At 36.0% G+C, this 66,163-nt stretch overlaps 2 protein-coding genes and 1 pseudogene across 2 annotated transcripts in view; all 3 read right to left on the bottom strand.

The window, feature by feature from the left end:
• ADGB (androglobin) overlaps window positions 1-10,224 on the bottom strand; it is a 139,949-nt gene extending 129,725 nt beyond the window's left edge. The window contains 1 exon segment of the mRNA XM_039846958.1: window positions 10,074-10,224. Coding sequence (XP_039702892.1) covers window positions 10,074-10,147 — 74 coding nt within the window. The 5' untranslated portion in view covers window positions 10,148-10,224.
• A 34,180-nt stretch (window positions 10,225-44,404) lies between these two features.
• Window positions 44,405-60,696, bottom strand: RAB32 (RAB32, member RAS oncogene family). Its single transcript, XM_039846959.1, has 3 exons — window positions 60,336-60,696; window positions 49,817-50,094; window positions 44,405-45,563 (listed from the first exon to the last, which is right to left on the bottom strand). Exons 1-3 carry the CDS (start codon window positions 60,589-60,591, stop codon window positions 45,414-45,416), a joined length of 684 nt encoding a protein of 227 aa, XP_039702893.1. The 5' UTR covers window positions 60,592-60,696; the 3' UTR covers window positions 44,405-45,413.
• On the bottom strand, window positions 47,948-48,066 carry LOC120589431 (uncharacterized; annotated as a pseudogene).
• Window positions 60,697-66,163: the final 5,467 nt, after the last annotated feature.

Consider the following 66,163-nt stretch of genomic DNA (forward strand, 5'->3'; position numbering starts at 1 on the left):
AGAGAACACTCCATCACAATAAAAAGCACATTCTTTTCAAGAACACATGTTATATTTATCAAGATAGACCATAATTTGAGACATAAATAAGTCCCAAGAAATTTTTTCAAAATCCAAGTCATACAAAGCATATTCTCTGACCAATGGAATTACACTAAACATCATAAACAAACAAAAAAAAACCTGGAAAATTCCAAGATATTTGGAATCTAAGTAAAATACATATGATTAACCAATGTGTTAAAGAAGAAATAAAAAAGGAAGTTAGAAAGCATTTGAATTGAATAAAAATGGAAACACAGCATATTAAAATTTATAAGATGTCACTAAAGCAATACATAAGAGAAATTTTATAGCACAGAATACCTATATGAGAAAAGAGTCTGAAAACAATGTACTATATTTCCAGCTTAAGAAACTAAAGGGAAAAAAGCAAATTAAATCTAAAGTGAGTTAAGTAAGGAAATAAAGATTAGAGCAGATTAATAGAAATAAAAAAAGGAAAATGATGAGAAAAAATCAATATAAAGACACAAAATCCAGTTTTTTGATCAAACTCTCTTCAGATTGATCAGAAACATGAGAGAAGACACAAACTACCAATATCAGAAATGAAAGTGAGGACTTCATTACTGATGCAATAGACATTAAAAGACTAATAATAAAATATTGCAAACAACAATATGTCCATATATTCAATAGTGTAGATGAAATAGATCAATTTCTTAAAGGATACAAACTAAGACTATTTATTAGGGAAGAGATAGATTGGATTGGAAATATTGAATGTTCCTCTATCTATTTAAGGCAAGTGAATTTAACATTAAAAACCTTTCCACAGAGAAAGCTCCAGACCCAAATGTCTTTAATGGTGAAGTCAACTAAATATTTATGGAAAAAGTAATACTAATTCTGTTCATTATCTTGATTGTCCTGATGCTTTCATGTGTGCAGATATACATCAATACTTACCAAAACACATCATTTAAATATGTGCAATTTACTGAATGCCAAATACATCAATAAGCCTGTTTTTTTAAACAAACAAACAAACAAACAAACAGCCGACGGATTTTTAAAAGGCAATTTAAGGAAATTCCAAACATCATTTTGTGATAGCAATATTATCTGTTCCTAGAGTCATATCTACGTTCTATGATATATTTGATTACAAAGTCACATGCAATAAAACATATCTCGTCTACATATTCTGCCTTTCATGTACATCTATTCCTGGTAAGTTAAATACCCTGCAATAATTTAAATTGGGAAAAAGTAAAAATTATCTTTATATTAATGGACGTAGCCCATAATTATATTAAAATATATTTTATAATCCAATTATTAATAAAACACTAATAAAGTAACTTTTTAAATTTAAAAACACTTATTAATTATATTCCTTGCAAAGATGACAAAATTATTTTTAAAAAATTCTTAGGTCAGTGAACAAGTTTATATAATATAATAAAAAATATACAAGAATTGGAAACCAAAGGACACTTTAGCTAGTATAAAGTCATTAGAAATTTAAAAAAAAAAGCAGCAGAATCTTATTTACAGACATGCACACATACACACACATACATACACTCCTATATATGCTTTAACTAGATTATTTTCACTATAAAGATGTTTAAATTTCAATAAAACGAGGGTCTGAAATTTTGCCATTGTTTTCTTCAAGCATGCTGTTCAGGGTAAGAACATAATTGTATTCATAGTGGGAGGCAGTTTATTTATTCAATGTGCAATCAACATGCCTTCTTTAGTAGTGTCAGCTAATACCCTGAAGTAATCAAAATATCAATAGAACAAAATGCTTTATTAGCACAGAAGAGGGAAGGAAATTACTTCCAACTTAGAATATCAGATGATGGCTTCATGGAAAAGCAGGTCTTAAATATGGATAGAATTTGGGGTTGGGTGAGAACAACTACAAACAGAAAAGAGGATGGGAAGAGGCACAGAGGCAGAAAAGTGAAAGAATGTAAAGAGTAGGTTAGAATTTGGTTGATGCAGAGAACAGAAAGGAGCTGAAGCTGGTTGGGGCCCTAATAACTAGCTTGTATTCTCTCTCCTCTCTCTCTCTCTCTCTCCTTCTCCTTCTCCTTCTCTTCCTCTCTCTTCCTCCATCCCTCCCTCCCTCTGTGCCTTCTTTTCGTTTTTTCAAAGCAGGAGCATCCTATCAGTGGAATGATGTGTTAAGATTACTAACAGTATTATATATAAAGAAGTAAACTGGATAAGAAAAACCTTTCGCTGAAGGCAAGGAAACTGGAATGTTTTCACAGTGGTTCTCCCTGGAATTAATAAAGGCCCAAACAAGAGGATGTCAGGGAAGAATATGAATGCTGAGGCAGGGTACAGAAGCATCTCAGAGGGAATATTACAAGAACACAGAAACCAGTTGGATAGGTTGGGCAGAGGAGAGGGGAAGCTCAAAGATGACTGCTCTTTATACGTAAGATGTCAGGGAAGTGCTAATAAGATTCTCTAAAATGAACGCGGAAAATGTATACATTTGGGAGAGAAAATGATGACTTCCATTTTGGACATATTTAATTTGGAGTAGATGAAAACATCCAAGTGCAACTGTCCATTTGAACTTGAGCTCAGTTGCATGATAAGGCTAATTTAGTCATCTTAATCAGGAATGACGGTTTTATATGATCAAAGGAGAGGAAGAAAGCCAAGCAAAGTAAGACCAGTGGAGAACGACTTAATGTGGGAGGTAGAAGAGAGAAAACAAAACAGGGGCAGATCCAGAGAAAGAACTCCAGGAAAGGACAGAAGAGAGTAGACTTAGCTGGAGTGACACATGTTTCCCTGGAGGCAGCTGAACACTTTTGAGAGACAGGAAGGAACAAACAGGGAGAGCAGAAAAAAAAGCACTGTACACAGGCCACTAGGATCTCAAGCTTCTGCCATCTCTCAGGATACAATATCAATCCAGCAGTAAAGCTGATACTTATAAAGAACAAGCCCAAACATGGTATGCAAAACATCAGTGTCCATGCTGACTCCGAAAATCCATAAAAGAAACAACAGGTCTGCAGGACCTGGAGGTTAGTACATGCACAGGTTCTAACTAACCTTCATTTTTATTTTTTTACACAATTCTAACGATTCGCTCATAACCTCATTCTTTGTGGTGCAAACCAGTCTTAAATTGCTCCTAGGCTTTGACCCAAAGTGGAGCAAACGTGGTTTTGCCTCTTATTTCTAAGTAATTCATTAAAATAGTATGTGAAAAGGGCCCTATTGGCAGTGTGTTCAGTACAGCCTTCACCTTTGACCTTGATATTATCTGGTTAAAGTCTCACTGTTTCTGGCTCACAGTTCTTCCTGCTTTCTCTACTTTTGTCATGGTATCCACAAGATTTGACGAACCTAGATGTATCTTCTCCACTTAAATTCAACAGATAGCTCCTCTGAATAATCCTCCTAAGCAGTACTACTCAGAAATAAATGCTGTAGAAAGTCTGAAGATGAAGAGAACTGAGAAGCTCTGAGTTTACCCTGACCTCTGAGGCAGTGTAGAAGCTGTGGATAGAAGTCACATACCCAGCACTGAGGACCGAGAGTGACAAAAGGGGGCAGAATGGGCACATTGATTTTTTTGAGAACTTTGGTTGCAGTAATATATGCAAGTCTGATATTTGTCAGGTCGGAAAGATGGAATAAAAATAATTAGAAAATATTTGGACTATTGAATTTATTTTGCTACAAGCAAAAAAAAAACACCATACAAAATATAAATATTTGTTTACTTTAAAAATATATCATATGTTAATTAGCTACACAATTTAGCATGGTTATAGCCCCAGAATCTGAAATTAATTAGTCTGGACCTAAACTGGGAAAAAATGCTAATAAAATTTCAAAGTACCTAGTTGGATATTTCTTATGACGATATATACACATTTTCTTGTCAAAGATGAAAGTGAAAAAGATTAGTAATATTTCTATCTAAACTTTCATATTACACAAATTATACAAATCATATAAAAGATATTTTTAATCTGTTTTGGATACAGTTTTTAGTCCTTTTATCTCACATTAAATGGTATAATCAGTTTATAGATTATTTAATCCCTTGATTTAAATAATCTGGCCTGAAAATATCAGAAAATATTAAAGTCCATTAAAATATTTTTAAATAATCATTTTTGATTGAGGTAATATTAATTTGCTCACCCAGAAGCATTAACAACAATGCTATTAGTTTCAAAGTATAAATTTGATTATATTTTTAGATAACAATAAAGTACAAATATCACTAGTTTGTAAATTTAAATATTTTCAGTCTAACTTCTACTTCTGTAATAATGCTACAGAGTAAACTTGGAACCACTTTTTCTCTAAAACTAAACAAACTAAAACTGCATGATTAAAAAATTTTTTTACTGCCAGAGATGATTCTTAAACCATGCCAAATTTTAATGAATTATTAAACAAATGTTCAGATTAAGATAATTTCCATGGAAGAACTGATGGCAGACCCCATTAAGACTAATGGGATACTTCTCTCCCCATTAAGCAGGGTCTGGGCAAGATTTTTATACTTAAAAATATTGACATTTTTATAATGCTCTAATCCATGCCAAGTGCTACCCTGCATTCTGGGGATGATTGACAGGGCCTCATCTGTCTGACTCTCAATCTCTATCTGGTTCTGAGTCACAGAGTTTTATGGCCGAGCTGCCACAGTGAGTTTCTAGTTCAACTCACTTAAAATACACATTCATTATTAAACACACATTGTGCCAAGCCCTGAGAGAATGGAGAATATAAAGAAGGCAAGGCATTTAGGAAATTGTCATTGAATTTTATTTACACTTTTTCTCTTGTCTTTTCAGATGTGGTGACATCATCACCTTAACATCATAGCACATATTGCCACTTCGACTGAAGATCATAAATTTGTCGTTTGTAGTCTTTGACCACAATCACCTTACAGATCCGCTCTGCACCCATCCACCTCCCCACCTCTAAAAGTGTTCCTGTCTTCGAGAGTTTCCAGAATCAGGCATTCCCCCATTATCTCAGACCACCATCCATTTCTTAGAACCCTGATTCTTAATCCAGCATGAATTCCATGCAGGCAATTGTCAAACCGTACCTTATAAAACATCATATTGATATTTAAAACCATGTTCCCCCTTGACATGTAATTCATTTCCTTAATCTGTCCCTCTCATTCTGCTGTATACTCATCTTAATGTGTCAGTACATTCCTACACAGACTCTCTACCCCAGCCAACCTGGATGACTTCCTGTGCCCCAAACATTCCCATTGCCTGCACTGATCATCTTACTAGCCAGTGCCTTTGGAAATTAGGAATTGGCTCTTAGGGAGGAGGTTAGAAAAACCAGCTCCAGTTCAAAATCATCTTCCTCTCCTCTAACTTCTACAAACCTCATTTTAGGAATCTCATGATGTTTCTAATCTAACCTCATGCCAACACATGGTTTTCTCTATTATTTCCAACAAGTTCCCCTTAACAAATGTGGAATTACCATATATGTCCTAGATATTTCTTAGCTCCCCCACCCCCAACCAGATTATATATCCCTGGAAAAAAGTAGCATGTTTCACAATTCCTTATCCTCCAGACCTACCACCGACTTGGGCATGAAAAGTACTCATTAAGTAGTTGAGAAATGACCATAAAAAATAGGTTTTCCTCTAGGGAAGTTTCTGTCACCGAAGCTGACCTTTTAAATTTAACTGGCCTTAGTTGTTGAGGTACAGACAGGTCACTGGAGAAATCACGGAACCCAGTGTGAACCCTGGGTGGTGTTCTCCTCTGCTCTTCCTCTTCCTTCTGCCTTTCTCTGCAAAGCTATGAGGACTGGACCTGGAACTATAAAAATTACCTTCCTACGCTGTGTTGTTCTATTTGAAGGGACTTCTGTTCTGATTTTCTAAAGGTAGAGGAACAAATTAACTACCAAGCACTGTTGCATGAGTTCATTTAACTAGCTCTCTCTTGGATCTTGTATAACCAAGAACCCAATTAATTTAATCCTCAATAAGTTATTTATTCTTCTATTATGCTTTGCTTTTATTGTATTGCTCATAATTCGGCTTTTGTAATAGTTCTGTTTTCAAATCTTTGTGTAAACAAATATTTTGATCTTTTTCTAGAATTCCATGAAATTTTGATATGCAATTGATCAGTAAAGCTAGATTAACTTGATTATTATGAAATATATTTCATTCTGTTTTGGAAAGAGGTCTAATGATATTTTATCATCATTAAGAATCTAGAAGTCTGCATAATTCTTGTTAGTTTAACAAATTACCTGTTTGTTTCATCTTCATTTGAATGTGATATTGGAAGTGCAACGAACTTTTGTGATTATAAACATCAAAATGTCCCTATTTCAAACTGCCTATTTAAGTTCCAAATATTTTAGCATTTAAAGTGTAAGCATTAACATTCTAACTATTAATACTTAAATTGCATCATTTCTTTTCTCTCTTTTGAATTATCCATGATCTACATAAGACATATATTTCATACTTCCAAGAAGATTAATTTTTTGTCTTGTTATCATTACAAATATTTCCAGAGGCCTCTAACAAGTGAAAGCATCTTTGCAATGCCTATTAGTTTACAAATTGATTAATTTAGATTGGTTTATAATTTGTAATTATAATTAGACATTTATAATGAGAGTTATAATTTGATAGTAGTTATGAAAATGAAAGTATTATTCCCCAATGAAATTTTAGAAAGATAACTTCAATTAGAAAAAGTAAGTCTAAGTTTTAAATATTTAACTATAACAAAATTCCCTCATTTACTATGGAACCAGTAGTGTTAAAAGAAAATCTGATAAAGTCATGGAAGTTTGGAGCTGGAGGAAAAAACTAAAGCAAAAAAAAAGAGGACAGTGCATGTCAGATTGGAAACAAGTTTAATGAGCCCTTCAGTTAAAAAAGAAAAAATTGAATGTCAGAATAGAAAAATTACATGTTCGGTGTCACAAAAAATTGGTACCAGAGTGAATCTTTTAATAGAGATTTCATTCTTCCCGATACAGAGAAATGGAGAATAGATAAAATAGAAATGCAATAATCTTATGTAAAAACCGACAGCTCAGTTAGCTGGCCTGATTTTTCTTGGGAATTCAAAGTCATATTTATTTATGAATTTGATCACAACTCGGCATAGATGATTCTGTTTTCTCCATTGTACCATCTCAGTTTTTGAACTTTGTCAATGGAATTAGGCCTCAACCAAATTCAGAAGGAATGAAAACCACGCTAGGTAACCTAAACTCTAAATTAATTTAATAAACAAGTGGTGAATGTTTATTATGTGTTAGCCATCATGTTAGGTAAAAGCCAGACATGGGCCTTATCTCCAATCTGACATATAATCTTAGGAAATAAAAGAGATATGCTACTGATGGCAGTTCTAGGAGAATAAGATTCTATGGGAGAGCCATTTTCAAGGCTCTGAAGACTTTTTCCTTCATTTCTGTATCCAAGACCATGTTAGAGTGGGTTGCATTTATTGGAGCTTAACCACAAGGTGTGGTAAAATGGCATATAAAAACTTACTGAAAATGACCCCAATGACACTGGAGCCTTGCTAGACTTTGATCCCTAGGCCCTGTGCTGGATGGTACCATGTGTTTATCTATGATTTAGCCTGGTATCTAAGATAGTCCTTCAGTAAAATTTAGAGGATAGACTTGCTTTAAAATGAACTTCACATCCTATCATATAATGCTACAGCAGAATTTAATGATTTGATGTTTAATGCTCAATAGATCATTTCTAGCAAAGCCTAGATTTTGTATAACTATTTGCCTTTACACTTCTATTTTCAAAAATATACACAAAAAGAACCAACTAATCAAAAATAGACTCACGAATATAGTGGACAATTTGGTGACAGACAGAGTGGAGGGGGCTTAGGGGGCTGGGAGAATAGGGTGAAGGGTTAAAGAAATTAGTAGTTGATAGTTGGGCATGGGAAACATGGCAGAGGGAATGCAGTTAGCATAAATATGATGGCTATTAATATGATGGGGAGGGAGGGAGCAATCGGGGGGACCAGTTTATAAACAATATAGATGTCTAACCAATGTACTACATACTTGAAACTAATTTAAATAAATAAATTTATATAATCTATATACACACATATTTTTATTGATATAATTCAATTAATATATTTTCTGGAAAAAAATATACATGTTAAAAATAATATTATCATCTCAAAAAGAAATAGAAGTACCAGCAAGGAAAGAGTTAGTATCTTACCAGCAGGGACCTTATCTCTATTGTATAATACAAGCATCACATGACCAGGCCACATACTGTGCTTTATGCTAGCTGGTTTGATCAGTTTCTTTATGGGAGTTAATAATCTCATCTCTTTCAGGATATAAACTCTTTAAGGTCAAAGATTTTCCCCAAGCTCCTCAAGAGTTGTGAGCCTTCAACGTGAATTAATTATAACCACCATTGACTAAGGTTTTTTGTTTTTTTGGTGTTTCAAAAAATTCTTTTGCAACCTTGTTATAATCTCTTATTGAATCACTGTCATTCATTTATTAGATAAACATTTTTGAGTGTCTACTACGTATTACTAAGAAATCACTCAGGATACTAAATATTCAATAGCATATAAAGTAGAAAAAGAAAAATCCCATGGAACTTACATTCTATTAGGAAGACCTATAAATATACATAATTTTTTAAAGTGAATTATATAGCATATTAAATGGGAAAAATTTAATGAAGGAAAAAAAGCAGCAAAGGAAAAAAGAGTGTGTTTTTGGTTTGAACAGAAAAATGGAGGTTGAAATTTTAAACCAGTTAGCCAGAGAAATCGGCTTCAGAAAATGGCATTTAGGTAAATACCTAAAAAAAGTGAGGGAGAAAATCACATGGAAATCTAAAGGGAAGAACTTTCCAGTAGAGGAAACAGCAAGTGGAAAGGCCCTGAGGTAGGAACAGCCCTAGGGGATTCCAGGGAGTGAAGAGAAGGCTAGTATGTGAACAAGGGGGAGTAAAGTCATAATAGTAAAAGGCGCCTTATCTCGTATGGCCTTGTAAGACTTGGACCTAGAAGAATAGAAGCCCTTAGAAAATATTGAAATGACCTGACTTACAGTGATATGCAGTAGGAGAGCAATCCTGTTAAAAATCATGTATGTAATATAGTATCTGAAATTTTAGTTAATAAAAGGAATGGATTATCTGCCAGGTGGCTGGAAGCCTGCTTGTGAGATAGGACAGAAAACTAGGAACTAGAGAATCAGAAATCACAGACATGGAAACGATTCTGGGAGAGGAATTCATGGAGGGAAAGAGTTTAAATACTAGGGATGGGTGAACAGAAGTCCAATGTAGGATTCACTACCTTTAGGCAAGGAAGGTGGTGAAGAAGTAGGCATCCAAAATTAAGAATCTAGTTGAAAAGAATTGACTGCCCACTCCCTACAGGCATAGCTGGACGAACATAAATGACCCCACTGAGGTATGTTTGGTAGCTGGCATTCTCTCACAGCTGGAATAAATGTTATAAATTCAAATAATAATCCCAAGTCTGTGCTATAAATAATGGAGAGACAGAGAGTGAGAGAAAGAGAGAGAGAGAGAGAGAGAGAGAGAGAGACCAAAGGGAAAAATAATAATAACGAGGTACATAAGCAGACACAACAATCACCACTCCAGGACAGAGAGGCATCAAATAGATTCCAAGAGCTAGGCTCTGTAAAATTTCTTGGGGTAAACATTAATAACATAAACTACATATTTATATAGGTTTAACTTTTTAAAAACCATTTGATGTCTGATATCATCTGATACCAGCTTTTCCGAGTGCGTGGGTGAAGGAGAGGAGGGGCTCTGGAAAGGAGGATGGTCCAGGCGGGACTAGGGAAGGAATGGGAGCAAGAATCTCCTGCGTGTGGGTTCCCGCAGAAGATACAGAATTTGCGAGGAGGCCAGCCAGCTAAACTCCTTCCTGCCCTGGCAGAGACTGCTACAGAAAAAAGCCAAGGGGTTAGGCCCTTGAGACGGGCTGGCAGAGGTCCCTTACTCTTTAGATTTGTCCGAGCCGTGCGCTGAGTTGATACGGTGCACCTCTTTCCTTTTGGTTTGTTTGGAGGTCATAGCAAAGGCTGACCCAGGCCAGGCTCAGCAAGGAATGGCAGCCGCCTGCGCGGCTCCCGCTCCGCGTCTGCCGTTGCCAGGAGACGGCGGACGCGCGTCCTGCTGACGCTGTGCCCCGGCTGCGCCGCTGCGGCGCGGCGGCTTCGAGGCGGCGAATTGGGGCACGAACGCGGAGAACTCAGGTCTTCGCATCCAGGTGGAATCCTAGGGGTTGGGTGTCTGCGGAGGAATCCGCGTGCAGCGACCACAGACTTGACAGTAGGATTGATGGGCAGCTCTGAAAAATCGCAATTCAATCCGGCCTACGCTGCCTGGCTTTGCCTTTAGGAAGTATAGACATATTGACTCCCTCTTAGATTTTCAGGTATGTGGAGATTCATATTATGCGAGGTTCCCTCTCCTCAAGTCTTTTCTCCTTTGAACAAGATTCTTGAATGATGACTAAAGAGACATTATGCCCACACGAAATTCGCCAATGGATTGAATGGTTTGATAATGATGGTATCTGTGATTAAAGTCAGGTGTCTTGATTGTTTATATGAAAGAATAAATGCAAGTCACGGAATCGAGTCGCCCGTGGTACACTCAACTTAAAAAGGCACTAGGGCCAGGTGATGTGATCCAAGCAAACCAAGACCTAATTGGCTCCAGCTTAATGCTTAGCCAACCTGTGGTGTACTTATTAGGTATGTTGCTCTGGGCAAGTTCTTCCTTCTGAACCTCAGTTTACTTATTACTCTGGAGATGCTAGTACTTATTCACCATTCTGTTTTGAGGGTAAATAAGATGTAAAATGTTTAGCACATGATGGAAGCCTGGCAAATGGGGACCCCTGTTTCAGAGATGTCAACTCTCATGTCTTCAAGAAGCAGGCAGATGAATGAATGAAACTGAGAAATGCTGGAACTGGAAAAACTTTAAAATTTATTAAAACAAAAAAAAATATTGTGTTGGTCCCATGCAATCTCAGTTCAGAAAGATTCACCCATACACAGGCCTGAGGTTTAGAAGCCCTGTCACTAGTTGGCCTCTCCCATGAGCCTAGACATAATTAACCACCTTTAACTAAAGAGATCCCCTGCTCTTGGGTCTGGGCACTGCTCAGAGGCCCAACTCTACAGGGAAGAAGCAGCTTCCTGCAAAGCAAATATTTTAGCTACTCCCACGAATTAATGCCTAGCTCTCTCTACTCGGGATAGCCTTTGCTTGGTCAGACTATTCTATCTAATCTTGTTGTTATTGGGGGTTACACAGATGACAATCAGACATCAATTTCTTTGTATCTGCATGCAAGATAAATAACTTCAAAGTCAGTAGGATTAATATTATGATGGAAGAAGTGCTCCACAAACATCTCCTATATACATGAAGACAATGAAGACATCTTAAGGGCTCTGCCCCTTTTATCCCAGGATTGCAATTTCCAGAGAACCCTCCTGAGTGTGAGTAGGGGACCAAACTTTGAAAAAAATATCATTTAATACAAAATCTTAGAGTAATCAAATGCATAGCCACAAGGACATATAAAGACTATTGGGTAAAAGAGCATCATTATATGCAACCAACCGATGGACAAGGTGAATTTCATCTTGAGCTGGGACATGTGTGAAACCAAGGTTAATGGTTGCAAGATGCCAAGACCATTAGAGAAGAAAAATCTTACAAATCAGATGATTTACAACCCACCCATATTTTGTAGGTGAGCAACCCCAGGCCAGGAGAAGTGCCTTGCCAAAGTTGCGTAACTACTTAGTAGTGGAGTTTGGACTAGAGACATCAAAGGCAGGAACACCAGTTTAAGCTACTATTACACGCAGAGACTACTTTCTCATCTATTAAATGAGGAAAAATTAAGGGAGTTGACATAAGGATAGAAGGAGAAAGTAAAAATATTTTTTGAAAAGTATAAAGGGCTTATTAATTTCTTTTTCTTCTAGTCTCTTCTTTTCACCCACTCACACAATCCCCCACCTTGGGCAACCATCAACTTGTTCTCTGTTCAATGGGTCTGTTTGTGTTTTATTTTGTTTATTCATTTGTTATTTTTAGATTCCATATATAAGTTAAATCATGGTATTTGTCTTTGACATTTCACTTAGCATAATACCCTTTAGGTCCATACATGAGGTCACAAATGGCAAGATTTTATTTTCTTTTTATGGCTGGGTAATATTCCATTACATAAATAGATGATAGAGAGATGATTAGATAATAAGTAGATAGATGATAGATAGATACCACATCTTCTTTATTTATTCATCTATCGATGGACACTACATTGCTTCTATATCTTGACTATTGTAAATAATGCTGCAATGAACACAGAAGTGCATATAGCATTTAGAATTAGTGTTTTTGTTTTCTTCAGATAAATACCCAGAATAGAATTGCTGGGTCATATGGTAGCTCTATTTTTATTTTTTTGAGGAACCTCCATACTGTTTTCCATAGTGGCTGCACCAGTTTACAATCCCACCAACAGTGTATGATGGGTATGGACTATTAATTTCTAATGAATTATTAATTTTCTTATGTACTATGACTTTCTAGTCCCATGTTCTTTTGCCTTTATTATGTTATATATGTAACATGAAAAATGAAATTTCTCTTCTTTATGGAGCTAAACTTGGTCAACCGATAGTTATAAGAGGCAAATACTTTCCTCAATAAACCTTAAAATGGTATTTGTATGTGCTGGTGTGAAAAAGACAATTCGTCCTACATTTACTTTTTTAACCCATATTCTTATGTGCAAATGGTAATCATGGTCAATATCATTTTGAAATGTTAATAATAGCTGTGATTTATTGTGTTCCTGCCTATTTTTTTTTTTATTTGTATAAAGGGAAGAATAGTACCTCAAATGTTGTGCTTGGAACATCATAAGCACTCAAATAAGGATAGCTAATATTATCATTATTTCATAGGTTAAAAAAAAAAAACTGAAGAGCAGACAGGTAAAAGGACTTGCCCGACATGGGACAGGTGGCAGAGCAAGCTCAGCCTGACTCCCCACAGTCTGTTCTCTGCAGTTCTCCAGGCTAACGCTCCTCCTGAAACTGCCAGAGTTGCTCCTGACCACAGCAAATCCAGATGATCGCCCTGTGACTCAGCTTAGGGGTTTCCAAGTTCTCTGGCCGTGAAATAACTTTCAGACGCTGAGAAACAGGGCTTATACTTTATTGGAGCTACCCAGAGTGGAGACTCTCTCCAGTCTGTACTTAGTTTTTTGAGGAATAATTCTTTGGCTTCAGGCAGCAGTAACACCTGCTCCGTGGGGAAGTGGGTAGAAACGTTCACTTCCGCATGCCAGCAGAAACAGAACAGGCAGGGACTCTCTGGAACGCTAGGAGATCTGCTGAAATGGGGAAGCAAGCTTTGCTAACCGCTTCTCCACCCACTGTTGGGAGTCCTAGATAACTGGAACTGGGAACGGGGAGGGTACATAGGGCTGGGAGAAGGACAGCCTTTCTCTTTCTTAAAGCCATTAGCTCCAGAGTAGCTTCAGACACTTGGATCCTCAGCCAGAGGAAATTATATAGATGGTGCTGCTCAGCCACCTCTTTGCAATTAGGTCAATTATAGAATTGCCTAGAATTTAACCAACCAAATGAGAAAGCAATAAATTCTACATGTTCTGCTTGCGGTTCAGGTCAACTGTCACTTCAAGTTCTGTCCTTCGCTTTTCACTTTTCCTTAGAAATGAATATCTTTCTTCTTTATTTTCCACAGAGCTTTATTTGTCTGTCTTTTTAAATTCCTATCATATTTTGCCTGGTTTTTATCATTACTTCTGCCCTGGCCCTTCTCATTTACTAGACTATGAGGCTTTTTAGAGCGAGGCCTGCTTCTACTCTTCACCAAATTCAGTTCAAACTTTGCAAGCTTCTTCAACATCTAATAATCAGAGCTCACGTTATTGAGCACTTGTGATGTGCTTAACACTCCACTAAACTCTTTTTCTTTGCTAATTCACTTAGCTTATAAACACACAAGAAATTTGTCATTATTACAATCTCTTTTTTGCAAATATGCAAACAAGCAGATAGGTTCAATAAAATTAGTGAGTGGTCAGGCAGCATTCAAGCCCATGAAGTTGGGTGCCAAACCCATTCTCTCTGTAACCGTGTTAGTCTGCTTCCCTCAATGATAATAACCTTATGGGGTGCTATATTCAGCCCACTTTTATAGAGAAGTGAGTTTTAGAAAGGCATAGCAACTTGTCCAAAGTCCAAAGCACAGAGGGAGTGGAATCAAGATGTAAAGGTGAATGGTCTGGCTTCAGAGTACACTGTTGTATTGTACTATATTGTATTGCATTGCATTGCATTGCATTGCATTGCATTGCATTGCATTGCATTGCATTGCATTGCATTGCATTGCATTGTATTGTATTGTATTGTACTGTACTGTATTGTATTGTAATGTATTGTATGGTATTGTATTGTATTTTTTATATGGCAATAGCACTTAACACAAGATCTAGCCTCTTCACAATATACTATTCAAGCATACAATATAGTATTGTTAATTATAGGCAAATGTGCAGCAAATCTCTAGAACATTTTCATCTTGCATAACTAAAACTTTGTATCTGTGAATACTCTTAAGCTCTCTGCTACACTGCCTCCTTCAAACGATGGGAGTACGAAAAAATGTTTACTAGATGTCACTGAAAATATTTGTCCTGCCAAAGAAAGCTTAATTATTCTAGGCAAGGCTTAACTTATAGTTTAATTATCTCTCAAAGGAAATTCTGAGTAGAGCATTTTTAAAAAATGAGATAATAAAGAAATAAGATATGTCATGATACTAGCTGAAAAATTTCCATTTTGATTAGCTGTTTAAATAAGGAGCAATAGTTTTCCTGACTATACTAAAACACTTCATTGGCATGCAAACTAACCTGCATTTGTATAATGCTACAGTCCCCAGTTCAGTGGATGCTAGGGTACAAATCCGGATCCTCCTTCTAGACAAAGGCACTCACTCCTCTCCCAGAGGAAGCCACCTCATTCCATCCAGTGTTATGCCTTCTCCCTGAGAGCCTCCTGTGCCTCACAGGGATATAACTGGGACAATTCTGAAAGGTCATTCTCTCTCCAGAGCTCTCTGAATATTGGTGGAGACATCCATTACCATGCATTGCAGTTTAACTTCTCCTTCTGCCCAATCACGCTGGCCTTTCACTCTTAGAGATGTTACCAAGAATATTCAATAATAAACACGGTGCATGTGCAGTTATCAGTGTTAGAATCTCTTCTCTGGGAACTGGCCCAGAATAATAGATATCAAGTATGACTCTAAAATGAGATTTAAGAAAACTTATACTTCCAAATAAGGTGAAGTGACAGGGAGTGAACTTAGCCTCTCACATGCAATAATTAATTAAATAAAATATAGAAAGACATTGGTTAACTGGCAATGAAAGGCAGTGATCTCTGAGACATGGAAAACAAAAAAAGGTGGAGTTTATAATTGTCCCAGTTTATTGCAAGGCCCTGGCAGAAGGATGGGAACCCAGGCAGAAGCTGGTGGTATATCTGATTTGGGGAGATGGAGCTGAGGTCTAGTGAGGTTAGGCAGCTAAAGTTCCAAGAGCAGAGTATATGGAGGGGAGAGTAACACAGAGAGGAGACCCTCAGAGGGTGGGTCCATCTGAGTGCTGATTTACACATGGATGTGAGGAAGTGCTCTGAGGCCACAGAAAGAACCACATGAAAGGATTAAAAGGAGCAACGTCTCTGAGCTCACACAGGCCTGTCCTCACCAGCATAAGTGGAAAAAACTCATAATTCACAGGAGTTGGGTAGGGAGTTTTGTAAACGCTTCACTGGCTCCATCTGACAAACCTTAAAAATGGGACCTGAAATGATCAAACTATTTCTAATTAAGTTAACAGCTTCCTTGAACAAATCTTAAGAATATTTATAGGAATACAAAAAATAACCAGCACCCAACAGGTAAAACTCAAAATGACAATAGTTGATAAAAATTATCTGGCATGAAAAGAAGCAGGAAAATATATACCATTAAAAGGAGGAAAAAAACCAACCACTTGAAAATGGCTCAAAAAAACATAGATGATAGAATTAGCAAATAGGACATTAAAATAGTTATTATAACTGCATGTCATGTGTTCAAGAATCTAGGAGAAAGATTGACTACGTTAAGTTCATCCTAAGAACATCTAAAACTACAAATACAATGTTAATGTTGAAAAAATAAACGATGGTATTTATGACAGATTAGACATTACAGAATAGATGAGTGAATTTAAAGACAGCAATAGAAAATTTAAAATGAAACACATAGAAAAATAAGGCTTAAAAGAATAACAGAGCATCAGGGAGCCATGAAACAATTTCAAGTATACTAATACAGGTGCAGTTGGAGTTCCTGAACAAGCAGGGAGAGTGGGCCAGAGGAAGAAGAGGATACAGAGAAAATTATTTAAAAAAAAAATTTTTTTTGAAAAATTTCCAAATTTTGTACAAGCTATAAATCCCAGAAATTTAACAAACCCTGAGCCCAATAAACAAGAAAAAAATCTACACACAGGGACATCATAATCAAATTGATTGAAATTATAGTTAAAGAGAAAATCTTAAAATAGAATTCAAGGCTTACCCACAGGTAATGAGGAAGTCCATCATCGGTGACAGATGGAGCGTTGACAGCCCCGACATGGAGTTGCAATGCAACTGTTCAACTCTAACCTGTGGTAAACTAGGACAAAGCATTCGTGAAAGAGAATGCACTGACAGGTATATCTCAGGCCTATGACAGTTTGGGGAAGTAGTAATTATATAGAAACTGGAAGGCTGTTGCCATTTTAAAAATATGAACTATAGTTATAAAACTTTTAATGACCTATTAAATTTATTGCCCATGTCATTTCTGGGTCAGTTTCGGTTGACTTATATTTTCCCCTCCTAATGGAATGTATTTTCCTGCTTATTTGCTACACTTCTTATTAGCTACAAGACATTGTGAATTTTACCTTGTATGGTGCTGGCATCATTCACCATGAATAATATTTGTTTCTTTTGTAATTAATTGTGTTTATCTAGAAGTTTTGTTTATCTGGAGATTTACCCAAATAGATGAACAAGATTTGCTGAAATCAAAGCAAAATGTTGAAAACAAGCATAACAAAACTTAGCACAATCATTCTCTTATGAAGCACCATTATTTATCTATATGAAAATTCTAAAATAACTCAGCAAAAACTGCCATTGCAAAGGAGGTACTAATAGAATTTTGTGTTATGATGATCTATGAGAGCTTCAAAGAATTTTAAAATGTTGGGGAGGGTAAAAAATATTATTAGTTTAAACTGTAACTTTAAAAAATGAGAATTACAAGGAAAAAAACAAGTCTTTGTGTTTATAATAAGGTTTATATTTCCACCAAAAAAACCTTTCACCTTATATACCTGTTTAAGATAGTTAAAAGTTATCGCTTTCAATTTAATTTCTTGTAATTCTTTACATCCTGTTCAATTTTCCACATATTTATATCTCACGTATATCTTATGCATGTTATATAGGAAAAGGTAACGTTTACAAATATATCTTAGTGTTTAACAATGCAAACCTTAAAATTAATCAGAAATATGGTATGGGAGAAACGTTTAAAATATTATTTTATTACAAAGTATTAATTTTGGAATTATAAAAGTATAAAGACAAGTAAAAAAACTCTACTCCCATCTTCCAGAAATAACCTCCAATAGCTTTTTGAAGTATAGAGTCTTTTCATCATATACACAACTACTTTATAAAATTGACATTGTATTATTTGATTTTTTTCAGTTAGTTATGTTGTCAATATTTACCCATGTAATTTAGTGATTTTCTACATCACGATTTTTAATAGCTGTATAATAGGCCATCATTTAAATATACTTAACCATTATCCTATTGTTGGACTTTTAGGTTATTTCTTATATTTAATGTGAATAACAGGCAGATGAAATACAGCACAATAGAGATTGGAATAGGAAAAAAGAATAGGAAACTGGATGCCTGGACTCTCTGGCCCGCTCTGAGTGGTTTTGGATAAGTTATTTCACCTCTCTGAGTTCTAGTTTCCTCACTTAGAAAATTGTCAGGCTGAACTAGATGACGTTCTGAGTCCTCTTTAGTGCTAACACTGACAGACACCAGGACTTCCGGGATTAAAAATCACTTAGGTGGGAAAGGTTTTGAGTAGGGTGCTGCAGTGGAGAACTCTGAACAATTGGAAGGTAGCAAAAGCGCCTACGCTTTGCGGATTATTTACAGAACTAAAACAGGAATAAGTGAGCATTGGCACTGGTCAAAGTGGGAAAGTATCAAAGTACCTCTGATCATGCCAGCCCTTTCCTCTCCTCTGAGAGCTAAGAAGGATTGACATCCAACCTTGCCATCCCTCCAGACTCCAAGATTGTGTCAGTCAGTTGGAGCATGATGCTTACAAGTGTGATTGGGCATTTTACACTGTTTGCATTTTCAGCTTTATTAACAAGTTTTTTAAAAATACAGTTTAAAAATGTATATTAATTTAAAGGTAACTAATTCAAAAATTTACTCTTTTAATGGAGCTAAAGTTAAAGACTGAAAAACGAAGAACATTGGATAATAAAAGTTCCGTATAATAAATAGATTCACTCATTCTTACATTTAATAAATACTTATTGAACATCTACTCTGTCTAGTCCCAGTTCCAGGGGCGGAGAAATATAGGGAGGATGTACGACAAACAAAGCCTTAGATCTCATGAACTTAAATTCTAGGAGAGGGAGACAGATAATAAACATATTATGTTGTTATAGTATGTCAGATGGAGCTACTTACTAAGCAGGAAAAAGGAATTAGGGTAAAGGAATTAAAAATATGAGAACTAGGGAAGAAGTAGATATTTTACATCAAAGGCACAGGAATGGGCACTCCAATAATGTGACATTTGAAGAGAGACCTGATGTCTAAGAGATCGAGCCATGCAGACCTCCCAGGGTAAGAGTGTTTTAGGCAATGTCGATGGCAAGTGCTGTTTTGAGGCAGGAGGGCATGGGGTGTGTTCTATGCCACCATTAGTAGAACAAACAGCGAGGAGAAAAGTAAAACATGAAGAGAAGCAGACGAGTGGCAGATCCTATAGGCCTCTATCAAGAACGTGGCATTTATTCTGAGTCAGATGGAAACAATTATAAGATTTGGGACAGGGGAGTGACATGATCTGACTTAGGCTTTAAAGTGATCTTTTTGGATGCTTTGTTGAAAATAGTCATGGGTAGGAATGGAGGAGTAAGAAGGGCAAAAGCTAGGGAAAACAAGTTAAAATGCTATTGTGATGATTCAGAGAGATGCAATATTGTCTATACTGGGGTAACAGTGTGGGAGGGTGAGAATGGTCTTTGCTTTGGTGAATTTGAAGGTATAGATAAAAAGATATGCTGATAGATTGGATATTGTGTATGAGATTAAAGGAGAATCAAGGATGACAGTAAGGATTTAGACCTGAATAACTAAAAGATGGAACTGCCACCTACTGAATTGAGAAAGATTTTGCAGCAGGAGGTTTTAGGAAATAATGAGTTCATGTTGAAGCATGTTCCATATGGGATGCCTGTTAGAAACCCCAGCAGAGAGTTCACAGAGGCAGCTGGATATCCAAGTCTGGACTTTGCGGGACTGGTCTGCTCTAGAGATAGACATTTTGGGGTCATCATCATAAGATGAATTCCCTAAATAACTTTACCCATCCCATAAAAATATTTTTTACCATTATAAGAGTGTATGAAAAACAAACTCAATTAGATCAGAAAATACTTGACAAGGATTTATGCTGGAGTCTTCCTGCAAGTAAAGTCACCCTGATTATTATTTTTAAATCAATCCATGAAGCTTAGATGAAATTCAGCTTTAGAACAATATCTTTTATTGCTTTAGACAATTACTCTAGCTTATGAAAAACATTGCTCTAATCTTCTCCCTTTACACGGGGCAACTATTGACTTAAATGAAATCCGTAACAGAGAGAAGTGAGGTTTCACATGCAATCATTTTATTTTAGAGCTGGAATGATCTTAATCATTTAATCCAGGAGTTTGTTTTACAGAGAGGGAAAAAAATAGAAGTTTAAAAGGTTAAGTGACTTCCCAAGGTCATTCAGCTAGTATACTTATTATTTACTTAATATAACAAGTATTTACTGAGTACTTGGTGCTGGCTGATGTTCTAAGAGTTGGAGATAAAACAGTCAACAATAAAAATAAAGACTCTGTTACATGATCTTTATAGTCCTTTTAGGGGAGCTAGAAAACAAACAAATGTACAACGTGACACATAATTGATAAGTGCCATGAAGAAAAATGAATCAGGATAAGGATTGTATGATAAGTAATTAACTGTCCAAATGGAGACACTTTTTTAAAATAAAGAGAATTGAAAACTGAATAGGATGCCAAGTCAGCAGGCATAAGAGGTATCCAGCATGGACAGATGAAAACATAAATTCACTCAGTTACACTGTATCGAGACTGCTGAAGTGTTGAATTAGGTTTATTTCCTATAAAAGGGTCAGGAATAAGGTGATATGGTGACATCTGAGAAGAGATCTGAAGACAGAGAAAGCAAGAGGCATGCATATATTTGGAATAAGCTGTCACAGGCAAAGGGAACAATGAAAATTCCGAGGAAGGAAGGTTTTGAAGGAACAGCAAGGAGGTCAGTGTGGTTGCTAGGGAGGAAACAAGGGGGAGAATGCAATGAGGTAGGATGATATAGGAATTTTTAGGCTATTAAAGTTATTTTGATTTATTATGCTTGATTTGATAGAAGAACCCATTTGTTGGCTATGAAACAAAGAGTGACATTATCTAATTTTCACTTTCATAATAATCCGGCTGCCCTATTGACAATAGATTGAGGTGGGGATGAGGGTGTTAAAAAAATACCATTTACAATGCTTAGTAACAAACTTAACAAAAGCTGTACATGCTTCTATTTGAAAATTTTATTGCTAAAATTAAAGAAGACCTAAACAAATCATACATTATATTCATAGGTTAGAAGACTTGATATTGTAAAAATGTCAATTTCTCCAAAATTCTGTAGTTTCGAATCACTTCCAGTCAGAACCCAACTAGATTATTTTTTAGTATAAATTGAAAATCTGGTATTGATATTTATGTAGAAATGCTAATTACCTAGAATAAGTTTTAAATGTTTAAATTTGGAAGATTTGTGTTACTTGAAGAATTACTATAAAGCTGTAATAATTATTGATTCTGAATTTAAAAAGGTTAATTAATCAAAATACGAAGTTCAGGAATAGATATCTGTACAATGACGTGTGGCAAATTTATTTTTTTTTAAGGCAGCAATGAAATTAATATAGACAGAGAAGATTATATGTGTTTTTCAGCATATAGTATCAGAAGAACTGGATGTCTACATGGAAAAAAATGTAATTTGACGAATCCTTCACTTCATACTTAAAAATTAAGATGAAATGTAGATTTAAACATAAAAATTTCATCTAAAATCTTCTTAAAGAAAAAATTTTGGAGGATATCTTTACAAACTTGTGGTATTCAAAGACTTCTTAGAACACAGAATTATTAACCATAATAAAAAGTTTGCTAAACTGAACTTCATTGAAATTAAAAACATCTGTTAAAAAAGTCATTATAAAAAAAATTAAAAGGCGAGCCTCAATGGGATAAATGCATTGCCATATATACAACAAAGGATTTGTATTTAGAATATATAAAGAATTTCTAAAATTCAATAATAAAAAGCCAACAAACAATAAAAATTGGCACAAAATTTTGACATTAACACAATATGGTATATGGATGGCCAATAAGCAAAGGCATTAGGGTCGTATAATAAAGGGGAAAAAACCTAATGAGATAAAAATCTACTAAATTGCTGAAATTTAAAAAATAAAACCAATAATGACATGTTATTATTGAATTATTCTATGTTAACCTCGTTAAACTGAGGACTATATTTCCCAGAATTTCCTTTTCTGTTTTAGATTTGGCCAAAAGAGCTATTGTGTATGACTTAAAACATAAATGAAGCAGCGGCCATTACTCTCAAAAGTTTGTTAGTGTCAGATTTAGTGCCAGACAGATGGATCTGTGTCCATTGGGTCTCATTTTCCCAAGTTGTCCAACTCATCTTCCAGGCTGATCAACAGCAGCCCCAGGTCTGCTAACAGAAATTTGGCTGTGGATCCACAAAGATAGTATCTATGCAAGGGAGACAACTTCCCATAGAGCTCACCGTAAACTTCCTCTTCTTGGTTCTACTGTAGTAGCTGAATGTGCTTGTTTGCTCAGATTTCCCTGCAAGCCCTAGCTTGTCTCCTTGTATCAGCACTTAAAGTAGACCCATCAGAGACTTTTTCTGATTCTCCAACAACCCTTGCATTTACTCCAGCTGCTCTCGCTTTCGTGTGAGGTCTAATTTCTACAATAACACTCACATTAGCTCTGCTTCCCTGCCTAACCCTTTATCATTATAGTTCTTGACATAGTTCTCATTTGCATTTGGATCTAATTTAGATAACTAGATCCTCAACTCTGAGTCTGAAGCTGTCATTAAAATGAAACTTTTGAGAGTTCTGGAATGAAAATGATTATATTTTCCACATGAAGAGAATATAAATGATTAGTGGCCATAAGGAAGATTGCAGTAGATTGTAAAAAGATCTCAAAGATTTTCTATCCTTGTAGTAATACTTTTCCCCAATGTGACTTTTAGTTCTTCCCATTAAAGGTGGAGTCTATTTCTTCACCCATTAAATATATTCTTGGCCAAGAGATTTTCTTTGACTTCTGGGACATTAGCAAACATGAACCAAGCAGAGGATAGGAAAGTGAAAGTCATTAAAGCTTACTTTCTCTTGCTGATTTTGTAACCTGGCTAGCATGTGAACGAATCTTCTCTAGCCTCTGAAATATACAAGGCCAAGTCATGTCTGTCATCTCAGTTGACAATGAAGTAACCACCAAATATACAAGTGAGACTATCCTAGTTCCAATGCGCTGGCTCAAATCAGTGTTATTTTATGGCTCTAAGTTGTGTAGACGTTTATTATGAACAAAAATGAGCCAATGCAAATATCAAACGCTGAGAGGATGCCAAGTGACAGCAATTCTAAGTCAGCGATTATTGGAAATGACTCTGGAAAACTACTTGGCAGTTTCTTATAAAGTTAAACAAACACCTACCTTAAGATACAGAAATTCCAGTCTTAGGTATTTACCTAAGAGATATGTAAATACCTGTTCACACAAATAGCAAAATTGGAAATAACCTAAATGTCCATTAACAGGAGAATAAACAAAATGAAATATATTCGGTAACTCAATTCAGAAATTAAAAGGAACGAACCAGAGATACATACCTGGATAAATTATAAAAACATTAGGTTTAGTGAATGAAGCAAAATATAAGAGTATTTACTATATAATTTCATGTATATGAAGTTCTAGGAGGAATATATAAAGAAAGAGAAGCAAGGGAAAATGATAGTACAGTTAGTATGCCCTTATCCATGAGGGAGACTTTGCAAGACCCCCAGTGGATACTCGAACCATGAATAGTACCGAACCCTAAACTTACTGTGTTTTTTCTATACATACATACCTACAATAAAGTTTAATTTATAAATTAGGTACAGTAGGAGATTAACAACTAATAATAAAATAGAATATAGTAATTATAATGATATACTATAATAAAAGTTATGTGAACATGATCTCTCTCTCTCAAAATATCTCATTGTACTGTACTCAGGGATGATGTGAGATGATAAAATGCCTACATGATGAGATGAAGTGAGGTGAGTGATGTAGGCATTGTGATAGTCTTAATCTACTATCGACTTTCTGAGGACCTGCTTTGGGTGATCCTGGAGCATTGAGCAATGACAGTGTCCATGGTTGGACGTCAGGAGCAGACGATGTTGATGGTTGAGGAAATTTAATATTTTCGGACTGCAGCGGAAACTACAAAAAGTGAAACCACGGGAAAGGAAGACTGCTGTCTATGCAAAGGTGTGATTATAATGACAAACCATGGAATATAAGCTGGTCGCGGAAAGAAACTGAGGACACAAGAGCTGATGAATAGTAAATCGACGATAGGATCTACAAAGTGTAGGTCCTGAATGAGCTGAAATGAGATAGAAGGAAAGGAAGTTTTGTAAGAGGTTTAAAGGCTTGAATTGTCACCTTAGTTTTTATTTTCTGCCTCTATGATTATCTTTATTCTCTTCTATCCCCAATATTTCTGTCATGGTTTATGTTCCAGTTAAAAATCAGTTAACTTCAGAGGACTTTATGAACAAAGCAAAGACACTACGATCTAAAATAAATGATCAGCTTTGGACCTCAGAAAAGGGTAATAAAATAGTTTCCAGAACTGACAGAAAAAAAAATACACAATTACTAAAAGCAGAATTATCAAGAATAACAATAAAACAAAAAAGCTTTCCTCTCCTTAAATATATATATATATATATTTTGAAGAGCAGTCTTTCCAGGTAAACAGGGCAAGGATAGTTGTCATTCTTTTTTTACTGATTGAGATATTGAGGGGAGAGCGAGTTGGCAACTTGTTCAAAGTTGCATAGCTAGTAGTTGTTTCTCGAAGCCATTCCCAGAAGACAGGTCTAACTCCAAGTGCACTCTCTCTTAGCAGACTGTGTTAGAAAATGTGTTTTGTCAATCCACAGAAGCACGTGTTGGCGTTAAACTCAACTCTGGGATCTGAGGTAAAAGCCAACAACCTAAGAGACAAACCAACACAATTTTATACCACTAATTCATTCTGACTAAATATTAACTGAAGACTCAAACTGTGGAGGACAGATTGGTCCAAGATGTGACCGCTGCCTGACCCACGAGCTGAACCTGAGCCAAAAGAGGGAGATTGTTTTCTGCAACCAGTGAGAGACTGTCAGATGTAACGATGTTCATTCTGACATAAATCAGCGCCCCTCCCTGCCTCTTGCTCTGTGCTGCTTCCTGAAACCCACCATTGTCCTGACCTTGCAAACATGTAAAGGAATTTTTGTTCCTGGTAATATTTACGTACTAGTATCTGTGACTATTTCCCCTTTTATATAATTCTTTGGTGCCTGTCAATTGGCACAGGCATCCATTTTGTCTTGCAGCTCTTCAAGACATGCCTTGTATGTAAGTTTACCTTAATAAACTCTATTAATTACCAGACTGGAGCGGTCAGCTTTTTTCAATATTTCTCTGCCTTCTGCCTACGAAGTAGATTTTTAGTCTCAGGACCTTTCCCTGGGTCTGCCCATACCAACAAGAACCAAATACAAATATTAACACATAGAGATTTCTATTCATAGTTTACTGACTCTAAAGTGTTTGTTTCTTTATTTGCTTGTTTGTTTTTTAGGGTAATTAGGTTTATTGTCTTTGGGGATGGTTTGTTTTGAGTTTTTTTGTTTGTTTGTTTTAATTTATTTTAAAAACATACCAATGACAACATAGAAGTTCAATGTTAAAACTATTTAACTTTTTATTCTTTTGTTCTCATTTTATTAAAAACATTAGTAGTTGACAGATGGTCACAGGGATGGGGAGCACAGCATAGGGAAGGCAGTTAGCATTAATGTATTGGCTAGGTGGAGAGCCAGAGGAGAGAAAGAGCAATTAGAGGGATCGTTTTATAAACTATATAAATGTCTAAGCAATGTACTGTATACTCGAAACTAATAAAGTAAAATAATAAAATAAAATAAAAAACAAAAACACAATTTTCACTGAGGTAAGTTTCTAAGTAAAAGGCTGTCTCTGCTTAAAATTTAGAAAAGAAATAGCACTTTTGATCTGCTAAATTGGAAGTACTGATAGATCTTTCAGATACTTTTTGTCTAGGACCCAGTGGAATATAACTTTGTTTTTTAAAAAGAGAACATATCTGTATGCAGTCTTCGAATTGCTAAAATTCCCAGGAGGAAGTTCTGAGAAAGCCATTAGATTGCAGGCACGATTGTTGTTGATATAATAATATAGGTCAAATTTACTAATTTTCTATTCACTCTGCCATCTGTAACACCTAATTTTTAAAACAACTAAACCTACATCTTTATGCAAGATGATTGTTTTGATTATTGTTGCATAACAAATGAGCCAAAATGCCAATAGCTTAAAACGACCATCTTACTACTCCTCACAGTTCTGCATGTTGATTGGATCACCTGGGTAGTTCTAGTCTGGAGATGTCTCCTAAGGCCATAGTTATCTCGTGGCTCTACTGGGCTGAAACATCCAAAATGACTCACTCACATGGCTGTCAGTTGATGCTGGTAAGGGGTGGGAGCTCAGCTGGGCATATGGCATCTCACCTGGCGCCTCATATGGCTTAAGCTTTTCATACTGCCCCCTCATATGGCAGCTAGATTCTGAGAGGCAGAGTTTTAGGAGCCAGTCCTCTAAAAGGCTAAAACTGAAAGTGCCATGCTGTCACTTCTGCTATACCTTATTGCTCATGCAGTCACAGCACCAGACTAGATTCATGCCGAGAGAAAATGAACTTCACTTTTCCAAGGAGAGAGTAACAAAGAAATCGCAGCCATCTCTAATCCTCCGGTCAATAAATAAAGCAATGGATTGCATAAAAGGGTTTTTTAAAAAACATTTTATATGTCTACCATTTCTTTAATGTTTATCTCAATGGTAAGTTAATTAAAAAACGTTTTATATGTCTACCATTTCTTTAATGTTTATCTCAATGGTATGTTAATTACATAGCAAATAACACCACATTCGTAATCAGATTTTAGTCCACATTCTATGCTCTTCTTTATTGGGAATTGTTTTACTTCTTTCTGTAGGATACAACTTTCAAGTACAACTTTAGCAACTGTATTCGTTCCCTCATGATAGGCTTTTTTTTTTTTTTCATTTATTTTTATGAAATTAAGGTCACCACTGCCAGAATGTCTTTCAGATCATAAAGCAAGATCTCTCTACCACTAGGTCACGTTTCCCTTTTCTGATCATCAGCTACATCCCACACTGAACATTAAATGTGAACCTGGATAACCCTGTTCATTATTTATTCTGAATTTCTAGACTCTGCATGGTAAAATTATAATTGTGTGGGAAGCAATTTCTGTTCAGTTCAAGAATCTGTTAAAGTCATTCAAGTACCTTGCCCATAGCAACAAAAAGAAGCCATAATGTCATACTTGCAGTTTAACACTGAGCTCTGCAAATTGCACAGGTATAGCTCCTTTTTCTTTTTCATAAAAAAGAGTAGTTCAAATGTCAGAACAAGTATGATGCTATATGAGCACTCAATATTCAAAGTTATAAATCTAAGGGATTTAGTGTTTTCCCTTCTTATTGGAAAATTTATTTTTTAAATGCCCATCATACATATTATTGTGTTTAGTGTGGAGGAATTTACTTATTATATTACATAGCACCTACCCTATGACTCTGTGCTATGATTCTATGACTACCTTGATCGTTGTAGCTGTGAAGTAAGTTTGAAATCATGAGGTGTAACCCCTTCTTTGTTCTTCAAGATTGTTTTGGCTATTTGGTGTCTCTTATATTTCCATGTAAATTTTAGGATCAGTTTACCATTTTCTGCAAAAAAAAAAAAAAAAAGTCAATAGGGTTTGCATTTAATCTGTAGATCATTTGGGGGACTATAGTCTTTTTGGTAGTATTAGATCTTCTGACCCATGAACACAAGATGTCTTTCTATTTGTTTAGATCTTCCTTAATTCCTTTTAATAATGTTTTGTGGTTTTCATTGTGCAAAGCTTACACTTTCTTGATTAAATTTATTTTATTCCTAAGTATTTTATTTTTTTGTTGGTGTTATAAATGTAATTGATTTGTTAATTTCATTTTCAAATTGCTCATCATTTAAATCTTGCTCAAAATATGAGATTTAGAGCTAGCTCAGCAAAGTGGCAGTACACATGATTAATGTACACAGGTCTTGTATATTGTACATTGACCTTGCGTACTGCCATTCTGCTGAGCTAGCTTATTACAAACTAAAGCTGCTAGTTTTTTTTAGTGGATTTATTAAGATTTTCTATATATAAGATCATGTTTTCCACAAAAAGCTAATTTATTTATTTATTTTTTCATTTGGATGCCATTTAATTATTTTTCTTGACCAATTGCCCCAGCTGGAATCTCCAGATAAGGGGATGTGGCAAGAGTAGATATCCTTGTCTTATTCCCAGAAACTTTAAGTTTTTCACCATTTAGCATGATGTTTGCTCCAACCACTATGGAAAACAATATGAAAGTTACTCAAAAACTAAAAACAGATTCAGCAATTCCACTGCTGAGCATATGCCCAAAGGAAACAGGAATTCGACAAGATATATGCATTTCCTTGTTTAACACAGCATTATTCACAATTACCAAAATACGGAAACAACCCAAATGCCTATTAATAGAAAAATGGATAAAAAATATGTGGTGTATATATAAACACAACAGATATTATTCAGCCATGAGAAAGGAGGCTATCCTGATACTTGCGATAACATGGATGAACTTTGAGCACATATGCTAAATGAGGTAAGTCAAGCAGAGAAAGACAAGTACTGCATGATATCTCTTATATGTGGGATCTCAAAAAATAAAACCTATTAAAAGTAAAAAAAAGTAATAATAACCCCAGAAACTAAAATGGTGATTACCAGGTGTTGGGTGCTGATGGGATAAGATTGATGGTGTTTAAGAGTATAAACTTGGTGTTTAAGAGTTTTGCATCTATATTTATAAGGGACATTGATCTGTAGCTTTCATTTCTTGTGCGTGATGCCTTTTTCTGTCTGGCATTAGAATAATTCTAGGTGCATAGAATGAGTTAGGAAGTGTTCCCTCTTCCTCTGTTTTTGGAAGAGTTAATGAGAGATTGGCATTAATTCTTTGAATGTTTAGTAGAATTCACCAGTGAAAACTATACTTTTCTTTTTTGGAAATTATTTCATTACTAACTCAAACCAATCTCTTGTTATATGTCTATTTAGATTTTGTATTTCTCTTTTAGTTTAGATTAATGCCAACTTAATTTTAATAATTTATAAAAATTCTGCTTTAGTATATCTATGCCCCCCACCTTCATGCTATTATTATAAAAAATTACATATTTACATGCTTTGTGTTCATTAATACAGATTTGTAATTATTGATTTATGCAGTTGTCTTTAAAATCAGATAGAAAAAATAAATTACAAAAATACATTTATACTCTCTTTTATATTTATCTAGGTAGTTTGTTATTTTTATTGATGTGTTTTATTTCTTCCTAGGGATTTGCATAATCATGTAATGGTTTTTTTATTTCAGTCTAAATGACTCTAACAAACAAATAACTCTAGAATTTGTTATAAAATCGTTTTGCTAGAAACAAACTCATAGCTTTTGTTTATGTGAGAATGTAATTTCCTCTTCATTTTTAAAGGATAATTTTGTCAAATATAAAATTTGGGGTCAAAAGATTTTTTTTTTTTTAAGTACTTTGATATGTCTTCCCATTGCCTCTGGTCTCCCTGGTTTCTAATAAGAAATCATGGTTAATCTTATCCAGGATCCTCGTATGTGATGCCACTTCTCCCCTGCTGCTTTCAAGATTCTCTGTCTTTGGTTTTGGACCCCTATTATGCCTCTATAAGTGTAATATATAGTGTCCCACAGGTCTCTGAGGTTCTGCTCATTTTTCTTCATTCTTGTTTCTTCGACTTGGTAATTTTGATTGTCAAGTTCACTGATTCTTCTGCCTGCTCAAATTAGCTGTCGAGTTCTTCTAATAATTTTTTCATATAAGTTATTATAATTTCCAATTCCAGAATTTCTATTTGGTTTCTTTTTATAACTTCTATTCTTTATTTATGTTCTATATTTCTCATCTTCTCCTTTAGTTTGCTATACATGCTTTTCTTTGGCTCTCTGAACATTCTTAAAATAGCTAGCATAAAGTCTTCGTTTAGACAGTCCAACAGTCCAATGTCTGAGTTTTCTCAGAGATACTTATTTGTTTGTTTGCATGCATTGTCATTTTTTGTTGTTGTTGAAAACTGAACACTTTGAGTATCACAATGGGGAAACTCTGGAAGTCAATTTTTTTTCTTTTCAGTTTTCCGCCTAGGTTTGTTGATGTTATTGTAGTTGTTTTTTTCTGTTTAATGGCTTCTCTGAACTAATTCTGGAAAGTATATATTCTTTGTCACAAATGACCACTGAAACATGTTCTTTTAGGTCAGTGGTCAGCTAATAAATGAATAGAGATTACTTTAAATGCCTGCAACCACCCAAATCTCCCAGTGATTGTCAAGAGATATGCTTTCAATACTGAGCCACAGCAGTTTACAACTCTACCTTAGCCTTTCATTCTGCGTTAAGAGCCACAATGGAGAGATTAGGGCCTTTATGTCTCTCTTGAAGATGCACACACTCCTGGGTGTATGTGTGGACTTCTAGATTTCCAGAGCTTTGCAAAGTTTTACAGACACCTTATTCCTCAGACTTCCCTCCTATCACTTATTCCACTGTTATCTATAGCCTCAAGCAACAGGGTCTAAAATGTTTGCCTGTTAATGTTTTATATAAAAGTCCCCTGAGTAGCAGCTTTAATACTAAGACAGTTAGGAGTCAGGTAAAATAATGACTAGCCTTTTGAGCTGGTCTTCCAGAGAACCATCGGACAGGTAAAAACAAATAGTAGGCTCTGCATTCTGTAGCACTGAGAATATGGGCTGTTATTTTCAAGTCTCCATCTAGCTCAGAATAGGAGGCAAGACTAGGAAGAATTACAATGCCACAAAGCTTGCTGTTCATACTGAGGATCAGCCCTTGTTTTTGAGTAAGCACTCCCTTGGCTGCTATAAGACTTCAGTTAATTTCCAGGGTTCCAAAAAAGTAAATTCTCGCAGTTTTATTAGTATTTCGCTCCTTTAATGGAGAGGTGGAACTCTGGAGTTTCTTAGTCTGCCATTTTTGCTGACCTCACTTCTTTAATATTAGTATTTAACATTTCACAAACTGGCGCTGACTTATTCTAGGTCCTTATTACTTTTACTTTGATTTTTTTTTTTTTAATTTTTTGGCTGACTTTTCTGATCCCGGTCATAACTCCCTCTGATCCAGCTGCAGTACTCTTCAATCTATAGGATAAAGTCTAAACTCCTTACTACAAAAAACCTGGCTCCTGACCCTTTTCCTGTTGCCTCATGAACGACAGTACTTACACTCCTCCACCATGGATGTTTCCCAGGGATCTCCTTCTCTCTGCTTCTGACTATGCTTATGGAGAGCTATTGCCTGGAATTTGATTTCTTTCTTTCTCCTCCATTATCCACATCTATGTAGCATCTCCTACGAAAGGCTAGTTTAGATTCCCTTCCCAGGTGTCCAGACAAGTTAGTGTCTCTATCATGTACCTGCCTCTTGGGATTATTATAAAGATTAAATAAGTTAGTATAAAGCATGAATACAAAGAATTCTAAATTGCATATTATTATTTTACCAGACACGAATATTAATTGCTGGTTACTGCTCTGTCCATACTAGACAGTGAGCAGCATGAAGAATGAGACTAATACTTCTTGATATTCTCAATTCCCATCACTGTGTTTGACACACACTTTTTTTCATATAACACATAATTTTTTTCACATAATTTTTCATATATCTTAAGTTATAATTTTTAAATTCTTAAAATTAGGGTGTATCTTATAATTCATGAAGTCTTACAATTACTAGCTGCTAGACAGGGAAACATGATGTAATTGTCATTGCCTGAATGTAAGAGAACTTGGTCATAGCCACAGATGATTTCCTTATTCACTTCCAAGGTTTATGGATTGTTGATACTAAGTGTGCTGGATTTAACTGCCATTAGTATGTTGTTTAAAAACTTATAGCATAATTTGCTTTGAAATAAAAAATTATTGTGTTTGCAAATAATCCATTGCAATAGCAACAGGCTTTAAGATTGATATTGATGATGCAAATATTTGTCACTTGAGGAATAACCACAATTTCATTTTTGGTTTTGGTTTTGTTTTTTGCTATATAACCAACTATCAAGCATTTTCCCGTACCTAAGAAAAGACACTCAAGGAGTTGAAACTGTGTTATATCTTATTGCTGAAATACACGAAAAAAGATTATTATATAGCTAAAGCCATCAGAATAGAAGTGTGACCAAGTTTTGAAGGATTATAATTGAGACATCAAGCATCAATTTTTCAGAAACATTGCACTATCCTAAATGTTTATTCACATGCAATTTGATAGATAATAATACGGTATAATGTGTATGTTATGATGTGACTTGCGAGATTATATTTTCTCAGAGGAATGTCAAATAGTGATATATTTTACAATATCTTAGATTTGATGAAATACTATAAAATAGCTGCAATTGTTTTTACAACAAGTACAATACCTGTAAGGGCTGAGTGTATTTCCTTCCTTTCTTCTGACTATGTAGTGAGCCTTCGATATGTAATCATGCCTGAGTGGCCTTCACCAGTGTATTCATCAGTGGTAAATTATTGACTTATGGGCCTATCTATCCAGTTTTAAAACCAAATTAAAACTTAGCTGACAACAGAGAGGATTTCTAAATCATTAAGAGCTATATTACACAAATTAAAAAGGAGGATGCTTAATCCATTTTTAGTCACTTGAAATTGTCTGCCTTATAAGTTCTCCAGAAGCAGTTTTACATTTTTGTTTGTTCGTTTTTTTCATCTTTCTGGTGTGGTTTGGGTAGAATCATGACTGGAAGACGGTACTACTTGACTATTTTACATGTTCGTTGCTTTCCCAAAGTTAGGATTGAGCTCAGAGCTGTTTTTCTCACCTGAATGAGGACTGACAGAGAAAAGGCTAACCATTATTTTTGGAGGAGAGGAACCTTTTTATTTGATAAAATAGAAGGTAATTAAGATTTCAGTAACAGTAGGGATCATAATCTAGAAAGCAATTATTAGAATATCTGTGTGTCTTGAAAAATGTCTCGAAAAAATATGTAGTTATTGGTATTTGAATATCATCTTAGGAGCACATATTATTAAAGTAGGTTAAATAATCTTTTAAAGTGATCAGCACAGTTCTTGGCACATAATAACAACAACCATGATAATAACTAATCTTTCATTGCTAAATCAAGGAGGTACATTACATAAGAAAGGTTTTATTTTTACTGTTCCAAACAGACTATAGTTACTTTAACACTTAATTTTCAAAGTACATTTGAATAGCTTATGAAATGGTTATGTTCCTATATAAAAGATTTATATCTTTTCTATATCAGTGTTTTTATATGATTATGAAAGTACCACAACTGTATTATTGTGCTTCTGATTCATGATTTCCAATATTTTTGCTTTTATAAACATTGCTACAATGAATATCCTTGCAATATGAATTAAATTTATGAATGTTCAAGCATATCTGTAGGATAAAAGTCTATGTGGAAATGGAATGGAAAACGGCATTTATAATTTTCATAGGTATTGTCCATTTGTCTTTCATGTAAATTTAATCAGTTTTTACTCTTTTCAGAAATATGAGACTTTGTTTTGTCACATCCTAGTAATTTTAGTAAATATATTTTTGGTCAACCTAATAGATGAAAAGTGATATTTTAGTGTAGTTTTAAATTTTCATTTCTGTTAGTGTATTGAGCATTGTTTAATCTGTTTAACAGTCATTCGTATTTCTCTTTTGGTTAATTGTTTTTGCTTATTCTTTTCTCATTTTTCTATTAAGTTGCTGGTCTTTTCGACTTGTAAGAGTTCTTTAAATATCAAGGACAATAGCAGTTTAACTATAATATGAAAAACTTTTCCAGGGTTATCTTGTTTACAGCGACTTTTGGCAACATATTTTTTATTTTTGTGTGGTTGAACATATCAGATTTTATGGTCTTTGTGCCATACTTAGAAAGGCTTTCTTAATTTCAAGATTTTTTAAAAATTCTGTTTTACCTTAGTACTTTTTTCATTTAAATTACTAATCTATCTGAAATTATTTTTGATAAATACCAAGAGGTAGGAAGCCAACATTTTCCCCTAAATGACTATATTCAGTTACCCCAACACATTTTATTCAATAATCAAATTTTCTTTGCTGATTTGAAATAACATCCTTTCATATATTACATTTCTAAATACTTTTGGTTCAGTTCTGGACTCTCTAACTCTTTGATCTGTCTGGCTATTCTTATGCTAACATCAATTTTTTTTTTTTTTACACATTTAGAAGGACACATAATACTCATTTCAGTACAATATTGAATGACCTAAGTCTTTATCATCATCACAGAAAAAACTTTCATATACAAAAGTAAATATAAAACTGCACCAAAAATTTAATATAAAATTTTATTATTAAAAAATATTTTAGTAGTCAAATTCTAGAAGTTTAATATTATAGTGCAGAGAAGCAATTTATCAATATCACCAGTAGCTAGATTTTTCCTGTCTACTCTACCATAACCTGTGTTATTAAATTGTTCACTTTAACTGAGCTTAGTAAAATAATTCTTTTCTTTTTTTTTTTAATATAGCTCTTCCAGTATAGTTTACTCATTGATGTTGCTCTTTTTTCTTTTAAATGATAACTAAAATATGCATCTATTTCCACTACAATTTCTGGATTCGAAGACCTGGCAGTGACGTTATTTCTTTGATGCTATGTCATGAACTAAGATGCTTTCAGAATACTTTTAGAAGTAGATATAGATTGTTACTCTTAATTTTAATGTTCATTCTTAATATTTTCTTGCATTCCTATTTCACAGTATTACTGAAGAAAAATTTGTTCTTAACCTATGGATCTCGAAATGAAACAATGAGCAGTATTTTTCAAGATAAAATTGTCTTTTAATTTTTATCTGCATCTCAGGTATATTGGTTCCTCAAGGCTGGTATTTTCCTTGTCATTAAATGATAAAATAATGTTATAGCAAATATTATGTTAGAAATATGTGCACTCTCAAGCATATTAGCTCATTTGCTTCATCAGCAGGTCCCAGCAAACCAACTGCATTCTCTGCAAGCAACCATTTATTATTAACAGAACTTATGTTACTTTTTAAGTAAGGATTTGTTGTAGTTTTTAATCAGATTCTCTTTTACATATAATAGCTTCTATTTGATCTTTACAACATCCCACATATATTCGGATCCGGCAGTTTCGATATCTTGTTTGTTATATTTTTTGTCTTTGACCTAAACAAATTACAATGGCACACGATTTTTCTGCTTCTGGCCAGTATTACCTTACTCAATACTGTAATTACTTTCTGATCATAAAAATGAAAGGTGTTAACAAAATGCTAAATTTCTTATCATCTCCAACATACTTGTTTAATTGTCAATGACAATTTCTTGTCACTTTTCTTTGCAGTTTCCTTTCTCTAAATATAACTTTAGTCTCTTGTTTTATGTTGATTCTGTGTTAAACCTAGAAACCTCTCTGCAAGTAAGTAAAACAGATGCATTATTGAATTTATTAACATGCCATGATGTCAAACTATTCTTGCATCTCCAAATGCCTGAAATACAAGACTCAGAGAAATAACACTTAATATCACTAACATTAAAAATTTTTTTTTTTTTTACACAGCAGAATGTAATTCAGGGAAAAAAATCTTTTTTTAATAAGATCTTCTCAAAGGAATCTTTACTACATTTCATAACTTGGAAAAATCTTAAAAATTCTCTTTTTCAACTATTGAAAATGTTTGGAATCCCATATGAATCTTTTCAATGACATTGGCTTTTAAATTCTTAATTTCTGTAGACACAAAATTAGAAAATTATTTTATTAGAACATAGTCCAGTATTTTGTTTTGAAGTTTGATTAATGGGAAAAATATGTGTTGAATATTTTATTTTTCTCTAAGATATTTTTATTATTATTTAGATTCCTCATTACATCTGACTTCAAGATTATCTATCACAGATAACATTATACATGATTTTGGAGCTTTTGTCACCTCAATTCCACAAGGAGCAAGATTAATGTTCTCTTTTTAATTTATCTTAGCAGACTGAAAGGGTTTTCCCAAGAGGAACTTTTTCTGGAAAGATCTTGGTCCTAAATAAAATTAAGCGACTAAGACTTAAATTCATCTCTTAAAGGATAATTGGTTAATGTTACACACACCAACTAGTTGACTAAATGTGCAATTATCATGAGTCTGTGACTAACAAACCCTTCTGCTCCTAACAGCAATGTTCTTGAGTTCAAACAGATAAATCATTAGATAAAATAGTCTTTATTCAGCATCAAGTTATGCAGCTTTAAGAAAGGATATAAGATAAGCAAGAACCTAGAATGCTTACAAAGGCATGACCTTGGTCTTGTAACTCCCAGGAAGCTTTTGATACCCCAGTCACTCAGCACTTACAGGATCATAAAAGACAAGGCTGAGTGAGGTGCTCCATATTGTCTCAGAAAGCCCTTCAGCCGTGGTCCCTGCCTAGTCATGGGGCCCATCTGGAGTTACTTTACCAGAGTCTATGTCTCCTTGTGGCTGCATCATCAATACTGGTTACTATTTACTCTGTGAAGAAATTGATAATGAAGTCTATTTGCTCTGTCTCCTACATGGTCCTCAATCAGATTCTGATCTTAGATCCAGGGTAGGCGCACTCTTAACAATTCCTTGAGTTAGTGTTTCAAAGAAGATTTAACCAACGATAGAATCATCAGGTGTCATCAAGCCTGGAGAAAGGCCACCAAAACAGCAATTAACTCCTTTCTTCCAATAATCTATTAAGTCTTATATAAATTTTTATAAACATCTAAAAAATTTTTCTGCCTCATTTTACATTTTTATAAATAATTATTACTTTAAAACAACACAGCCCTTTTTATCTAAATATACTCTCTTAATATTGGTATTAACTGTCAAACTATTTTTGTATTTAACAAATGTTTATAATTGGTTTTGTATATAAATAACTGGTTTTGTATATAAAATTGTTTTTACAATCATTAGTTATACGATGTTTAAATAAGATAGGAGTTAGTATTTGCTAAAATGGGAAGCTGAAGGAAACCACAAAAAAAATCCTTAATTATTAAGTAAACTTAGTTTGTTAATAATCAATGTTTGCTTGCAGAGAATTAGTTGGCTAGAACCTGCTGAAGAAGTAATCAAACTACTATGCTTGAGAGTGCATACATTTCTTATATTATGTTTGCTATAATGATCATTTAATCTTTCAACTCCAAGGAAAATACTGTTTTTCAAAATGATAAAATTGTGCCAATTTTTATGTGCATCTCAGAAATATTAGATCTTCACCAATGTCAGTATTTTCCCTGGATGTTAACTTTTGGGCACAATATTTAAAGTAAAAAAACACACACATTAAGGAATTGCCTCCTTATTCCTATGTTCTGAAAGTTACAATTAACATTTTTAACATTCTTTTCACCATTTATGAAAAAGTCATGTTGTCCTCTTTTGATTTGCTTTAGTGGTAAATGTCATTAATAGCTTTCCTAACTATCTTAAGAGCAAACAATTACATAAACCCGTGCTGTTGGTTTCTTTTGCTAATTCTTTATATGTTTTGCATTGCTATAGGGTTGCAGCTAATTTGCTATTTTTGTGCACTCTTGTCAAGTTTCAGTATAAATATCATGCTAACTTCATATATATATATATACACATATACATATACATATATATATGTATATACATATATATGTATATGTATGTATGTACATATACATATATATATGTATATACATATATATATATGTATATGTATATGTATGTATGTATATACCCTGGAAAGACTTCATGTTTTGGTCATTTTTATTATAAAATATTTCTTTCCAGCAAATAACATTTCTTTGATAGTTGAGAGTTTCAATATTAATGTAAACAACAACTCACAACACTGCATTGTTTCATTCTTGATAATGCACCTGGAATGATAATAAAACACCAGCAAGACAGCCCATGGAGGTCACAAAGTTTGCTTTCCTGTCCTTTCCACTCTTCTAGCTCGTCTAATAATCAAAAAGACATGAGATAGGTTAGCAAGAGAAAATAACCAAATTTAATCCATACATGTGTATGGGACCCCTGCAAACATGAGAGAGTCAGAGATCCCACATGCACCAGAGAGTCAAAGATAGAAAGGAAACATGGGTATGTAAGAGATCCTGAGCTACTGGTTGAGGTAAGGTGCCTTGAGGGCTTCAAAAAGTCATTGCAGGACAAGAAGGGTAGACTTTTAGTTAATAGAAGTTTGCCCTGCCCTAGAGTAGGTCAAAAGAAGTTATTTCTGATAACTTTTCATGGGCAAAGTCTCTAATTCAAATTCTGCTAGGTGGTTAAGGGGAGGGGAAGAAGGGTCCTTTGAGCCTATGGCTAAAGTTGCCTTTAGCTCAAAACACTCTACAAACCACAGAGGTACGTATTGGGGTGACTCATTCTGGACTGCCACACTAGTGAATAAACTGCTGTTAACGTTGATTTCTTCCTTCACTGGTCTTCTAAACTCTTGTATTGAAGGTTTATTCCATTCACTTTTATTCTTTAATCATTTAGAAGTGACCTTTGGATTCTGACATTACATGCAGCTCAGAAGTTTCTATATATGGTATCTTTGTTGTTATTTTCCGGATATCTGTAATTTTAGGTTCAATTTTCTCCTTGGCTTGAGATGTATATCCAAGTTTGTTTTTGTTTTTGTTTTTGTTTTTAGTTTGATTGTGTGCCTTCTGCTATTTTCTGATCTTATTGCTTTGTGATAAATGTTGTCAACTCTATTTCTTTAGAAATTCGAAGTTTCTTTACGGTAAGTCCATGGTGACTTTTTTGATTGATTTTTCCATAGTTATTGAAAAACATGATCGAGCGTTGAGTGGGGGGTGGGAGTTGTGTTATGTATTTGCCGAGGATCTATCTTATGTTATTTCACATTCGATTGAGGAAAGTTCAACTAAAGTTTGTTCCTTCCCCACACATGAAAATGTAATAATTACTATAAATTTTGGTTTCCTGATACTTTCTAGAATTTGTTTTATGAGTGTTGATAATTTATGTAACAACATTTGTAGCTGTTTAATTCTCACTGCAGTTCCCTCTCTTTGTAATATCCTGTTCTATGTCACATTTGGTACTTTTTGCCCTTCATTCACCTTGTTTCATATTTGTCTTTTTTTTTTTTAGTTTGTTTGCATTGTCCTTATATGTCTCTGCCCATCTTATTATTTTCAAACTATTAATCACTTTACTTTAGCATATTCTGAGCATACCAGTTGTCAGAGCTCCATTGTCAATTTTTTTTTCATATTTAAAAACAAAATTTCCATTTCTTTTAACAATCTTGCATTCTATATCCCTTTCCATTTTTTCAGTAGTTTGTGACCTATTGCTGTTTCATCTTCTCTCAGAAATGTAATCTTAATCAATCAGTCTAGAATTTTTTGGTCATCGGCCACTTAGGTCCTCTCCATCTCCTTACCCCACCCCCAATAGAAAGAAGAGGCAATCTGCATATAAAAAACCTTGCCATTCCCTTCTCCTCCAAAAGAAAATGACTTGGTCTAAAAAAAAAATCCTTTGTTTTCTTCTGTTAATAGTTCTCTTGTCCCACCTTTTTTCCTATAAAAAGTTTCCATTTGGTACACCTGGAAGTGCCTTTCCAGTTGCTAAATGAGATGCTCCCCAATTCATGAATCGTTTAATAAAGCCAATTAGATCTTCAGATTCATTCGTAACCACATGTAGATTTCACTTCTTTCATACAACTTTTTTGTTTTTTTGTTTTTTGTTTTGTTTTATTCAAGCAGGCTTAGCCTGCTACAGGCATTGTAACTCACTTGCATTTCCCACCCTATTCTTCCACCTTTGTATGCCTACTCCCTTAATCATTAAACCTGAGGACCTGAGGTTCCTGCCAGTGTCAAATCTTTTAAGCCTCAGATCTATGGATTATGAGAACAATAAGTTTCACTTAAACTAAGGATAACATCTTGGCTTTAGATGTGATTCAGCCCCAGACCCACTGAGGCGGAACAGCCCCACAGACCAAGGGACCAGATGGGATGATGCCAGGGCTGATTCCAGAATCGGACACTATGATTAATTACCCCAGCCTGTCCAATCGGTAGCTCCTGTGACCTCAACTCTCTTAGTTTCCGTATAATCTATTCCTTCAAGACACCCAGGAAGCCAGGTTTTTAAGAGTGAGAGCTCACTTGTGCTTCCAGAACTTTCGGCTCTCTAATAAACCCTTACTTCTTTGCTGAAAAACCGATGCCATATCTCATTGACTTACATGTGTTCAGGCAAACGAACTCCTTTGCTCTTGTAACATTTAGTTGAATTTTGTTTTCTAATAGTATACAATTGTGCATTTTATTTTTCCCCTACAGATGAGCATTTAGTTATTGCTATTATTATTACTATTACTATTATTATTGTTATTTTGCATGTATATCCATACAATGCTGCAGTGAATAGGCTTCTTCAGATTCTCCCTTATACATATAAGCAAATGTTTACCAAGGGTTGACAGTAAGGGCAAATACAAATTAAAAATATGAGGCTTAATTTTCTGTGTTGAAAATAAGGGAAGGGTCTCTCTACCCTGCCTCATCATCACTTCTTCTTTTCTGAATATTTAGGTTTGAAACTTGTGAATTCTTCCTTTGATATGTATGCAAATCCTTTTAAGACTAAATAAGGTCCTCACAAGGTTTCTCAAGGAACTGAGAGACATCTCTTTGAATTGTAATTATCAAGGGAGATGATGCCACTATCTCCTGAGTGTCTGTGGAAGGGGCAGAGCCTAACTTTGAGGGGACCCTCACATCAACTCGCCAGACTACTTCCTGCCATGAAGATAGAAGTTTCTTTTCCCTTTGGAAAAAGCTAATTAGTTAAAATAGTCAATTATCAAGAGTGCATTTAGGATGAACTGTGTGTGACGTGATGATTGGTGCTGCCAAGTCCTCTTACCTGAGAACTTGCATGGATGGGTTTGTATCTGTTCAGCTGTATAAAAGGGTTTTTACAATCTCTTAGTGGATTGTCTGTAATGCAAATATTTTGGTTTTATGGTTATTCAGTAGTTACTGGAGCAAAGGGGTTCCTCTGTTTGCACACATCTAAGTCCAGTGAGATATGTATAGGTTTTGCAGCAAAGAAAGTAAGGGTTAATTAGAGAGTTGCAAGTACTGGAGACACAGGTGAGGTACTGCTCAAAGACCTGGCTTCCCTGGTGTCTCTAGGGGATAGATTACGTAGGGAAAAAAATCCTTAGTCATGGAAACTAAGAGTGTTGAGGTCATGGGCACTATGATTGGACAGGCTGGGGTAATTAATCATTGTGTCTAGTTCTAGAATCAGCCTTGGTGTCATTCCATGTGGTCCCTTGGGCTGTGGGGCTGTTCTGCCTCAATGGGTCTGGGGCTGAAACACATCTAAAGCCAAGATGTTATCCTTAGTTTAAGTGAAACTTATTGTTCTCATGATGGATAGACTTGAGATTTTATTCCTAAAAGATGAACTTTATTTCCTAAGGCTTAATGATTAAGGGAATGACAGACAAAGGTAGAAGGATGAGGGCAGAAAAAGCTAGTTACAATGCCATTATAGCAGATCAATAAGCCTGCTAGAATCATAGAAGAAGCAATCTTAAAGAAATGAATTCTGTGGGCGGTTACAGTAATAACACTGCTTTCTTTCTCTTCTACCTTTGTGGAGAGGTTTTCTGAATTAGAAGACTTTGTTTTTAATTATATTTCTCCAACAATAGCAGTTCTACTTCTTGGCAAGAGGTGGACCAGGAGTGTAAAGTAAAGAGCAACACTGGAGGGAAACTTGGAGGTGGTTATCAAAACAAATCTGGTCCAGCAACAGCAGGTTATGAATACCTATTTTCCTACATGTTCACCAACATCAAGGATATATTCAAAGTCATAAATGTCTTTGTGAGTCTGATAACACCTGGCTTTATTTTTTTATGCTTGCTGGTTACTAAGATCTGACACATGAATTTACTCTTCTGCAAAATGTTAGTTTTATATTAGTAGCCCATTTTTACTCATTGTCGCATAGTTTTTATTATCCTGCTTATTAACCATCATCTAATTAAATAGGTTGCAAATATTGTCTATTGCTTGTTATAATTTTGCTTATATTGTCTTGCTATACAAAATATATTCATTTAACCAAATGTACCTATTTTTTCCCCTTTGTCTTTAAGCATTTGAGGATTTAAAAAGAATTTTCTTAGTTCGATGTCAAAATTTTTTCCATACATGCTATGAAAAACAAAGGTCAACTAAGTAAAATTTAAAGATCCGATTGGTTTTATTCAATGACACATGAACTGGGCAGAAGCCCATCTAACAGGAGCTTTGCAATACTGTAGAAAATGAGACTTTCATAGGCAGAAGGGAGCCTAACGAAGTTAAACTAGTGAAAAATGTATTGGTTGTTGTGAGCTCACTTTCCTTTAGGGCGTGGCAAGGATCTGTCAGAAAGATTATTTAGTAGCTGATAAGGTGATTCCTGATTGACTGGTTTAAGATTCCATTTCCAGCAGAGGCAAAGTGGAATTCATTATTGGTTTTGGAAATGTGAGACTTAGCATAACTGATTCCATTCTGGGCCTGTTGCCTTGTTTTTAACAGTGTTAAAGATTTTGTAGTTTTATTTCTTGCTTTTACACTTGTTATTAATGTCTCTACTGTATCATTTTGGGGAACAGTGAGAGAGATTTGACTTTTCTCCAAATGGCTAGCCAGTTGTAGCAACACTATATGAAGATTAGCCCCACCCATCCGTTTTTTTCAGTGGGCGAAAACAAATGTATCCTGCTTGTCCACTGTTTGAGATATTCAGACTTTTTAATAAAGCTGATTTATAAATGGAAATAAAAGTGCTATATTTTTTAAATTGTTCATGTTTTGAGTAATACCATAGATTTCAAACTGAATAACACTTTAACTGCTGCTACTTTACTGTAGGGGGATTTCAAAGCAAACATCATCAGATTTTTTTTTTTTTTTTTAAAGCAGATTTCTGAGCCCAATTCCCAGGAAATTGAGTCTGAAATGGGGCATGAGAATTTTCATTAAGCAACTAAGTGAACAAGGCAGTCAGAGAATTTTCTTCTTCCCTTTAGCTCTTTATGTAGCTTATCTTAAATTCAAATTTTATGTTCAAGTTACAAAACAAATTCTAGTGAGAATTTAGGTAGCTTCTTCTAGTTTAACTCCCAACGTGTAGGAAATAATAAATAGAATAAACAGTGACATATAGAACGCTGAGTATTTACAGAAAAACAAATATTTAAGGTACTGTCAGTCCTTAAACTTATCCTTAAAGAGAAGATAACTGACGTGGTAGAGATAGGTGAAGAAAGTGCAATACTCCTGAATTTGAATTTACTGCTAAATCAACATAAACATGAATTTCTTATAAAAATAAAAATCAATATACATTTTTTAAAAATCCAAGCAGACTTTAGTCTCTTTCGGTGATGACCCTGGATAAGCTTTATATTTCTAACATTTTGGGTTTGGCACCAACATTTCATACTGCTTATACTAATAGACTTCAGAAATAAGGTTAAAATTTAGACTAGAAATTTTTAGAATATGACACTTTTCTTCGAAAGCAATATTAAATGCAATCTTAAAAAATAAAAGGTGTCATGTTAAATTATAAGCGATACTTGAATCAGTGTCTTTTTTCTATTTCTTAGCCTCGAAAAAATCTGATTCGAACAGAATACATGTCCGAAATGATCAAAGAGTTTTATTTAAATATATAACATATAAACACACTTGTGATTCTTAGGCAAAGCTTAGGCTTAATGAGAAGAGTGAGCTACATTTTTGAACCATGACTATTTATTCCCAGAACAAATGCAATACTACACTAGTTTTTTTTTGTTGTTGTTGTTGTTTTTAATCTTTCTGCTCTCAATAAATGCACAGATCTTTCCTATCCAAGTTTGTAATAACGTATAAGACAATTTGGTCAATTGCCTCATTTCACATTAGCTTTGGATTATGTCAAAAAAACCTTTAAAATTCCTTTGAAAGAGATAACTTGGACCTTTCACATGATATCGAGTCCCTTAAAAATAAAAGACAAAAGTGAACAGACACAAAGTTTTCTAAGGCAGCAAAGTATAAACCCCCCATGACCTTTCTAGAACTAAATTAATTCAAAACAAAGATCTCAGTCAAAATATTTATTCTGTTCTTAATTGGGTTCAATAATACAAATATTGCAAGCCAGACTTAAGTTTCTCATGTATTATATACTTTAAATGTCCAAAACTTTACATAAAACCACACATGACCTAGTGTCTCTCACAATTCATACTATAGAATTTCTGACTTAACTGTAGGTGCTTTGAAATAAATTTTCTCCTTGACCACGACTATTATAGATTTGAAAAGACGTGCTCCCCTTAGAACTACAAGAGTAATCTCAATCAGGCCCTCAGGTAGAAACGTAAACACACGGGAAAAAGAGAGAAGGAACGAGGGAGAGAGAAGCGCTCACTGACATTGCTTCCCACACGTGGCGTCTAGATCCGAATACCAATGCGACAGGTGCTTCTTGAGTCATTAGAAAGGGTTTAAGAGAAATAACCGCATGCCGCACCAGCTGGACCCCGTCAAACTATGATATTTAAGGACAACAGTTTTATGTAAAGTATTAAAGTTTTGAAGGAAAAAAATTTGCTAAACAGTAACTTCGAGCCTTCTGTGGCTAACAGTCTGAAAGCCCCCCTTTAAAGTGAAGATGGAATACAAAAATACAGACTCATACACTTACTGGAAGGCTGCAGGGAAAGTTTTATTACCGCCCCAGCGCTTACTCGAAAAGCTATGACTCGGAAATCTTAGCACATCCTGAGCACTGTCACTTTAAAAGATGTTAAAAAGGATGTAAACATTATCCTGAATGTGAAGGCAGCAACAATAACAAGAGAAGCCGAAGCGTTCATTCCAAGGTGTAGAGCCACCGGGAGGACCGCTTACAACCAAAGCCCCATCTTGGCATAGGGTCCCAGGAGTGCCGTCACTGTCATTTTAAAAGCACAGCCCTGGGAAGTGTCACAGAGCAGTACATCTGCCACCTTAATCCATTCTCAGGAATTTGCTCCAAATGGAGAAATCAAGTCAGGCTGCATGCCACAAGCACAAGGATGAGGACGAGAGAGGCGCCACGCCACGTCAGCAACACTGGGATTTGCTCTCTGCCGTCAAGGTCTCCTGTTCCAGTTTAATACTGTCCGCGTCGATTTCTTCGTTAGGAAAGCTTTGGTGGTTGGCGAGAATATTCTCCACTAGGAACCGGGCTGCTTCATCTATGTTTATGTTATCCTGTAATGCAGAAATGAGGAATAGGATCAATTCTGAGGATTAATTCTTAGAAGAAAGCGTTACGGATATTACTGAGACCTAGGAAAATTCCTCAGAGAGGGCATTATGAATACACTTCTCCTCCAATACTAAAGTGTTTGCCCAGAGTTCAATGCTATCGAGTAATGTGGCTATGGAACCTTCTGCTTTCTCCAAAGAATCATCCTTTTTTATGTTCTTGTTTTAAACTTCTTGCTGCTGAGGTTCAAAGAACTATTCTGATGATTGAAAATGAATCTTTACCCTGCTCTGCATTGCCACTCACATAAATAAAAGCACTAAGGTGAAAAAAATCCCTGCCCTTGAACATCTAATTCAGGTATTCAGGATATATTATAAAGAAAGATGCTCTCCCATCTCTGAGTACAAATTATTACTTTTAGTTGTCACATATAAATTAACTTGAAACAATGTTGTAAGTGTGATGTCTATTTAGACAATCCTAAGGAATCATTAGCTATCACATTTGAGTGACAGATTTAGAAGTAGACATTAAATACACAATAAGTACACATAGCAAAATTTGTGATTTTTAAAATATTTATCATTTTAAAATAATTTCAGATTTACAAAAACATTGTAAAAATTCCTATACACCTTTACCCATATTCCTCAGACATTAACATCTTAACCAGAGAACAACTATCAAAATCAGATAATTAGATAATACTATTGTTTCAGAATTAATCTATCAACCTTATTCGAATTACACCAACTGTCTCAATGTCTTATTTCTGATACAGGTGAGCAGCTGTATTTTGTGTTCATATCCCCTGGTCTCCTTTAATCTGAAACAATTCCTCAGTCTCCTTGCCTTTCATGAACTTGACACTCTTAGAGAGTACTGGCCAGACCTCTATTTGGGTCTGCTTGATGCTTCCTTATCATTAAATTCAAGTTGTGCATTTCTGACAGGAGTAAGACATAAGTGGCGTGTCCTCCACAGTGTGTGAGAAGGCACGCTCACTTGAAGTCCTGTCTACCAGGCTTCTCCTTTGAAAAGCTACTATTTTAACTTACATCATAACTAAAAATATATAAATATCCTGTTTTTCACCATACTTTTTCCCATTAATTTTAGCATCAATTTTTTCTTCCCTAAAACAATTATTACCGTGGCATTTAATGGTGATTTTTTTTATTTCCAACATCCCTTCTACATTTATTAGTTGGAATTCCACGGTTAGGTAGAGCTTTCTCTTCTCTCCCACTTATTTATTCATTTGTTCATTCATATCATGAATTATTATTTTATTCTATGGATTAAGTCCATTACAATATTATTTACTTTGTTGCTCCAATTATCTTAGATTTTGGAGCTCCTGTAAGTAGGCTCCTGTCTTTTCAACATGTCTCCATCCCACTTTGTAAATGTTCTTTACTTTCTGGCACCACAAAAAAAATATCTCAGTCACCTCTTTACTTTCCTTGTCCCACCAATCCTGCAATCAGTCATTTCTCTAAATGCAGTTAGAGAACATCATAATTATTTGATATACTGGGGAATCCTGGTCCTTTTTACTGGAGAACAATAGTATTTAAAATTACTGAGGACTCAGTAAATTCATTAGTTCTCAGCAGACAGATGTAGTTAAATTAAATACATGTGTGTATCCATACACACATCAATATCTATATTTGTTTATACATATATAGTGTGTATGTGTGCATGTGCACATGCATAAACACGGAAATCTACACACAGCATATAAATATTTTGTATTATATATAACGTAACATTCATATTGATCTCTCCAATTCTAATCTAGCACCGTGAGGTTCATGTTAGCCTCCTCCTTCATTTGTTATACCTTTCTCAGACAGTGAGAAACCTGCAAGACCTGTATCTCTTCCAGCATCGACAAGAGCTTTTCTACCTCCACTCCCAATGTATGAACTTTAATTAAAGTATTGATCTCTGAATGTCCAAATGTCATTTAGTTCTCACCGTCCCCAGTATATCAAATAATTATGATGTTCTCTAACTGCATTTAGTAGCAATTGATGAGGAACAGAAATTCTCATGTTGTAGTGTAACTGGTCACGTATTTTCATATTAGGAAGCCATTTTTTGCCATGAAGGTGAACAGATGAAATTCATGACTTCAAAACTGCCTTTTGACTACATTCCTATTAGAATTTAGATCACTGGAATTCAAGCAGAAATTAGATTTGAAGTTAGCTGCCGGCCAGGTCAGAAGTATAGGTATTAGTGACCCTTGGACAGTACTTTGAGTCTTTTTTTTTTAATTTTTTTTTAGGCAAGGCAACCCTTGGTTGACCTCACAGATTGCAAGGACCTTGTCAGCTTATAATCTCTTATTTTTATTTTATTTTATTTTTTATACCTACAGCACTTGGTCTTCCTAGGTGGTCTCCCATCCAAGTACTAACCAGGCTCGACCCTGCTTAGTTTCCGAGATCAGAAGGGATCAGGCTTGTTCAGGGTGGCATGGCTGTAGATGTTAATCTTGACTAAAATTTTTAACCTAAATTTTACATTACAGTTATTCTCTTGGAACACTCCTGGCTTACTAAGGAAATTTTGCGGAAGGTGTTTCTAATATATTTGTAGGAAAGCACAGAACATGCCTACGACCTTTTCATTCAACCAATGTTTTCCTCCTCATCCCTCTATGTAACGCTATCTATAAATATAACAAAGCTGATGACTTATGCAGTCTCAAACCACAGGCCACATGACACAGTTGCTTATGAATCTTCCATCTATATTCTGGGGATAAATTTGGATTTAGTAGATGAATGATTAATTCAAATAAAACCTAAAGAGGATATTTTATCTATAAAATACACATCTCCTCCACCAAATCTCATGCTCTAATAAACAGTTTCATACACCATTAATGTTTTTCCAACCAAGTTAAGAGGCAAAGCGAATTGCGTGACAGACACAGAGAGCAGACAGAGGGCTCAGCTTCCAGAAAATGTCTCTCCTATAAGAAGCCTTCCTTTCTGTGATTTCTTACTTCCTGTGTGGCCAAGTTCTCATGCAGCTTCTTCTCTGGGCTTCGTTTCTCTTCCACCACTATTTTCTCTTTGATTATAAAACTAAATTTTCAGACACTAGAATATATTCATTTAAATAAACGGTCTTTAGCTTAGGAGTAAACACTTCTGCCTCCTCCAGAAGATTTTTCCCACTGACTCCATTATCACTCAGTATTTTCAGAGTAGGCTTTTGCTTCTGTTTTTCATTATTTTCATCATCAGTGGCACCAAATAACCTTAAGATTTTAGAGTGGGTTTCTTGTAAAACTAAAAGCAACCTGGATGGGTGAGTAGGAGGGACAATGCTTTTTTTTTTTTTTAATATATATAAGAAATTCACAGAAGGCATTCTAAAAGCTGGAACTGTGGTAAGATTACACTAGGCTTATGGTTTTGAGTTTGTCTGTCATCACAGAATTTCTCAAACATTTCATCATTCTTCTATAAGTCTCATTGTTATGTGACATCTAAAGGAAAAATGCCAATACACATAACAAGCACCCTCCACCCTCCAATTTTTGTGCTTGTGATTTTTACTTTCGCTTTCTTGTATATCTAGGCTGTTAAGATTTTCAACATCCAACTTAAGTGCCTTTGTTTTTCAAAAACATTTTATCCAGGTTCCCATAATGGGTGAAAAAAAGTTCTCATTCTACTATTCATGATGAAGCATGTCACAAATGTTGATACTAACCTCTTGTTCAAATTCTCTCATACACAGTTAATATAAAACTCTTTGAATGTCATCTGAGTACATTGTCTCTCTGATCCACTCGATGCCTTTGTTAGTCCTGAAAGTGAATTCTATCTTCACCAGGGACATGGCCCTATGTTTCATTAAGCCTTCCATAAAAAATCAAAAATGTTTGCGCTTCGCAATATACCTCATACCCCATAAACTCAAGGTGCATGAGAACTTCAATTGAAGACTCAAATACACAAGAAAATGTCATTTGCTATTTGCTCTAAATAACAGCTCATTTTGATTTTAATGTAAACTCTGTCCTTCTATTCACCTCCCTACTAACCAGTTCTGAAAGCATGCCTGTCGCTGACTAAAAGAAGATATAACATGTCCATGCTGTGCTTCGCTTTTTTCTAGGCTTCCAACAACCACTCACATAGATCCATCTAAATACTTCATAGTTATAGCTCAGGTTTACAAGTTAAGAGCAGAGCAGATACAAACGCAAAGCAGATCTCACCTTTGCAGAGGTTTCAAACCATCCAGTGAAGCCATGTTCTTTGCAGAACTGCTCCATCTGGGAAGGATTCTGGCCACCATCTTTTTTCTGGTCACATTTGTTAGCTAAGAGGACAACAGGAATAGGGCCGCCATTTGGAAGATGGACTTTACTATCTAGATCACTTTTCCATTTCAAGACTGCCTCAAACGTGGAACCTCTTGATATATCAAAGACTACAAAAGCACCAACAGCTTCTTTGTAGTATACTCGAGTCATGTTGCCAAATCGTTCCTGCCCTAGAAATAAATATAATAAGAGGTTAAAAACTCCTATTCAGACACGGTCTCAATTTAGATATAACTCCTTTGACCCTGAGAATAATGCTAGAAACACTCACTTCCCATTCCATAGCAACATTAGCTGGCGAGGTTCAGGACATAGACACGGAATGGACTCACAAAGCAGAAGTAGCTGATCATGAGGTCTGAGTAGACAATTAACTAGTTTTTGTTTTGTACATGTAAAACGCATTCTCCATAAACATCAAGACGAGAGAACTTAAAGTCACAGAGCCCATCGTTTCCCCCTCCACTTCCCTTGGTCTAAGAGAAGAGAGAGAATAAAGGAAAAAAGTAAGCCCGGAGGAAATCAGGAAGAGACAGGAACAGAAAGTGACGCTTGCAGGAAGAAGATAAGTGTAGTGGGTAAAACGCTAGTCACAAAGATGAGAACCAGACATGAGATAAAGGAGCCCATGTTCTTAACTCATCTCTCCTTCACGTCTCTAGCCTACACCCGCTTTGGACTCGGTGTGCAAGATTGTTCTTCTCCCCGAAGGCGGACACAGGCAAACCTACCACCTTAGCACAAAGAGGGGCACAGACTGGTTGTTATTAAAAGAAGGATTGATTACAAAGGTTTTCCAATGTTGTCCTTCTAAAATAATTTAACATGTTAAATACTGTGAGAAAAAAATCTAGTGCTTAATATATTATATAGGACTTTGCAAAGCATTCTCTTATGATCTGATATCATACTATTCTTTTATGTAGGACGGGCCCTTATCTTCATCTGACAGATAAGAAAAACAGGCGAAGAATTGCCTGACCAGGATTATGGCAGCACTAACTGAAGAAGACAGGAACTTCAACCCCGGTCTACTGGCTCCCGCAAGCCTACAGAAATGTAATGCCAGCCATTCTGAACTATCTTGCAGGTGCTTTGAGTTCTGAAGCTTACACTTTCAGTCTGTCAAGTTACTGAGTATACTGCTAAGGAAAATGACTGGTATTCAACGTAAATCTAACGTTTATAACTCTTTGACCAATGATAAAATCACTATGATGGGGCACTTTCCTATTAAAACACATGATAAAAAACACGCTTTATCTACATTTTATTGATAGTAACAAATGCAGAGCTACCCTCAAATTAATATTTTTCTGCTTCAGATTCTACTATGCCATCATACAATTTTAGATATTGCTTAATATCTAAAATAATGGAAGAATACAATAGTCAGGTTAAGTTCGGTCTAAGAAATAAATTTTCATTATTCTGGGATTCTACTTTCCACAAATATATAAGTAAAATGCAGAAAATTCCTGCCATGCTGAATGCAGGTTGTGTTCCATGACAGGAGACTAGGTAGAAAAGAAAGTCTAGTCATTAAATACAAAAACAGTTGCATACGTTTTGTTTTGTGGTGTGTGTGTGTGGGGTGGGTGGGAGGGGAGGGGAGAGTTAAAGTTTAAAGCAATATGGAAACTCGGCAGGACCTGAGGGATCTTCCCCTTACTAGGTCGCAGAAGTAGTTCAGACAGGGTGGAAGAACACTCGGCAACACCATCTTCCTTGACCAGTGCTGCAGCCATTTCTTACCAGAGAGGGGAGGCCACATTCACGCTTTCCTGACAAAACACTATTATGACTGGAAGATGACATGCCACAGCATCTAGATAAACCTCTCTTATTTTATAGATGAGAAAATAAAATTCCAGGGAGATGACGTTACTCAAATTTCCTAGGCTGATTAGTTATCTAATGTGCTATCTGATGTGTTAGCAAATATTTTCTGGAGTATACACACTGCTCCATATGCCCCCGTGTTTCCAAATAGAGCTAAAGCAGTACCATCGGCCTTGGAGTCTCTCCTTAAGGATAATAGCACAGCCCTGTCCCAAAAGTTGACCCCTTGCAATCTGAGTACTTTACACAGCAGCCAAGGGAAAAGCCCCACTGCTGAATGCATGAGTGAACCCAGGACTGGGGACAACCTCTGCCAACCACATTGCTGTGGACACACTGCCAGCGTATTCCTAAATGACTCTAAAATGTTTTACCCTTTTGAAAGATGAGTTCTTTCCTTTTCCAGAAGAGAGAACCATTATTATAACTAGACATCTCTCTCAGCAGTGAGAAAGGAGAAAAGGCACTGTACTAGTCATCTAGGTTCAAAGACATTTAAAGATGCACAATTTCGTATATAACTAGATAAATGAATCCTATGGTACACATGTTGGCAATAGGATTGAAATGCTTATCTAATATTTGGGGGTATCCAACACTAATAACTTTGTAAAGAAGTTGATAGGACATAATCTATTTCCAAGAATATACATTCCAATTAAAGAAAAGAAAACCACAAAGTACTTTGCCTCATCTCTTCACATCTAATGCAAATTTTCAAAAGGGCAGTGTTTCCTTGAAATGGATAGTATTGCGTTCTGGACGGTTACTAGAAGTGCAGGCCAGACTTGCTTTCTCTTATAATTTTAACCACTGGTTTCCTTTAGTTTGTTAATGTTTGCCTCAATATTTCATCTTCATGCCTCCATTTGATAAATAACCGATATGTCTCTTAATGTCATATGAAACTCAAATATATTTTTCACAACAACAAACAAATCAAAGCAATAGGACGCTGGGAGCTCAGTTTTCTAAGTATAAATGCTTAACCTTTGCCCATCTACTGAGAATCACTGAGCTACATATTGCTCCAGGTGACTGAATAAAAATGTATAGTTTCTAGTTAGTGTATGTGAAGGCCTTTAAAAAAAAATTATTTAAATTTCATTGTGTGTTTCAGGGATGAAACACTTATAAAAAGTTTGTGTGGCTGGTGGCTGATAGAACAAGACCCAGTCAAAATTTATGTTTAGTCACTGGTTCTAAAAGGATAATGATCTGTCCATTAAAACCTTTTATAGCTGGATATAGGTAAGAGTAGGATGTCATAATGTGTCTTGGATTTTATATGTAAGAGGCTATAATTTGTAGCCACATAGGTTTTGCTATTTTTAAGCATCAAGTTAATGATTCATTATACTACTACTTTACAAGCTATTATAAACTTGCCCCAGCATTACATTTTAATATTTAACATGCTAAAGTTACAGGCATTGCTAAAAATAAAACATTTTTTTTTTTTTTACATTAAAGAACTACCATGATACTAACCAATAAAGCAATGTAACTAAGAACAGACTGTACTGCTACTTGCGCATTCCCCTTCTCTATACCGGCTTTTTGCACAATTTCCCACAAAACGAATGGCTGTCTTATCCTCAGTAAAAGGAGTCTAAAATATAATACATCAAATTAGCACTGTCTGATTTAGAATTGATATGCACTGAATTTCGTCGTTTAATACTGTACTACTAAGAAGGTAAAAGGAGTCACGTGACCACACCATTCTGCTCATCTATCTGGTTTTCTTTTTTATTATATGCAGGATGAGAGGGAGACAACATATCATGAAAACAATATTTTTGGAGTCTGAACTATCTGGATCCACACCCTCTCTCTGCAAGTCACGGGTGTACAGACTTCGGAGAATCTCTTACCCTTCCTGAGTTTGTTTACTTATCTGTAAACTGGGAATTATTCCCATTTCCCAGATTATCGTTAAGTATAAATGAGAGTGAAATTGAATGACAGTGACTAGAAAACAGCTTTTTATAAATGTGAACTATTATCATGTAAGAGGGCTGATGACCAAAGTTTCCAACGCTGGGATTCTATGCTTACATTTGAAAATGTATTTCCACCTAGAAAACTGAGTATGATGGGGAAAGACAGGCAAAGTTGACATTTAAATCACTTACAAAGCACTGTCTTTGCTCATACCACCACCTTTTGAGATTGAGTTTAAGCCTGTTTGTCAAGCAAAAGAGTAACAAAACTGAATACCAAACAACAACAACAACAACAAAAAACAGCAATACCTACAGTAAAATAAAAATAAACTGCCTTTGAGATGGTAGCAGCATTATCAGTAAGTAATCCTCAAAACTACCTATTCTCAGATACATGGCAATTCAGACTCTGAATTTTTTTTTTTAAATCTTGAGCCACCTGGGCTTTTGTGGTATTTAGTCACTGTTAAAAACAAAAACAAAAAAACAACAACAAAAAAAACAGGTGACTTTAATTTAAAGTAAGGAGTAAAATAAAAATCTTTTTGATTTGTGTCCAAAGTCGTAATAGTTTAAGATATGGGCTTTTTCCTTTCTTACTTATTCAACGAACGAAGGAAATATACCATCTCTTTGTCCTCTAAATCTTCTTGTTTCCATATACTACTACCCACAGCGGGGCTTTTGAGCTAGCCCAGCAGATAAAGAGGGGGTGATGTGAAAATGAGAAGGGAGCTTATAGGTCATGGGGGTCAGAGTCAGGGAGCAGATAGGCTTGTCAGCTGAGTGGAGAACTTCTGGAGAGCAGTGAAAGGGTGGGTCTCCTGGCAGGGTGCGGCAAAGCCCTAGACAGAACAACTGTTCTCAACTTTAGTATAAATCAGGTCACCCACGGGGCTTGGTAAATTACCAATTTCCGGGCCCCACCTCTAGGAATTCTAATCTGGTAAGTATGGAGTATTGCTAGTTGCCTATTCCAGTATCACTCTGCAAAATTTTATTTGGGGAAGCAAGATATCCAACTAAAAAAAAAAAAAAAATCCCTAGGTTTTCTCGCTGCCCTTGCTGCAAGGCATACACATTTGACTGGACCTCAAAGACACATAATATGGCCAAGGAATAACCTGAGTGGTGAAATATCAGCTTTGGTCCATGAAGACTACGGTTCCGCTCGCCAGCCACAGACTGAGTAGTGAGAGAATTAACTCCCCTCTTGTTAAGTCAAGGGGTATGACGATGTTTGTCAGATGCAGCCACGTCTATAGATACAGTCTAGGCTAAAGAAGCTGCATTTCCAACACCTCACTTGAGTCTGATAGGGGAGGTGCCGTCGAATCACACTAACACAACAATAACAACAATATATTTAGCTTAATTTCAAGAAGCAATCAAAACTCACTGCTCAAGATGCTTAAGGAGAATATCTGGATAGACTATAAGGAGTGAGGAAGAAGAGGATGTAAAGTCATCTGTCAGTTTGAAAGACCAATAGAGATCTTTAAACTAAACCCCTGCTATCCATTTATTTCTATGCGATTCATCTCTCTTAAAAGAAGAGTGACGAAATTACAGGTTCCTAGCCTCCTTGATTGCAAAAGTCAAACAGCTTTTATTGAAAAATATAATTGAACAGAATTCATTTTCCTTGAACTTTTATCTCACCCTCTGGAAATATCCCCACATTTATGTCTGCACTTTTTTCACCATCTAAGAGAAGATCTCTACAACCACAACACAAATTTATCAATTTAACCCACTCTCTATTACTGAAGTGTTGATTAAGTGTGAAATTCTCACTATTTTGAGGATACGCTATTCTGGGGCTTCAAATCTAAGGCCTTCAAAGTTTTCTTCTTTGGACGCACACTCATCTCTCAACCTATTTTAATAAAAGCCTAGAAATATGTATTAATCATGTTTTTTATTCTCTGCATTTTATGTTGCTTTGTTGTGTGAGGCCTTGTGGACCAGGAGTGGAACTGACAATCCCAGGGTGGGCTAGGATGTAGAGATAGCAAACAATGTGTTGAGAGCAGGACTTTGATATGCAAACCAACCAATCTGCCTCGTTTTTCCAGGCTCCTGCAGTCCAGGACACTACGCTCTGCCTTCAATCAAATCTCGGCCAGGTATTAGACACCTAGGGACAATCCCTATAGCCCAGAGCCCACTGAAATCTTTCAAACTATCCAATCCTAAGCTTGTTCAGCTTGCCTACGCTGCCTTGCCCATTTCCTCACACAAAAACCACGATAAAGGTTCCAGTCCACGCTCTCCCCTCTTTGCTCCTTCTGCCTCTTGACTGACCCCCAGGGCTTCTCCCATGAGGCCCTGCATGGTATGGAGTGCTCCTTCTTCTTGAGAACTATGAGTAACAACCAACTTTTCAATGACAATTGTCTCCTGATGTGTTGGCCACGTCATACCTCCTCATAATGACAAAATCTTGGGTATGTTTTAAATAGAATAAGAATCATTGAAATTTCCGGAAGCTTAAGAAAATTAGAAGGTCAGTATAATATACACAGGATGAATAAGATATATTTGAAAGTAACACTGCATCTCTGGAATAATGCAATGGCTTACAGGTTTAATCAGTGAGGTCACAGTGTATACCAAACAAGCATCTGGGTGTGAACTACAACCATAAACCAATAAAACAGCTTCGTTATCTTCAGGATAGTCCATGGTTTGTAAATAGTCTTTCAAAATGCACCCCCCAAAAATAAATAAATAAATGATGGAGTCGATCAATAAGTATTTACTTTGGAAGTACTGTGCTTCATAATTAAGACAAGTATAATAACTGCAAATTCTGGATTGATAACATAAGGAGATGGTAATTGTTACAGTGGGTATAAAATGTGAGTCATATGTTCTAATATAAGGATAATCAGAACATTTGCTGATTTAGTACTTTCTATCAGCACTCCACTGTCTCTACTACCACTGTGAGCATCTTTTTGCTTGGGCTAATTGAGTCGATTAAGAATGGTTAACATATTCAAACAACGACAACAAAAAAGGAAAGGCAAAAGGCATATCTTTCTCAGGGAATTTCCATATGTGGTAACACAAATATGTTGTTATGCTCACCATCCAGCAGGGGCATCTGTGAGCACATGCACATTCAGCACTGGGACACACAAAGGTGCCTCAAAACTTATGAATTAATTAAGGAAGATTGAAAGACAGTAGGCTTTGTTTGTAATTCAGCAAATCAAGTGAGCCTGAATAAGACTGAGGATGGCAAGACTGTACAAGAGTCATATGTAATAAAAATTTTTTGATTTCCTATAAATGAATTATTCATTGGCCACCAATAAGCCCTAGGAAAGGTACTGTAGTATTCACTGTTTAAGCCAGAGACTACAAATAACTACATAGACTAATTCCTCAAAGCACTGCTTCTTCTTATTTAGGAGACACTTGAATATTTATAATCCCTGACTGATGGATACTTCGAAGAAAGCATACCTCAAGAAAGCATCAGAGGTAATATTCCAGATTCTTGCTCATGAAGGGTTATAGGAGAATTATGAAAAAGACAAGAAACCACTAGGTATAGTAATTGGCAATATGCAAAATGGAACAAGGAAATCAGGATCAACATTCTCATTTAGGATGGGAATTTTAAAAAGTGAATCTAAGTATGGTTTATATAATTTATAATGTCTTCCAACTTCTAAGCATGCATTTTATGCTTTAGTAAATAATATTTATATAAACTTCTGAGTGGGTTGTTTCTGATTTGTTCTATGGCCCAAAGGAGTGTTACTCACTTAGATTTTTATAAAGAAACTTTGATCCTAAAAACTGAAGGGTGATAGAACAGGCCATCCCCAAAACTGCCACCTGGCATAAGGATTATTTTGAACTAAAGGCCTCTTTTTGTTCAATCAGGTATAAAAGCATTTGAGTTTTGCCACTTGGGTCTTCATTTCCTTATGAGGGCTCTCATGTCATGTAAACTATATTAAATAAATTTCTTGCTGTTAATTTGTCTTACATCAATTTAATTCTCAAGCCCAGTAGGAAACTCTAAGAGGGTAGAGATAAAACTTTGCCTCCACTACAAAAAAGCAAATCACTTCAATAAATACATGAAGACTAAGTTAGATCTAAAGATTATATTAGATCTAAATGGACAAACCTTTTTAAAAAAAAAATATTTAGGCTAAACCAGCCATTCAACCCTAACTTTAAAATTCTATAGTTGCTAATAAGCTTATAATCAGTACTAAGCCAAATACCAATTCAGTTATAATGCATATTAAAAGATCAGGGATGGCTCTTGCCAAATCTTAATTTAGTATACATTTATTAAACTCTCTTGAAATTATTAACAAAGCATTCAATATTTTAGTATATTTCATTATGTGTTGAGCAGCAGTCTCAAAGCAGGTAGAATTAAGAATAGCAACAGCCTAACACAATAATTTCATTAAACTGCATTTGTATTTTAAGGGTATATCAATTAAATATGATAAGAAAGAGTTCGTGAGGCCTGTACCCAAGAGTCACTATAGTTGTTAATTTGAAGAGTTTAGCTTAAACTGCTTGGCCACATTTCCAGAAAGCATTTGGACACTTGCCAAAACTTTCAAGTATAGAGACGACATAGCTTCTTTACCACCTCTCCCATCTCAAAAGGAACGACAGAAAAACTAGTAAGTAATAACACTACACCTGAAGTTAGTCATATAAAGCTCTACTTACTGTTTCACAATCAAGGAATATTTCTATCCTTTGAGAATTAAATATGATTCAAGTTTATTACTACATAAGGCAAATATTTTAGCCACGGGGGAACTTTCTGGAGTGGCCTCCAATTTGCTTTCATGACATCATTACTACTTAATTCAAATGGTATGAGCTAGGATTCACTAGCAGCTCAAATACTCAAACCAAACATAGTTAATGATGATGTTCTCTAAACCTCTAAACCTTAAGTTAAAGCCAAGTTGTGTTTCTCAGTTTCCTTATATATTAGACTCCATCTCTGAAAACCTTACTTATAGGTTTTAATTAAGCCTTATTAGGTTAGACCTCATAAGTTTAGCTCTAACCTTACTAATTGCTGGTGTGTACGTGCTGAATGGTATCTAACGTCTAAGGGTCCCTTCTGAGATCTTAAAGTTCTGCTTTCCTTGCTGGCAAAGTTCAAGTTTTGGATTTGGGCAAAAGTGCAAGAATATTCCATGTAGGCCAATATATACCAGAGTCCAATATAGACGATGTCCCCTTCCTGGCTGTATAGGTCTGTTCAAGGATAGAAAAAGAAGAGATACCCCAGGACAAAAACTCTTAACCATGCTTTTGCTCTCCCAAGTCTCCAGTTGTCAGCATTTTTCCTTGAAGCTTAAAACCACAAATTTGCCACAAAATCTCTTATTTACCTGCAGTAGGACCCAATCATAAATAATAGTTAAGCACCATATTTTACATGAAGACTAAGGCAGTCAACAACCCTCCTAAACAGGGGTTTATAATTACCCTCATGGAAATCTACATCTAAATTGAAGATTCCTAGATAATGATTATCACATGGTAGATAAGGCAACCTTTAGAGTCCATGAATTTGACAAGAAGCAATACTATTGTTCATATGTGTTCTGTGAAATAGCAGGAAGTGTTTCGAAAGAAGACTCTGGCTTCAAAAGATGACTTTTCAAACGAACTTTTGGTTTTCTGTAACCAAAAAAAAAAAAAAAGCGGCGCCTAAGGCTGACTATCCCCTTTTCTTTGATGGATTGATGTACATAAATTTATTCTCATATCTGAGGCAGAGAAGTGTGTTCTTAAATAAAGGAATACATAAGTTATAATTCGTCTATATTTTATCAAATGTAATAAGCTGTGGATGAAAAGAGCACTACCTAGCGTACAGACCTGTCCCCACCTATGCTGCAGCTGGGTGACCACATCTTCTGTAAGCTTCAGCTGATGAGTCTGTATGATGAAGGATCTCTCCAACCCTGCTCTATTGCAGACTGGGCTTCCTATCACCGATAATGATTCCGAGAGTTAACATCTTTTTAAATGCCCACATCCCACCAACCACACTAGGCAAAGTTCAGGTTTTCATAAATTAGAGCAAGGAGCCTATGTACCCCCTTAAAGAGGGGTATTACACTCCCAAATGACAACTGAAAGCAAATGCTAGGAAAACAACATATGTAGGGGGTGGGCGGTGGAGGGGGCCAGGAACGGGGTGGGGATGGGGGGTGGCTAGGTGTTGCTTTAGGCAGGGAGGTAACAGCACGAAGTTTCAAGAGAAGCTTTCCCAAGCCTTCACCTGGGTGGCCGGACCTACGAATGAGAACATGATATACGAAGACGAGTTTCACTCACAAAGAGTCTCAGATCCCACTGGAGTCCACCCGACCACATCCCTTTCCATTTCCCTATGTGACTTATGGTGTGTTTCTTCTAAACGTTACACAGACAAGTTCAGGCTGAAGACAGAGAAAGAAAGTGATCGAGAGGATCCTAGTGGTCCCTGGCTCTCGACGGTTGGGAAACTGAGTGGACGCCCCCTTTCCGGAGGGCGCCTCCCGCCTGCCCGCCGCGGGGTCCCCACGTGTACGCGGCTCTGCCCCCCTCGCCCCCCCGCTTACCCGCGATGTCCCACAGCTGCAGGCGCACCAGCGTCCTACTGTCCCAGTTGAGGACCTTGAGAGCGAAGTCCACCCCGATGGTGGCCCGGTAGTGCTGGGAGAAGAGCTGGTGGACGTAGCGCTTGATGATGCTGGTCTTGCCCACGCCGAGTTCGCCGATGACCAGCACCTTGAAGAGGTGCTCGCGGGTCTCGGGCACCGCGGCGGCGGCGGCGGCCGCCCCCCGGCCCGGGTCCCCGGCTCCGCCGCCCGCCATGAGCGCCCCGGCCCCGCTCGAGCCGGCTAGCGGCTCTCGGACGAGCTCGGGCCCCGCGCCGCGCCCTCCCCGCGGCGCCTGCGAGCCCCGCCGGCCGCCCAAACTTTCCCGAGGACGCGCCCGCGACACCGCCTGACTGGTCACAGGACCCGGAACGGGCCGTCGCTCGCAGCTCGCACGGGGCGGGGAAAGGGCCGGGCTGGCCTGGACGGGGAGGTCCGGCCGAGGATGCAGCTCCCCGCCGCTGCCCGCGCTCGCCACGGGCCCGGCCAGAACTCCGGCACTTCCTCCCGCGTGGCGTCTCCTCCCGGCTGGGGCGGTGCAGAGCGCGGCCGCCCCCTAGTGGCCCCGGGGGAGCCGAGAATCCCCTGGCCGCCCGCTCTGGTGAGCCCAGGAAGTTCAAGGTCAGCCTGAGAAAGTTCTGAGGCCAACGAGCCAGCTCTGAAAGCCCCGGCTCAGAGCGCGGAGGGGCAGGAGGTGGTCTCCTTGGGGAAGGGGCCGGCCTGGGAGTAAACCACCTACCCTGGCTCTTTCCTGAGAGAGTTTGACACTGGAGATCATTGCCTTAGATTTATCTCTCGGGCCCACTTTAGAGGGATGCAAAGGAACAAGAAACTGGGAAATGACTCTGAACTTGATAAAAGACTGGCAGTGCTTTAGAATTTAAAGGAGGAGTGAATCTGAGGAAGGAGGTAGAGTCTCTAACACGGTCTTATTTTACTTTTCTAACAAACGCCAACGCCTTTGTAAGTGTTCAGCTAGTAGAGGCTCTGAGATAAATCCTAGGAATTGGTTGAAAAGTAGCAGGTAGTATTGAGGGCTTTAATTTTTAAGAAGAAAGTCTTACCTTGCTTGCTGTGTTTATAAAATCCTCTCTCATAATATTCGGAAACACCTGGCGCTAATATCCACTGGTAGCTCCTTAAATAAACTAAAGGGGCTGCTTACCCTGCTCTCTTCACCCTAACTGACAATCACTGAAAAATGTTTTTCAGAGGTGGAGGCGTTTTAAAATTTAGAAGTCAAGGTGGGTGTAAAACCGTTATTAGAATAGCTATTGAAAAATAGTGGATTTATTTCTAAAGAAGATTCGTGGCAGACCAGCATATGGCTTTTATATTCACCCAACTAGAGAGCCTTTCCAATATGTCTCCAGTTTGGGGAAAGAGGAAGTCCTGCAGTTATGGCCATTAGTAGCATATTGATCTAAACATACATAGGACCATAGATTTTTTGGGGTTCCTTCTCCAACCCTCCTAAGTTACCGCTGCCGTTAGAAAGAGAATTGTGCTAAAAAAATCACATGCGGTAAATGATTTAAAATTAGGAATGGTCACCACTAAAGGCAGGATAAAGGTGTGGATCCAGTGGTTCTCAACCTTGGGTGTTAAGAATTTTTCTTAAACAGATTACCAGGCTCACCTCCAGATGGGTTCTGATTCAGCAGAGGGGGTGGACCCAGATCATTTGCATTTCAAGCAAGTTCCCCAGTGATGCTGGTGCTGTGGGTCCAGGAGCCCAGTGGTTTGGGTCAGTGCTTGCTTCTCAAACTTAAAAGTTTATAAAAATCATCTGGAATCTTGTAAAATCGCAGGTTCGAGTGAGGCCTGAGATTCAGAATTTCAAGTAAGTCTCCAGGTGTGTGAAAGTTGTTAGCAGACCAAACTTTGATTAGCAACGGTTTAGATTAAAGTTCAGTAGTTTCCACATTTCTTTCCTGTCACCTCCCCTGTCCACAACAAGTGTTTCCTTTACTTCCCAAACTTCCCAAATAAACTTCCTGAAACATTATCTTTGAATCAGCCTCTGAAGAAACCCAATGGAGACATGCAGTATACATAATTCAAATATGAAGTACAAAAATACATGCATGCAAATGTACTTGATGAGAACCTCAGACCTTCAAAGAGATCTTGTTTTTTTCCTGTAAGTAGTAATGTCTCATTTCACTTTTTCTGCTTGATGTTTTATATTCTTTTCCTGAAATCTTCCCCAAACTCTCGAAGAAGACCTGTAAAATCTCTCATAAAGTAGTCAAGTTTATCAGGTAAACTATTAGCTCCATATTTCCTATGAAGATATTCTTCTTGGAGCCTTTCATTGTTGTTCCCTAATTTGGACTGAAAGCTCTTAAGCTGGCTGAACAGCTGTTGTTTGGGGACTTTCCTTTGCCATTATTCTGGATTTTTTCTTCATTTCTCTAATATGTTGGACTCTGACTTCTTGGATCTCAAGTCTACTTCATCTTACTGGAGTATATTCTTTAATAGCTTTCTGAGAAAATGTGCTTTGAAAGCAAATGTTTTTGCATCCTTATATGCCTGAAAATACTATTACCCTACCCTCATATTTGACTTAATGTTTGAATAGTTATATAATTCTAGGTTAGAATTTTTATTCTCGATTTTAATTTTAAAAGCATTTATTTATGGAATTCTTGCTTTCAGCCCTGCTCTATTAAGTCCAATGTCATTCTGGTTAAATTTTTTCAAATGTGAACTGTTTATTTTGTCTGGAAGTTTTTATCCTTCTCTTTCTCCATGGTATTCTGAAATTTCATAAGATCTACCTCAGTGTGGATTTTTTTGTTTTCATTGAGGTCTTTTAATATGGAAATTTAATTTTGGTCATTTGGTCATTTTCTTATATTGTATCTTTTCCATATTCTCCCCCTGAATCTTCTTGGGTTTTCTCTTTGAGAAACTTTTGTTATACGGTTGTTTAAACTTTTAGATTGAGTCTTTATTTGTGTGTTGGTTTTTATATATTTTTTTACATTAGTCAGTTATTACTACAATAATGTCACACAATAAACTAGAGCTCAGTGTTACACACAACGAGCGTTTATTTTCTTGCTCGCTAGCCTGTAGTTGGCTGGGCCTCTGCAAAGTTTAGCTGGCCTTGGCAGGTCAGGATCATCTGCTGCATGGATTCCACATCTTCCTTGGACCAGTAGCTTCTTAATGGCAGACGTTCAAGAAAGCAAATAGAAACTCCTGTGCCTCTTAACACTTTGGTTTGTAAATAACACACTGTCATTTCTACATACGTTCTTTGGCCTTGCTGTCCTAGCTCAGCATGGAGAGAGAAAATATCCTCTATTTTGTGGGGAAAGAAGAAAATATGTTCTAAAAATAATCCAATTATCACATGTTATTTTTCATTTTTGTTTGAGAGCTTTCTTATTTATGAAAGATTTCCTATTGATTTTTTCTTGCAGTCATAGTTTTTTAATCTCTAAGAACTCTTCTTTGTTCTTTGGTCTTTTTTCTAAAAGCACCATTTCCTTTTAAACAAATTTTCTCACATCTCTCTGAATGATTGATTGTTTTCCCGCAAGCACTCTCTTTCTCTCTCAATTTTTTTTTCTTCTGCTTTCTGAATTTCTCTTGGAATTTTGTTTTTTTTTTTTCTTTATTATGTCTCTACCTTACCTATGGGAGACTATATTTAAATGTCTATTGATAGTTCATTGATTCAGGAGTGAGACACTCATTGGATAGAATTCTGTGAGCATGGATAGAGATTATTGACTGATGGATTGCACTGTAGAATAATGAGATGGGAGATCCAGCTACCTTGTTGCTATTTTCATGTCAATATCTATAGAGCTCTTTTCTTTGGCTGCTCAGATTTTCCAGAAAGTAATTTCCCAGTCTCCTCTCTGAGAGATATAAGCCTGATTCCTAGTTAGAGAGCATGGAAGTTTCAATGTTCAGCATGTAAACCTTCACTCACTCCCTCTCTTTTCAAAATGGCAGTTTGTCTTTCATTACACCATGCTCGATATCCTCTCCAGTGTAATTTCTCCTGGTAATAGACCTTATATATTCTATAGGCAAGTGATTAGGCAGTATTGTACAGTATTGCAGAGAAGATCTCCTCAAGTAATTGAACTTCAAAGTGACAATAAGTTCACTTTAAACAGTTCAGAGTCAACCTTAGAACTCTACCATTGCCTTCAAGGGAATCTTTATCTCCAGTATCTGAGTTTTTTCAGGTTTACATTATGAACTGTATTATTTCTCATAAGCTCCTTTCTTGTAAGTGCCTAGATATCCGCATTCTCATCTGTATTATGTCAGTTACCACTCTTTGCATGCTTTTCATATTCAAAATATTTGTAGCCATTTCTCATTTCGCATTGTCTTGGTCTACTTAATCTTTTGGGTTTTAAAACTTTTTAAATAATTCTGTTGTCCTATTACTGGAATTTTAGGAGCAAATGGAGGTGAATACATGTGTTCAATTTGCAATGTCTAACCAGAATTCAGAATGCTATTTCTAAAATTCATATCAAATCATGTGGCTTCACAAACAAAAATCATCAGTGGCTTCACAAACAAACAAACAAACAAACAAACACCCCAATTTGAAGTCTAAACTTTGTAAGGTGGCACTTACTGCTTCTCAACAACTAGCTCTCACTCATACTACCTTTACTCCTCATTACTGAAATTCGTCCTATTTTCCTAAGATGCTATGCTTTCTTTTATCTTAGAATGTTTGCTCTGAATTCCCTGCTTATTCTCTCTTCCTTTGTCTAGCTCCTAGCACTCTTCAGCTCTCGGCTTAAAATTCACCTGATCTTTCCACTTCCCCCAAGCTTAGGATGGATGCCCACTTTTTCTCTGCAATAGCATCCTGTGCTATGTCAGTCACTTTGGCACTGCATTATAATGTGCATTCAGTACCATGTGTCCCACTCTGCATTATGAAGGCTAAGCAGGGACTTGGTTGACCTTCTTCATTATAAGAACATCAACACTCTGTCTATGTGGCAAGTACTCATTAAAAATTTGATGAATGAATATTGAACGAGCAGTTTATTCCAAGACCTGAGTTCACATCTTAGCTTTATCCATTGACCAACTTTGTGATCTTTGAATAGATAAAGAGCATATGATTTAGAGGAAGTGGTGAGGTCGATTTCTGGCTCTGTCATTTCCTACATGATCTTAGATCACAGTCTCTCCAATCTGCATTTTCTCAGCTTTAAATGGAGTTAAAATATATGCCCTGTTGTCTGCACAAAGTGATATATAGATAATATTCATAAATATGCAGTACATTTTATTAATGTATAAAATATACTAAAATCAAACTTACATTAAGATGATATTGACTACCCAGTACTGTTTTCTCTGCCAAATTCTTTGTTGTGCATATGTATGTGTTTTCTGTGCCCTTCTGTTTAAATAATCAGCCTCTCATTTTTCTTATACGTCTACAGTAATGTAATATGATTAAGAACAAAAACACAAAGTGGGTTACATACTTTTATTTAACCATTATAATTTTAATTCTATGTTTGTGTCATATACTTTTCAACAGTTAATGTAGAACAGCTTGACAAAATATAAATGAAATTCTAGCCTTTTTGGACAATTCTCTTCAATGCCTTCTATTTCTATATTATGCAGGATAATCTAATATTCATGAGATCATAGAGCCAAATAATGATCAATTCTCACTTCATAGGGGATTGTATTTTATATTGAAGACTTTGAGTGATGGCCCCAAATTGTCCCTTTTAACTATTTCTTCACAGACCTAGTTGGCACAACCATCC

Source organism: Pteropus medius, unplaced genomic scaffold (assembly GCF_902729225.1).
Source record: "Pteropus medius unplaced genomic scaffold, Ma_sr-lr_union100, whole genome shotgun sequence".
NCBI classification, from domain to species: domain Eukaryota; kingdom Metazoa; phylum Chordata; class Mammalia; order Chiroptera; family Pteropodidae; genus Pteropus; species Pteropus medius.

What these genes read in the sequence shown, in the direction of transcription:
- RAB32 (XM_039846959.1), bottom strand. Translation starts at nt 60,591, where the DNA reads ATGGCGGGCGGCGGAGCCGGGGACCCGGGCCGGGGGGCGGCCGCCGCC. An exon ending in GCAGCTGTGGGACATCGCGG is followed by an intron (nt 50,095 to 60,335) that starts GTAAGCGGGGGG and finishes ATTTATTTCTAG; the next exon opens with GGCAGGAACGATTTGGCAAC. An exon ending in GGTTTGAAACCTCTGCAAAG is followed by an intron (nt 45,564 to 49,816) that starts GTGAGATCTGCT and finishes TCTGCATTACAG; the next exon opens with GATAACATAAACATAGATGA.